At 41.1% G+C, this 60,948-nt stretch overlaps 1 protein-coding gene and 1 pseudogene across 2 annotated transcripts; both read left to right on the top strand.

Annotated features, from left to right (window-relative positions):
- The first annotated feature begins 539 nt into the window (after positions 1-539).
- Positions 540-14,991, top strand: LOC311040520 (actin, cytoplasmic 1-like; annotated as a pseudogene). The gene is made up of 6 exons (XR_014602954.1): positions 540-599; positions 8,306-8,545; positions 9,667-9,914; positions 10,267-10,445; positions 13,050-13,120; positions 14,903-14,991. The product of XR_014602954.1 is annotated as an actin, cytoplasmic 1-like (transcript).
- Positions 14,992-21,374: 6,383 nt separating this feature from the next.
- atg3 (autophagy related 3) lies at positions 21,375-48,956 on the top strand. The gene is made up of 13 exons (XM_084051517.1): positions 21,375-21,437; positions 21,538-21,609; positions 23,543-23,584; positions 24,459-24,508; positions 25,609-25,679; positions 28,208-28,315; positions 34,551-34,600; positions 36,753-36,843; positions 38,039-38,073; positions 39,418-39,573; positions 45,353-45,480; positions 47,021-47,089; positions 47,673-48,956. The coding sequence occupies exons 2-13, from the start codon at positions 21,538-21,540 to the stop codon at positions 47,752-47,754; spliced, it is 954 nt and encodes a 317-aa protein (XP_083907643.1). The 5' UTR covers positions 21,375-21,437; the 3' UTR covers positions 47,755-48,956.
- The last annotated feature ends 11,992 nt before the right edge of the window (positions 48,957-60,948 follow it).

Raw genomic sequence — 60,948 nt, 5'->3', positions numbered from 1 at the left:
TAAGATGACAGGCTATTATGCACTTGTCAGACTTCACACAAGAGTTTGTGGTTCATGGTGGGACTACCAACATCATTTACTTGTTTCTACAGCTATTAAACTATCATGTGAACAGAGCGCTTAAATTAGTCGATATTATCTGCTTATATGAGCAACCAGTTGATTCAGTTGAACCATCTAGTTCATGTTGCGTCAGTTTTTGACACACAGTAAACTATTTTTCAGCGTTTCATAGCGTAACAGGTTAGGCGCAGGATTATGGATCTTTGTCAACTGTGGAGGTGGGATCGAATCCCAGTTAACACTTTCAGATGTTTTTGTAGATTTTCTTCATTATTCCAACTGTTTTTTATGGCTGCATGTCTTTACTGTTTCATACAAGTAAGATTCCACAAACAATGGGATGGATGTAATGCTTTATTCATTGATATAAACGACGTTAAGCTTGGACGAAGTAAGCTCCACCCACTTCCTCAAACAACATCTGCTGTCGGGAGCGAGCGAGAGGCCAGACAAAATGATTTCCAGTTAAGTCGTGACACCGGCTGAGGAGAGAAGCGATTTAAACACTTTTTTCAACTCGTTGGATGGATTTTATGGTGAGTTAAAATTTCAAACCAGGGAACCAAATGGACCCTTATGGGTCCATTTGGTTCCATTTGTACTCTCTCAGAGTTAAGTTAACATTGATTTTACAACATGAATTGGGGTCCCAGAGATAGAAATGCCATTAAATGGGGGGGTCCGTAGCCCTAATGCATGTCAAACTGGGGGTCCTTAAAATGTATCTTTTCAAATGGGGGTCCGCGGGCTAATAAGTGTCCATTTGGGGGTCCTTGACATGAAAAAGTTTGAGAACCACTGGCTTAGATAACCTGGTGAGTTGGTGAATGTACAGTGGATTCATTATCAATCTGGGATGTTATAAGTGTGTGCTGGGCTGCAGCTTAAAGCTAACAGTCCATGCTAGACACACATCATTATTCATAGAACATCACTCATCACCATTAAGCCTCGATTTTACATTTCGTATTTATAATATTTTTTAGCTTGGTTATTATATAGCAGTGTGAGGGAAAGAGCTCTAGCTCCGTTTTTGTACTGTTATTTGACATGACAGTATGTTGTTGTGGTCATGGGTCAATGTGTGTTGTTGGTCAACACAATGTTTACCTCCATCTGGGGTGTGTGGGGGTTTTGTAAACCAGTGGTTCTCAAACTATTTCATGTCAAGGACCCCCAAATGGACACTTATTACCCCGCGGACCCCCATTTGAAAAGATATGCCAGGGACCCCCATAAGAGAAGGTTTTTAAGGCTCTCTAGCAGTGATTCTCAATCATTTTAATTTCAAGGACCCCCCAGTTTGACATGCATTAGGCTAAGGACCCCCATTTAATGGCATTTATACCTCTGGGACCCCAATTCATTTTGTAAAATCAATGTTAATCTAACTCTGAGAGTGTACAAATGGAACCAAATGGACCCGTAGAGTTACAGACCCATAAGGGTCCATTTGGTTCCTGTCCATCATTTAGCTGGGGACCCCCTGGAACCCCCTCAAGTACCCCTGGGGGTCCCCGGACCCCACTTTGAGAACCAATGTTGTAAACCGCTCAGTGTAACATGCATGATATTATGCAACCCACATGCTAAATGAGGAGAAATCTAATTAGTGATGGACTGTTTCAGACAATGTAATGTATTGTAGATGTTGATTCTAATCACTGTATCTGATCTGTTTATGTATGTCTAGGCCCCTATGCTCTTGTTTATTGTACATTGTAGGGCACTGAGGGTGTACAAATGGAACCAAATGGACCCTCAGGGTCCATTTGGTTCCATTTGTACACTCTGAGAGATAGGATTTTATAATATAGATTGAGGTCCCAGAGATGGAAAATGTTATCAAATGGGGGTCTAATGCATATCAAACTGGGGGTCCTTGAAATTAAAAGGTTTGAGAACCACTGACAGAGGATACTGTGTTCCTATTTGAGACAGTTATTGATGGATATGTTTTAATTAATCATAATTTGTCTAATGTCTTAAACCTGCTTTAAATGTCAAATTAATATAAATGCTGCATAAAGGTTTTAACATCACGTGAAATACAGCAGAAGGCCATCTGTCCACCCTGGACACACAAGGGTGCAGCCGTGAACTGTACACTGCCTGAAAGTTGTGTCTAAGTCATCCTGAGAAACTGTCTTGTTGTGGATTCCTGGAGCCTACTATCAAGTTTTGCCCCGATCCTTGGATTTGGGTCACAAGATTTCCGGGAGCTGCGTACTCATTTTGCTTTTAGTCCTGGAAGAGGGCTTTGAAGTCATCCTGCGAGGTCAAAATCCCCCCCCCCTCATCCAACTCTGTGAAGATAACAGACTGTTCCTCCTTCAATATATCTGAATCTCTCTCTGCCATAATCCAGTTGTAACATTTTTACTTAACCTGAAGGAACGCTATACGGTCCTTATTTTTGTATTGCCTCCTATCGCAGCTCTGTGCAAACTCAATCTAACCGCAATTAATTGTAACTGTAATTAATAACTCATTTTGTAATAATAATTACCTTATTTTAACCTGTCGTTGTCGTCTCTTTTATTATTACTATACCTTTACAGTCTTAACACCTTTTTACCCAAAATCATAAAGTCTCCACAGGGTCCAGGTTCCAGTGATAGCTTGGGCTAATTAGGGCATAATATTGCCCTCATTATTCTACGTTAACAAATGGTCCAAACGAGCGCGGATAAAATACGCGAAATACTCTGATTTTTCGTGAACGAGCGAATTACTAGGATTTTTTTATATACTCGGAAATATATTTTTCATTTCTTCGCGGAATACTGGATCCGGTGATCGGTCTACTGGAAGGGTATAGTATGGTTTATTGACTTTGCACATTAGAGAGGCATTGTGACAATTTATAGTTATATCATATAACTGTAAATTGCCATAAATTAAACTGTTCACTTTAGATATAAAATAGTTATAAATTAACTGTTAAATTTAACCATCCCAAAACTAATTTAATTTTCATAATTCAAATCATTGATCTTATTAGATTCAGAATTAACTTGGCAAGGGTCTCTTAATTGTAATAACACCATAATGGCATATCTAAGGCATAGACAACCCCCAAATTATAGACCCCCTTCTGTCTGCATGGTAGCCCGCTCACTGGCTAACATGCCAGTCCCTACCATGCCGGCCGCCCCGAGAGAATTACCCCCTAGGGAAGCCCTTCCAATGGCTAGACGCACATCACCCGTGCAATGTTATGCATGTGGTCAACTCAATCATCTGTCCTACGCTTGTCCGCTCCCCTCACAGGGATGCGGAGGTTCAAACCCTGCCCTCCTCCAGCTCCCACTTCAGCGTAATTATTATTATTATGGGCTTTCGAACGGCAGCGACCCATTCTGATACTGGGAGACAGTAATTTGGCACGGATACCGAGCTACCCGTTTTCAAACGTTCAAATTGACAGCTTCCCCGGCGGCAACTTTCGAAATATTTGCCATATGTTGAGTAAAACCGCGAGGGACAACTATGCTGGCATCGTTGTCTTCTCTCTTGGCATTAACTCCAGGGACCAGCCCAATATTCCATTAGATGTCAAATGTTTAAACATGGCAGCCCTCAACATGATACACCTGGTGGCCAGAGAAACATTTCCAAATGCCATAATTTATGTGCCGATACTAAACTATTCCAAATTCTTAACTCGGACACAGAGAGACACTCTCGACGCCCTTAATTCCCACATAAAAACAACCTATCGCCATTTGACTCCCTTGCCAGAAGAGCAGTTCCAAACAATGCGGGATCATGTCCACTGGACACCCGCCACCGCGTTATCCATCCTATCGCACTGGGCTACCCAGATAAATATATAATTATGTGTCCGACGGGAGAACAAATCTTATCTCTTTGTCGGCTATTCAACTTAGTCGGTTATTAGGACATTCCTGTGTCTCATAAATTTTCCTATCTACTGTGGTCATTATGTAGCTCGTTATTAATTTTCATCTCTAAAATTCAGAGTGGAGCGCTACACTCTAATGTATTTTTATTGTCTCTTTCTCTCATCACCTCCGGCCGGGGTGTTGTGGGGGGTGGACATATATATATATATATTTTACCTTTGACCGGTTTTATTTTGACCACTGTAGATTAAATCCATTTAATATTGTGAGTTTTAAAAATAAGCCTTAATAATAAATTTTATATTCCTTTCCCCCTTCTGTTCTAAATTCATTGAACCAGTAAATATATTTTGTTTATGCCCCATAAATTCAGATAATTGTAAATACTTTTCAAAGCTTTGTCGCTGATTTTTCTATGTAACTTTTAGATGACTTCATTTCCCATAAATCATTGCGGGCTTATACTTCCGGGGCGATTTATGGGAAACCCCGGTAGCTTATGTTTCCGGGGTCATCTAGCATCTAGCATACAGTAGCTTGTAGAACTCGCTCCCTCGAAACGAATTCATGCTAAAAAAAATACAACACTAACCTTTATATCAGATTAACGCTTACAAGGAATCTTTTGGTGAACCTTTTTCTAAATACAGATATTTTTTATAGATCGTAGATCTGTGTTTTTTTTGTATATATATACATACGTACAGTATGTGTGACCGGCATGGGTCTACCTTGCCTGCAGGATGCGTACGTATGGATATAGATACCAGTAGTTCTTTGTATCTGTGGGTATATGTATATCGACAGGCATATGTATGTATGTGTGTATATATAGGTATAACTGCAAGATACCATTTATGGTCAAATCGCTCATTTTCCTGACTTTTATGTCGGGTCAAAAGAGGGATTGTGATAATCATTAGACATTACGTTTCAAGAGTTAAATCTTTTTCTTTTAATTGTAATATTGTTTCATTTATGTTACACAAACAAGACTTTATGAACAGACTACTCCTTAATTTTGATTTAATTTTATTTTGTTAATTTTGATTTAAACTAAAATGTTTTATAACCCCCTTAAATTCATGAAAAACATTCTTGAATATATATATTTTGTATAATATGGTCTAGACGGTCACTTATATAACTCATCATTTATTTTCGTTCTTCAAAACTTTTTGAACGGGGAATCTTTTCAGGGCTTTGAGCGTGTCAAACTTTAACTATAGTCTGTTAGAGCGCCCGTATCCACTGCCATAAATAGATTCTAGACTAAACGTTCTTAAAAATACAATATTTCACTATATATCTATCTCTCTCTCTCCATCTCTCCATCTCTCTCTCTTTTTCTCTTCCTTCCTCTCCGCGGTAAACATTTAGGCTGCTCATAGTTGCTTTTGTGCTGTTAATGTGTTGACAAGTTGTTGACTGACATGCTCAGGGTAATTTTTTTTGAGAGCAGCCCTCTTGTGCTATGGAAAAGTGTAGGATAATGACGTAAGAAGGTTATATTAACCGCACGCGATCTGTACTGGACATCCTCCATATTTTTTAACACTGGTGTTTGACTAAGCAGCTGGATATTCTCATTTCTGAATATTTCCAGTTCTTTATTTATATATAGATACTTGCCCTGTATGTATGTATATATGTATATGGATTTATGGTGTACCTCTGATCATATCATCTAGAATAACCCCCGATCCAAACTTTGGGTGTTCGATGAGAACGTTTTAGGTACATGTATAAATCATTATGCTGGTCTCACACCAGGGGAGGGACCCATTGAATGTGACAAGGGGAGAGATTTGTAGATGAAGGTTGTACTTACTTAATCCATTAACATGATTCCTCCTACCAAAATAAACCCCATATACATGCAATCAGGAGGTATTACATTCGGGGAGTATTTCCTGGGTTTTGGGGCCATTCCACTGAGTTTTTCCCTAAATAAAGTAAAGTTATTTGTTAGTGGGGATGTGAATGGTTAATCAACTGTTGCTAAAGGCCGCAGGTGGAAGGCTAGACACAGCCCTACTACCAAAAAGTAAAAATACAGGTCAGAAGTGTACCGTTACATTTTAAATACTTAAAAACTTGTTAAAGTATCTGGACCAGCTCAACACGAGGAGGGGTAATTCTCTTATCTGAATTGTCCAGAATCGTCTTTGATCAGTTACGTAGGTGTCTTGTCAAAGTCCAATTTCAAAAACTTGTCAGCCTGGTCAATTTCCCCTCACTCTATCAACCAAAACGGGCTATGGGTCAATAACAGGTGCTAAAAAATTGATTACATCCAAACATATTTTGAAAAGGTTTGTTTGGAACGGTACATTAGCTGAGATTTTTGAATTATAATAAAATTATTTGTTAGTGGAGATGTGAATTGTTAATCAGCTGTTGCTGAACGCTGCAGGTGGAGAACTAGACGCGACTCCACTAAACAAAAGGTAATACCCGGGAAAAACTTTGTCGTATGTGTCTCGAAATCTCATGAAATATAACCCTGTTTTACTTCCTAATTGAATGAATAACCATTATATACAGTCCTTTCAAAGTAATATCTGTCACAATGTAAGGTTTGTTAATCTACACTTCGATTTAAAGTATACAGTCCTTACAATACATTTGTACTTCCAATCCATTTGCCCTTTAGGTCATTTGTCACTGTAAGATTTGCCTGTCTGTGTCTGGTTTGGTTTGGTTTGAATAATGTCACAAGGTACAATCCGCTTGCCCTTTGACCCTATCCAAATCATGATAAAGAGGTAGGCTTGATGGATATGTTTTAATTAATCATAATTTGTCTAATGTCTTAAACCTGCTTTAAATGTCAAATTAATATAAATGCTGCATAAAGGTTTTAACATCACGTGAAATACAGCAGAAGGCCATCTGTCCACCCTGGACACACAAGGGTGCAGCCGTGAACTGTACACTGCCTGAAAGTTGTGTCTAAGTCATCCTGAGAAACTGTCTTGTTGTGGATTCCTGGAGCCTACTATCAAGTTTTGCCCCGATCCTTGGATTTGGGTCACAAGATTTCCGGGAGCTGCGTACTCATTTTGCTTTTAGTCCTGGAAGAGGGCTTTGAAGTCATCCTGCGAGGTCAAAATCCCCCCCCCCTCATCCAACTCTGTGAAGATAACAGACTGTTCCTCCTTCAATATATCTGAATCTCTCTCTGCCATAATCCAGTTGTAACATTTTTACTTAACCTGAAGGAACGCTATACGGTCCTTATTTTTGTATTGCCTCCTATCGCAGCTCTGTGCAAACTCAATCTAACCGCAATTAATTGTAACTGTAATTAATAACTCATTTTGTAATAATAATTACCTTATTTTAACCTGTCGTTGTCGTCTCTTTTATTATTACTATACCTTTACAGTCTTAACACCTTTTTACCCAAAATCATAAAGTATACACAGGGTCCAGGTTCCAGTGATAGCTTGGGCTAATTAGGGCATAATATTGCCCTCATTATTCTACGTTATCAGTTATGTATGCAAATATTCCAAAACGTTCACTTCATGTTTTTAAATAGCCGATCTAAAAGCTTGTAGATTGGCTATTTTCAAATGGCTGATGTATATAGGGTCTATGTGGCTTGCCGATTTTGATGTTGCAGGCCTATTGGCTTTGGACTGACAGAGACAGAAAGCTGTTCAATTATGTATTTTTAATTTTGTACATTTAATTATGTGTAGGCCTTTATGTATAGTCTACATGATTGTGGATGTTGTGTGTGCATTATGCTCCCAACTAGTGTAATAGAGTTGAGGCTTTGGACAGAGAGAGACTCAAAAGCTGTTTATGTGAATAAAATGTTCATCCAATACGTGTGTGCTATTACAGTAGTTCTCAAACGTTTTCATGTGAAGGACACCCAAATGAATATGCATTTTACTATAGGGTTTATTGATGATTTTGATGTTATAATAACACATTTTTCTGGAGACCCCCGGGAACCCCCTTAAGGACCCCTGGGGGTCCCCTGACCACAGGCCTTTTTAATATTTTCTGTATCCACATGCAAGTAGGGACATGGTGGTGTCACAAAGCAAACAAGCACTGGTAGTTAGTACTTCTAGCTTATGCTGATTTCAGGGTGCAAGTCCCTGCAGTGCTGTACCCTGCTGACTGTCTCACCTTTGTCCTGTATGTTAAATTAGCCAATCTACAAGCTCGCATGTTAAGTAAATTGGTTTTCAGGATTCAAAAATGGCAAAAAGCTTGCAGATATGACACTTTTGTGACGCTGTAGCATGCTCAAGTAGGGCATTAATTTACAAAAGTGAAAATATGGAGATTAGGTGTCCCCCCCCCCCCCCTGCTGTTTGTTAACCTTTGTGTTTCTTCTTCCTCTCCAGGGTGTGATGGTGGGCATGGGCCAGAAGGACGGCTACGTGGGCGACAAGGCCCAGAGCAAGAGAGTTATCCTGACCCTGAAGTACCCCATCGAGCACGGCATCGTCACCAACTGGGACGACATGGAGAAGATCTGGCATCACACCTTCTACAACGAGCCGCGTGTGGCCCCCGAGGAGCACCCCGTCCTGCTCACAGAGGCCCCCCTCAACCCCAAGGCCAACAGGGAGAAGATGACCCAGGTAAGAAAACAAAAACTGGGGACTTGCAGGAAGATGTGGGCCTGGGTTATGAACAAAAATGTTTCGAAACCCGACAATTAGAAAAAACTATAACCGACTTAGTCTGGCTCATGTAGTTTAATTAAATAGCTGCAGGGTTGAATGTTTTATATCAATGAATCGACATTAACATGATTTCATTTGTAAATAATCAAATTAATTAGTCTGACTATTTCACCCTGTATTATGCTTTGTTGTACACGGGTGGCGTACAAAAATGGCAGATCTACAAGCTCACAACACGATGCATTGTGAGCTTGTAGATCGGTTACTTGGTGACAATTTTTTTTTTAAAGTAGCAGAAATGGCTGCTCTACAAGCTTGCAACGCAAGTTGTAAGCTTGTAGATCTGCTATTTTTGGAAAATGTTTGAAAGTGCAAAATCTTTCAGTATGTACATGATTATGACAATTATGCAAAAAGAATTACGACTATCAAATACTTGCACTTGTCGCAGGCCTAGTCTAGTTCCTCAACCCTGTCCTCTTTTCCTCCTGCTTGCCACTCTCTAGGTATCCTCTTTCCTCAGCTGATCTTTTCTTCTTTAATGGAAGCTTCAGGTTTACTTAGACTGTAGTAAAGGATTGGTTGGAGCATGGGCAGATATGGGTCATGTTTGATAAGCCACTCGCTTAGATGTTGCTTGGTAACTAACTGCACCAGCGTTGTGCAACAAGGGTTGTAGTAGTGGGGAGAGAATTGATGTGAAACTACTAAAATCAGTTAAATATGAACCAAGGGTACTTTACTGTAATGTTCTGGCATGACGTGTGTTGTGTTCTAAACCGTGAACGAGCTGAAAGTGCTGTGATTGTGACCTGTTACTAGCAGTGGTTCTCAAAGTGGGGTCCAGGGTCCAAGTCTGAACTTCTTTGCTTTTCTTAAAATGTAGTAATCTTGAGTTATTGAAATTCCTTTAACTTTTTGAAAATCTTTAGAATTGTACTAGACAGAAATGGGATATTACTTTGTGACCCATGAAAAATGTATCCACGACCCAAACAAGGGTCGTGGCAATATTCATTCTTTGTGATAACAGAAGTGACTCATCATCTAACCCACCCAACCCTCTCTTCATTCAGATCATGTTCGAGACCTTCAACACCCCCGCCATGTACGTGGCCATCCAGGCCGTGCTGTCCCTGTACGCCTCTGGTCGTACCACCGGTATCGTCATGGACTCCGGTGACGGCGTGACCCACACTGTGCCCATCTACGAGGGCTACGCTCTGCCCCATGCCATCCTCAGGTTTAGACCTGGCTGTACACGACCTCACAGACTACCTCATGAAGATCCTCACCGAGAGGGGCTACAGCTTCACCACCACAGGTTGGCAAAAACACCTTGAAACCAGCCAAACTCCTCAGCCACACATTGAAACCAGCTAGAGAAGGCTTTTAGTGTTATATTGTTGCTAGAGGTGTAAAACCCCTCAACATCCTGTCGGCGGTTTACACCACAAGCACACTTAAACCACTTAATCCCTTTAGACTTGGTAAACAGGACATGAGCTGGCTCTGTACTTTCTACACAAAATCTCTTGGGCAAAAATAGCTATAGATCTGCTATTTTTGGCTTAAGTTCCCCCACAATATGCATGCTGGGATTCCAAGTTGTTAAAGAATATGAATTATATATTGCCTTCTGTTAACTAATCCCATTCTCCTCTTCTGCCCAACAGCCGAGCGTGAGATCGTGCGTGACATCAAGGAGAAACTGTGCTATTGCACTGGACTTTGAGCAGGAAATGGGCACCGCGTCCTCGTCTTCCTCCCTGGAGAAGAGCTACGAGCTGCCCGACGGACAGGTTCTCACCATCGGCAACGAGAGGTTCCGTTGCCCAGAGGCCCTCTTCCAGCGGTGAGTCACTAATTTCAGTAATTTGGATTCCATAGCAGCCAGCATGTCTTCTATGGAAGCATGTTGGGCAGCGAAAATAGCCGATCTACAAGCTCTCAATGTGTCTTGTAGAAGTCTGATTTCTTTGCCTGGTTGGCAGTATGTAAAACGGCAGGAACAATATTACTAAACATCATAATTGTATTGACTCATTTCAACACTGTTTCACAGTCTCATAATAATAGGGTTTGGCCATACATATTTTCAGTCGTGAGCTTTTATTTTGCTTTAATCTGTTTACATGAAATGTTATCACTCAATTAGTTGTCACGCTGTCCAGTTAACACATTTGGTTCCAGTTGTACACTCTCTTAGGATTGTATAGTATAGATTGTGGTCCCAGAGATAGAAAATGTTATCAAATGGGGGTCCGTGGTGTAATGCATATCAAACTGGGGGTCCTTGAAATTAAAAGGTTTGAGAACCACTGTGACAGGGGATACTGTGTGTTCCTATTTGAGACAGTTATGTATGCAAATATTCCAAAACGTTCACTTCATTAATGTTTTTAAATAGCCGATCTACAAGCTTGTAGATTGGCTATTTTCAAATGGCTGATGTATATAGGGTCTATGTGGCTTGCTGATTTTGATGTTATAGATATTAACACGTTTTTCTGGGGACCCTGTATAGTTAATCAGTAAAGTTACTTATTTAACATGACAGTGTGGTGCTAAAGCTGCAGTTGAAATCCAGCTCTTAGAGAACCACTCCCCTGGTATGTGTTCATATTATTTGAGATATTAAATTATGTGCAGGCCTATTGGCTTTGGACTGACAGAGACAGACAGAAAGCTGTTCAATACATGTTCATCCTGTGTGCAAATAGCCGATCTACAAGCTTGTAGATCGGCTATTTTCAACCAGGTGATGAAAGGTTTAAAGTGGCTAAAATGTGTAACATGGATTATAGGCCAAATGCTACAGCAGAGGAAATGGTGAGAAATCAAATGAGTGATTGACTGTTTTAGACAATATGCATCTTGATTCTAACCAAATTACTGTATCTGAGATCTTCTTTTATGTCTAGGCGCCTATGCTCTTGTTTAGTGTACATGATAGAGCAGTGGTTCTCAAACAGAGGGTGTACAAGTGGAACCCATTTGGTTCCATTTTTACACTCTTAGAGTTAGGATTTTAAAGTATAGGTTGCTGTCCCAGAGGTAGAAAATGTTCAAATAGGGGTCCTTGAAATGAAAAGGTTTGAGAACCACTGTGATAGAGGATACTATGCGTTCATATTATTGTCTCCGCCAGGCCGAAAAAACAGCCAGCACTGTGCTGGCTGTTTTTAACAATTTTTGTACCTTTTTCAAGTAGTCACAAAATATTTTCTGTGATCACCGTCCTCACGGTGATCCCCTCATTACACACACTGGGGTGTCGTGGAATCAGGGGGGAAAAAATTAAAAACATTTGGTAATCCGTTCCATAGTTGCAGCCAGTTGAAAATAGTCAAAAATACATAGTAAAGAAAAAAAGTACACAGGAGCCGAGATACAGGCTTTTAAAGTAATAAGTTAACCAGGAAGTGGATGGGAGTATAAATCTTCGAAAAATGATATCTCCTGGTGCTGTGAAGGGAAATCACTCAATGGTTGGATTATGGAAAACATAAAAAACATTTTTGGCACTCAATGTGTTAATAACCGATCGGGTGTGCCTTTTATAGGCAAAAAAAAAAAAATCAGAAACTTTCAAAACTAGTGAAAATAACTGATCTACAAGCTCACACCGCGTCGTCGTGAGCTTGGGTTCCCCCTGCTCAGGTACCCTATAGATCCCCCTCCTCAGGTACCCTATAGACCCCCCTGCTCAGGTACCCTATAGATCCCCCTCCTCAGGTAACCTAGGCCAGGGGGTCTTCAATGTTTTCAGCCCAAGGACCTCCTAGCTGAGAGAGAGATGAAGCAGGGACCCCCCTCTGTTCAAGTGGTTAATGGCGGACCCCCTGTAGTAGCTCTGAGGACCCCCTAGGGGTCCCGGACCCCCTGTTGGAGACCCCTGACCTAGGCTTCAACAAGCCTCGCTAAAATGTAGGTAAGGTTAGGGCAGTAGTTTTCAAACGTTTTCGCACCAAAGACCCCCATCGGAAGATGTTTTGTGCCAGGGACCCCCATGAAGAGATTTGGGTAAAAAAAAAAAATCTAAATTATATAATTAAAAAAATAGATGTACAAGCTCGCAGGAGCTTGTATATCTGCCATTTTTTAATGGCCAACGTATGAATGGAAGAAGTGGTAAAAATGATTGTGATGCTATGTTAACTACTTTTTCTGGGGACCCCCTGGAACCCCCCCCAAGAACCCCCTGGGGTCCCCGGACCCCACTTTGAGAACCAATTGGTTAGGTTAGAAACCTTGTATGTCCATATTTCATCTTTTAGTTTTCTTTTTTTTTTATAATTTAATGCATTATTTTATACTTTGTCGTATGATAGTGTCGCACAAAATAGCAAAAATCGCCGATCTACAGCTCACAACCTTTCGCAGTACGACATGTTGTGAGCTGTTAGATCGGCTATTTTCACAGTTTTTTTCTTTGTTACTGTATGTTTCTGGTTAGATCACGACTCAGAAACGACATTGCAGACTTGGACCAGCAGGGCGGAGGCTCACGCTACATCGGAGGCTCAGGTAACGCTCTGCAGTTAAAGTGCAGTCACAGTGCATCATGTGACTGGCTCTTTGACCTTTGGTGTCCATTTAACCACTTAACAGTGTTGACATTTTTTGATTTAGTAGTACTGTCACCATTTGGTGACAGTGGTGTACAAGAGTGAGAGTGTACAAATGGAACCAAATGGACCCGTTAGGGTCCATTTGTACACTCTCAGAGTTAAGTTAACCTTGATTTTACAACATGAATTGGGGTCCCAGAGATAGAAATGCCATTAAATGGGGGTCCGTAACCCTAATGCATGTCAAACTGGGGGTCCTTAAAATGTATCTTTTCAAATGGGGGTCCGTGGGCTATTAACACATCGGGTGCCAGCATTTTTTCATAACAACTTATCGTGGGTGCCAGCATTCTCCCCATTGACTGCGCTTTGCTGTTTAACGTTTCCGCGTGCGTTACAAGCAAATCCACGCAAAAAAAAGCATCGATTCATGTTCTGCCATGAGCCTGGCTACTGCCTGGAACCATAACATTCCCCTCGCGGGTTACAATGGGGGGGGGGATCGCGCATCGCGCATGACCGCTTTTCCCCACAGGAAACAGATTCGGAGATATAGGCGTTTCAAAGTAGGAAATAGACAGGAAGCGGATGGGGAAAAAAAATGTGTTTCCGGTGAGCTATCTGGCACTTCCTTCGCAGGATTACAATGGGTGCTCCCAGAGCTGCTCTAGCCCCGCCCGCGCGGAGAAAAACGAAAAAAACAAAAATACTGAAATCACGGTTCAGACCGTGTTCGGCACAGAAGCTTCGGAACCGCCACTATGTAAACACACGGTTCAGACCGTGTTTGGCACCCGATGTGTTAAGTGTCCATTTGGGGGTCCTTGACATGAAAAAGTTTGAGAACCACTGGTCTAGTTTATATAAGATTATAGTCGACTAAATCTACAGTTAATTTAGTCGACTAAAATGTTTTTTTTCCGGTGCCTTGATGGCGTCATAATGGCTGATTTCACACTTGGTTGCATGCTGAAAATAGCCGATCTGCTGCGACGCGTTGTGAGCTTGTAGATCTGCTATTTTCAGAGCGCAACACCCGAGCGCAAACAGCACAAGCATAACATGACTTGTCTTAGATCTCTTCTCCACTCGTCCCTCACTAACATTTTAGTCTAGTTTTCATTTGTTGACGAAATTGTCAATGCATTTAGTCTGAGTTTTAGTCGTCATAGCTTAGTTTTTATTTAGTCTTTATTTAGTTTTCGTTAGTGTAAAAAGGTAGTCGACCAACATTTTTTGTCATAGTTTTAGTCGACGAAATCAACAATCCCTAGCATAATATAAACTTTATTTATACAGCACTTTTCACTTCACATACATAAAAACAAACATGAAATATAGGGGCAATTCAAAGACGGAATTAAATACAAAGGAACGATACAAAAATGTCAGCTGCAGCTGTGTCGCCTACATCAGTGGTTCTCAAACTGTATATGGCTGCGGACCCCCATCTGAATATGTTTTGTGCCAGGGACCCCCAGAAGAGAAGATTGGTGTTAAAAAATGCAAAAAAAATGCAGCCTGTATTGTAACCAAGTGATTCCCAAACGTGTGTGTGTGTGTGTGTGTGTGTGTGTGTGTGTGTGTGTGTGTGTGTGTGTGTGTGTGTGTGTGTGTGTGTGTGTGTGTGTGTGTGTGTGTGTGTGTGTGTGTGTGTGTGTGTGTGTGTGTGTGTGTGTGTGTGTGTGTAGTTGGCTGTACAAGGAGGCCACGGTGCAGCAGGTGGATGTTCTGGCAGCAGAAGAAGAAGAAGGCTGGGCCGTGGTCAAGGTGCTGATGGGTGTGGCTGCTTATGGACGCTACAGGAAGCTGTTCCCTCACAGATAACTATGGACACACTTACTGTACAGTAATGCTGGCGTTCCCCCCCAAAAAAAGATAGATTTTTTCCATTTATAAAAAAAAAAAAAAAGATTTGGAAAATGAAAAAGTTTAATACAATAAAAAAGAAAGAAAAAAGGAATCGAAAAAACACGCCCCCCCTCTCACATATTAGGGGGGGCAGGATGAGTCACCAGAACCAAGGACGAGTGTTCTTGATGAATCTAATATGGTTAAAATGGAGTTTGAAGTTACAATGGGTTTGTATAGGAAGGGGGCGTGTCTGATAAAATGAATATCTAAATACTGAATCGAGCAACTTAAAAACTGTCTGGGGTGCTCCCAGAAGCCTGAGTAGATGATACAATGACCCAATTAAAAAAAAAGTGAAATATCCCTTTAACCCCTAAACCCCTTAAACTCTAAGTACAAGTGTACACACACACACACACACACACACACACACACACACACACACACACACACACACACACACACACACACACACACACACACACACACACACACACACACACACACACACACACTTTCTTTTCAGCTTCCATGCCACTGCAACAATGTGATGATCAATGTTCCATATGCAGACATCTAGTGTCTTTTTAATGGATTTATTAAAGTGTCAAATATATGTTTTTTTGTTGTTGTTGTGTGTCTGTCATGCAGGGACGGCGCCAGGGGGGGTTTTGGGGGGCACCACCCAGCACCACCCAGTTTTTTACGGCTCCACCCAGCAGAGGGCTGCTCAGATGGCTCAAGTGTCCCATTTTGACTCATTTCTTTTTTTCAGAGACTCATCAACTTTATTAGGGACCTGTCTCTGTCCCAGCAACACACTCGTGGGATCTAGCACCAGTAAACAGGACGTTGGTATGCCATTGTATGCCATCTAGTGGCTATAATTGGGATGGACGATCTTCCTATATCTACCATCTTTGATATACTTTATGGTTATATCACCTCCCTTTTAAAAAGAAAAAAAAACTCCGACCTTGGAAGGAGCCTGTATTGGCCTTTATGCACAGAGCCTACTAACTTCTAGTTCTGGGACTACTAGTTAGCTTGTAGATCTGCTATCTTCGTTGCGTACGACCAAGTATAAAGCGGGCTTTAGCGGTACTCTTTTAGTCAGCTGATGATGTGTATATGGGTACATAGTCCGGTCATTATGATGATAAACTCTTATAATTATGGTACATGTTGGGGTCAGTATGGTAAAACTCTAAGAGCAGTGGTTCTCAAGGCTTGGGTCCATTTTCAGAGCCACGTTCTGGGCTTGGATCAACAGAACTTAAGTTCATATTTATCGGTTTCCACGATCAAAAGAAAAAAAAAAAACGTTTATTTTAAAAGAAAAGCAAACCATGACTTCTTTTTTTTTTTTTTTTTACATTATTATTGTGTTTACATTAATCTTTTGGGGTTTTTTTGGCCAATTATTTGGGGGGGCGAACAGGACGGTTGAGAACCGCTGCTCTACGGTACACTGTCGGCTCATTGGTGTCGGTTTTGCACCTTCAGCCATCCTGGTCCCATCCGGCGTTTGCATATTGCTAAGCATGGGGGGGGGGTGGGGGGGGGGGGTAGAGGTACTTAACTGGGACGAATCTGATGATGATGATGATGATGAGAATATTGAAACTGTATATGAATCTAGCTGTCTGTATTTTGATACTTGAATGAGTTTTGCTTTTATAGATATCTATATATATGTATGTATGTATTTTTTTTGGGTCACATTTGTGGAGAGAGAGAAAAGGACGCATATGTCTTATAAAGTTTGACATATCATTCTGAAAATACCCTGCGATTTAAAAAAAAAAAGGACTGAGGATATATGACTCAGAATAGGGACCTCACAACAGATTAAGAAAAAAATATTGTAAATAATCTTGGGCTTCCAGTCTTTTTTTTATGATTATTTTTCATAATTGTACAACTAATAAATGCCACAATTAGAAGGATTGCTTATTGTGACTCTTTATTTATCAGTGTTGTGTCAACTGTTGCCATTGGAATTAATCACTTTCAACCTGTTGTCCCTATTTTTGGACATGCCTTTATATAGGTGAGAATATTCACTATTTTCTGTTTAAGAAAGTAGGTAACTGATATATTGCACTTTTACCTTAGCGGCGCTAGGTATACTCTTAGTTGCTTGTTTTAGAATAGAATGCACTTCAGACTTCTGGTGATTAGTAGTTTCCTTGCCTACCTATGTTGAATGCACTTATTGTAAGTCAATGCATTTATTATAGGTAAGATTATTCACTATTTAGTGTGGTTGCCCTAACAGGGCAACCAGACTACTCTTCCCACTTTATTCCACTTCTAGATAAACTTTATTTTGCCGCGCTACTCCTCCCACAGTTTTTTCCCCCAATTTAGTGCCATATGTCAAAATGACCGGTCTCACCGGGAATCGTGTGCGTGTATTTTGCTAAGAGATTGGTTATATATAGTTTAATTGATATTGATTTATTAGTGCATTAAATGTCTCCATCCACTTTAATGGAAAAGTGAAAAAACTCAAATTCAAGTATTTTTTTCTCAGAAACCGTAAGGGCTAGAGTTTCAAGACGTGGAGGGGTGGTTCGTGATTTAGTTCGAAATTATTAAAAAAAGAATTACACCAGTCGGCCTCATGGTGGCGCTATAACAACCCCCTGTACGTTTTGGCCTATAACTCTTGAACCGTAGGTCGTAGAATAAAAACTCCCCATATAGGCCACGCCCATTTGCGTCAGGATAGATTTTCCGCCATTTTGAATTTTCTTCAAAACACACTTTTAGCTCCTCCTCCCACATATTTTGTCCAAATCTCACAAAAATCGGTACACATGATCTCTGGACCCATGCAATGAACATCTCCAATTTTGATAGTCCATACCGTCTGTCCGTAATTGGCTTCCAAAGTCAGCAGGAGGGGCCTGTTTGACAAAAAAATCCATAAATCACGAATGAAGCGTCCGGTCAATCCCAAATTTGAATCACATGTCAAGGGTGGTTTACTCAATAATTTCCACTTTGATCCATAGGGGGCGCCACAAATGCGCACAATGTAACCGTTTGATGCAAAAACATGATTTTTAGGCACTCCTTTAGACTTTGGAAGTCATTCTTAGCCAATCAGGATGGAATATGAAAAATCTGATATACATGTATCGTTTAATGTCTATAGAGATACTTCGTACCAATTTGCGGGATGTTTGGATCAAATCTGTAGGAGTACTGTCATAAAAATGGTTTTGCAAAAAGCGGTCTCCTGGTGGCGCTATAACAGGCCTATGTGAACATTTTCCTAATTCAGGTGCCCAGTTGTCCAGATGCCCAGTTCCCAGTTGACCAGGTGCCCACGTTTCCCTAGTGCCCACGTGTCCCTAGTGCCAAGATGGTGACAACAACAAAGCATCATGCTGTGTAAAGTAAAAAAAACACAAATCCTAATTCAGGTGCCCACTCGTCCAGGTGCCCAGTTGTCCAGATGCCCACATGTCCCAAGTGCCCAGTTCCCAGTTGACCAGGTGCCCACATTTCTCTAGTGCCCACGTGTCCCTAATACCCTCATAGAGACACACGGGCGGAAACGGAAGGCCTACAAAATCACGCCCACTTTTGAGATAGCGCCGCTACTCGAGGTCCGTTAGAACGACGAACTGCAGCTCTCAATGCATTCCCTATGAGAGGATATGAGAATTAGCCTACTTTTAAAATTATCCTGCATTAACTGGAGACGATATTGATTTAAATAAAAATATGTTTCCAAATGTATGGAGTGTCTTTGTCAACATATCTTCTTGTTTTCTTAATAGTTGATGTGTTTCACATTTAATTTGCCACTTTAACGAGTTACCCATAATGTTAACACAGCAGAGGGTAGACGGCAGACAGACAAGTTGTCGCATTTCAGTGACATCACTGTCTTTACGAGCGCCGAGCGCCGACCAGTGGTGTACACTGTAGAGGCAGGACAGGCGGTCGCCTGCCCAACTAAGATCTCGCCTCCCCTAAAAAAAACAAATAACCCGAAAATGTGTCATTGCGTGCTTAATGTCCTCAACGTCACGCACCCAACAAGCTTTGAACTGAGCAGATTGGACCTTCTGTTCCAGAGATAATGACCAAAACATATTGAAAACGTCCACTTTCGCCAGTTTTCTGGGTATTGAAAACCTCAAGGGATGCGTCCGTGACGTATATACCATGCGACCACTTAAAGTCTAGATCTCCGATGCTAGCGGTTTTGACATACTGATGGAGTATATTATAGTATATTGTGGGTAGTATATCGAGATGACAGATATGGGACATTAGGGGGCACGGTGGCGCAGTCGGTAGCGCTGTCGCCTCACAGCTAGAAGGTCCTGGGTTCGATTCCCGCCAGGGACGCTGTGGGCGCTGGGGGCGTGTTCTCTCCTCCACGTCATCGGCGCCCATACCCTAGGTGGGGTTGGTGAAAGGGCCTACTCTGTGTGGAGTTTGCATGTTCTCCCCGTGTCTCCTAGGGTAGTTAATACCCTCACAAAAACATGTAGTAATCCTGGTCACTATACTGCCTCCCCCTGGTCAGCCGGGGCGCCTGATGGAGGAGAAGGGAACTGGTTGGAATAACGTGTTCCTTCCACGCGCTATGTCCAACCAAGGAAACTCCCCCCTGTCGGGTGATAAGAAGCGGCCTGCTTGCTCCTCATGCATTGAAGGAGGCATGAGCTTCAGCTTGGGCTCTCCCTAGGCTGGCAGAGGGTAGGTAGTGCCCAGGATTACATAGGCAATTGGCACTGGGTGAAAAAATGTGGGTTACAAAATCGTGGGAAAAAAATTATAAGAGTAAAAAAAAAAAAAAAAAAAAAAAAAAAAAAGATATGGGACATTAAAAAGGACAAATCAAACAAATGGGACACTTTATTAGAACACCAAAAAAGTCGCTACAGCCTCAGTAGTTAACCAATGAAATGACGGTATTTTACAATGCCTCTCATAAAGATTGCATTGAGAGCTGCAGTTCATCGTTGTAACGGACCCCGAGTAGCAGCGCTGTCTCAAAAGTGGGCGTGAATTTGTAGGCCTTCCGTTTCCGCCCGTGTGTCTCTAGGTCCCTAGTGCCAAGACGGTTTTGGTGCCCAGTTATCCCTAGTCCCTAATGTGACATTCTGCCTAATTACTACTTTTACTTCTGGTACTTTAAGTATATTTTGATGCCGATACTTTTGTACTTTTACTCAAGTAAAGTTTCATTACCAGACTTGTAACAGAGTGTTTCTACAATTGCAGTATTGATTGATTAATTGATATTCATTGTTAAATAAATATTACTATGTATGTATATTATTATTATTGTTATTATTATTACCCTTATTATGTAATATTCTTATTCTTATTATTCTTATTCTTATTCTTATTCTTATTCTTATTCTTATTATTATTCTTATTATTATTATTAGTAGTAGTAGTAGTATTATTATTATTATTATTATTATTATTATTATTATTATTATTATTATTAGTAGTAGTAGTAGTAGTAGTAGTAGTAGTAGTAGTAGTAGTAGTAGTATTATTATTATTATTATTATTATTATTATTATTATTATTATTATTATTATTATTATTATTATTATTATTATTATTATTATTATTATTATTATTATTATTATTATTAGTAGTAGTAGTAGTAGTAGTAGTAGTAGTAGTAGTAGTAGTATTAGTATTATTATTATGTTTTATTATGTTTTTGCAGGCCCTCAGCACCCAGCTCAATAGCCCTGATACATGACATATGTCATTTATGAACTTCAACCTGGTGTTTACACTTTCTCCCTATTTGGTTCGTTTATCTACTTAAACGTGCAAATTTCAAATATAAAGTTATTACCTAATGGCCACGGATGTTACAATTATGTACGGGCCCGTAAAAGTATCCGTATCTTCCGTATTGTTAAATAAAAAGCATCTTAATCAGATTGGTGGCCATTTTCTCCACATTTTCTCCACGCTTTCAGCTACCTGACCCTATCGGTTGGGAGGTTTACTGCACTCTGATACATAATATTTCTATGATAAATGGCTGCCTATCAAATTAAAATACTTTTTATTGAACAATACGAAAAATAAAGGTACTTTTAAGGGTCCGTACATAATGTTAACATCCATGGCCATAAGGGAGGTCATTTATATTTGAAATGTAAATCTTAATGTAGATGTACGGGTCATAAAAAGAGAAAGCGCAAACACTATAATGAAGTTCATCCACGACTGTCGCGACAGACGAACGACAGTCTCCTATTGCGCCCAGCAGCTCAGCTGTTCTCGCGAGAGCTGAATAGCGGAAGGGAGGAATGCAATGCATCATCATGTGACCCGGGTCACGTGACTGTGTGCTCTGCTGCTGTTGACATCCTTCCTGATGTGTTGTTCAGCACAGCGAGCCTCTTTACACCGTGAGTTATTATAATCACGTTCATTCACCCTAAAACACACCGATAATCACACGTTTGGGTCTTTTAACGAGTGTTTCTCCATCGTTATTGTCGTTATCAGATGCAGAACGTCATCAACTCAGTGAAAGGAACGGCGCTCGGCGTGGCCGAGTTCCTCACTCCTGTCCTTAAGGTAAGATACACTCCCTGAGTGTTGCTTTAACTGGGAGTCACTCCTGTCCTTAAGGTAAGATACACTCCCTGAGTGTTGCTTTAACTAGGAGTCAGTCCTGTCCTTAAGGTAAGATACACTCCCTGAGTGTTGCTTTAGGAGCCAGTCCTGCATGGGAAAACCTTACGGGCTCTTTTAACTATGACAGGGTTCCTCAACGTTTCTCAGTCCAAGGACCCCTTAGCTGAGAGAGAGAGAGAGAGAGAGAGAGAGAGAGAGAGAGAGAGAGAGAGAGAGAGAGAGAGAGAGAGAGAGAGAGAGAGAGAGAGAGAGAGAGAGAGAGAGAGAGAGAGAGAGAGAGAGAGAGATGAAGCAGGGACCCCTCCCCCCCACTACACTATTGTATAAAATTGTGTTGCAGATTAAAATGTTTCATGGATGTCATAGATCAGTTGTTCTCAAACTTGTTCATGTCAAGGACCCCCAAATTGACACTTATTAGCCCGCAGACCCCCATTTCAAAATATATGCCAGGGACCCCCATAAGAGAAGATTTTTTACGGCTCTAGCAGTGATTCTCAACCATTTTAATTTCAAGGACCCCCAGTTTGACATGCATTATGGCTACGGACCCCCATTTAATGGCATTTCTATCACTTGACCACAATTTATATTGTAAAATCTATGTCAATTTAACTCTGAGAGTGCCGGGTCCATTTGGTTCCATTTGTACACTCTCAGAGTTACAGACCCATAAGGGTCCATTTGGTTCCATTTGTACACTCTCAGAGTTACAGACCCATAAGGGTCCATTTGGTTCCATTTGTACACTCAGAGTTACAGACCCCTAAGGGTTCATTTGGTTCCTAACTATCCATCATTTAGCTGGGGACCCCCTGGAACTCCCTCAAGGACCCCTGGGGGTCCCCGTACCCCACTTTGAGAACCAATGTCATAAATGGCTTGTTTGACAGCACTGTCATTGTTTGTGTGGCGTTGTGTGTTGGATTCATGTTAATGTGTGTTTCAGACAGCTAAGCACTTAAAGGAGTAGTTCACTTTTATTTTCTATCAATTACACACCCCATGTAGCCTTGAATTCATGGAGATTTCTTTAGTTTTTGCCGCATTCCTAAGCCAATAATTTGATGACATTTCTATACAGGGTACTACGTTTATAGTGAACTCATCGGTTGTGCCATACTTTTCACTATGCATTGTTGGATAAGATGAATCCACTATGGCAGGGGTCTTAAACAGGGGGTCCTCAGAGCTACTATAGGGGGTCCGCCAAACCTTTGTGTGAAAGGATGTTTTTTTTTTTTACATTAACCACTTGAACCCTAGCATCCCTATCCTGAGGGGAACATTAGCCGAAAATAGCAGACCTACAAGCTTGTGAGCTTGTAGATCCGCTATTTTCGGCAAAGAGGTATAGGCGTAGAGGGAAAGAAGAGCTGACTAAGTAAAAACAATCTGAAACACAATTTTATACATTATAGAGGGGGTCCCTGCTTCATCTCTCTCTCAGCCTGAATCTCACCCCGACTAAATCTACAGTTGATTTTGTCGACAAAAATGGGTTTTAGCGGTGCCTTGTTGGCGTCGTAATGACTGATTTTACACTTGGTTGCATGCTGACCATAGCAGATCTACACGCTCACAACGCGTCGCAGTCATCATAGCTTAGTTTTTATTTAGGTAGCCGACGAACATTTTTCGTCATAGTTTTAGTCGACGAAGTTAACACTGTTCACCAGTCAACAAAGTATATAGGGCTTAAGTACTTAACCCATTGAGACCTGGAACTGTGTCATATTTAAATTTGATCAATGGGTTAATTTGCACGTGCAGCTTATTTATCTCTGGACTCATCATGACAGATGCAGCCTAATAATATGTGTCTACAATATAACATGATATGATATGATGTGTGTCTTTGTATTGATTCCAGGAATCCAAGTTCAAAGAGACAGGAGTGATCACTCCAGAAGAGGTGAGGACAGTCCCTATGATTACTATTATTATCAGATTTCTTTGTGCTATTCAAATAGAGCAGATATGCTCAAATCTTTGCTTCTGGGGGTGGTCCCCGGAACAACATATTTTGAGATGGGTGTCGGCGGCCAAATACATGTAATTTTGGCTGGTCCTTGACATGAAAAAAGTTTGAGAACCACTGATATTATAGCAACATATGTTTCTTTCAAAAAAAACTGTTAGGATTTAGAAGACATTTGTAGAATCGCCCCAGAAGCAAAGATTTGAGTTACAAATGGTCGCTTTAAAAAAATTAAAATAAATTCAAACTAAAGATTTGCAGACATTTTCACGATTTTTCAAAAAGAATAGCAGCTCTACAAGCTCATTATGACCTAGTATATCTGCTATTCTTGAATGGCACAAAGAAATAAAAAAATTACACAGATGCGTTCCCGCTCTTATCATTCATCATCATTTACTTGAACTGTTGACATGTAGGGATGCAGCAGTTGATCATCATTTCGTTTTCATAATCGATTTGTAATCAATCCCTACTTTATTCATATTATAGGCGAAGTGTTTGGTGAAACACTTTCAAAAACAGTACAAAATTGCCGATCTACAAGCTCACAGTGTGTCGCACTGAGAGCGTCTGGATCGGTTACTTTCACTGTTTTTGCACCATTGTGCGACAAAGTATAAAATGCGGCTTAAGTGGTTAAATAGATTTGTTGATGTATAAACAAATACATAAAAAAGAGGTGCTTCTCGATTATTCGATTACTCGTAGAACAATTACTAAGAGAATAATTAATAGTTGCAGCCCTAGCAGTGTCCTGTGCTGTTTAGATTGATCAAGTGTTGCCTCCTGTGTGTTTGCTGTGTAGTTTGTGGCAGCAGGAGACCATCTGGTTCATCACTGCCCCACGTGGAAATGGTGAGTGTTTGTGTCCCTCGTGGTTGAAATACCATCATCTATGTGTGAGTGATAGCATTGTGATTATAGTGCTGGAGTGAGTGAGTGGTCACACGAGATGGTCAAAAACAATAACAATAGAATAACCATAATAATAAATGATCTACTAGGGACCAAAAAAAGGCCACACACTAACTCATTTTATACTTTTAAAACATTTTCCAAAATATTGCCCATCTATCGTCTCACAACACGTTGCATTGTGAGGTGTTTTGAGGATGTAGTTTGGCTGTTTTTGCCATTTTTGAAAACGTATGAAAGATTTTCAGCATGAAAACTAAACAAATACCCATCCAGCCATTTTTTTATGAGGAAAAACTAGTTAAAAGGTTAAAAGCTATAGCAGGGGTCTTCAACGTTTTTAAGGCCAAGGACCCCCTAGCTGAGAAAGAGATGAAGCAGGGACCACCACTACATATTTTATAAAATTGTGTCGCAGATAAAAAAAACTTTTTTAAACTTGGTCTGCTGTTTTTCCCTCTACACCCATACCTCTAATTTTCCCCTCAGAAAAGGAATTCTAGGGTTCAAGTGGTTAATGTAGTAACAAAAAAACAACAACATCCTTTCACACAAAGATTTGGCGGACCCCCTATAGTAGCTCAGAGGACCCCCTAGGGGTCCCGGACCCCTTGTTGAAGACCCCTGAGCTATAGAAGTAAAGGTGCAAAAAGGGGGATTAGGTGGGAATGCAAGTCTGAAAAGATGGGTTTTGAGTGTGGTTTTAAACGTGGCGAGGGTGGGGGCATCTTTGATGTGAGTTCCATAGGGAGGGGGCGGCCACCCGCCGAGAAGGCCCTGCCGCCCCCAGGTTCGCTTCTATGTCCTGGGGACATCCAAGGAGGTTGGCATCACCCGACCTGAGGGAGCGGGAGGGGGGCTTTTTTGAAGGGTCTCAGAGAGGTAGCGAGGAGCCTGGTTGTTGAGGGCCCTGTGTAGGCGGTGATTAATAGTGCAGCCCTATTACAATGTCATATGTAAGGAGTGTGGCTCTTATGTAATAATTAAGCATGATATTATGAAATAACGTGACTCATATTTCACATGCTATATTCCACCAGGGCGTCAGGAGAAGAGAGCAAGGTCAAGCAATATTTGCCTCCGGAGAAACAGTTTCTTCTAACACGCAACGGTAAGCTTTCATTTTAAAATATATCTTTTAAAAAGTGTTATTTTGCTGTTTGTATGTTGAAATGTTCAAGGATAGCCCCCGTCATGATGTCTCTCATCCCTCTGTCCTGGATTCCCTGTCTTATCTACACTCTTAAAACTAGAAAAAATAACTCTTAGGAGCACAGTTCTCCGCCAGGCCAGGTAGTAGAAGTCAGTCTTGGCCAATCAGAATGACATCGGACTGGTCCGTCTTGATGACATGACTTAATAATGTAATAATGTGTACCAATTTGCGTGAAGTTTGGACAAAATCTGTAGGAGAGATAGCAAAAAAGGTGCAAAAATATGCCTGCTGGTTGCGCTATAATAGGCCGATGTGAAAAGGGTGGCATCTCTTCCTCGGCCTAGTGGGAATGTGCGTGCATGGTTATGGGAACAGTCAGGAGCAGCTTGGTCAGCAGACCTCAATGCTCAGGCTGGAGTATAATCGGGCAAAAGTTTGTATAGATTTGAGGGGGCCAGCCCATGTAAAGATTGATAAACAAATAAAAGCACCTTAAAACTTAACTCTACAGGTAGCCAATAAAATGCAGCTAAGATTGGGGTGATATGGTGGCGTTTGTTTTGTGCAAGTAAGGAGGCGAGCAGCTGCGTTTTGAACCAGCAGCAAAAGCCCTGAGTGAGGACTGCTCAATACCTGCGTACAAGGAATTACATTAGTCCAGTCGAGAGGATATGAAGGCATGAATTGTCATCCCCCAATTGTTTAGGAAGATGGCACCATGAGGCCGATTTGAAAAAATGTAGGGTGGCGTTTCATCCTCGGCCTAGTGGGAATGTGCATGGAAGGTTTCACAGCAATCGGACGCCGCTGTGTTCATGATTTGAGGCTTTTTGTTCACAACGGGCCACTCCTCCAAACTTTGGAAGCCAATCTTAGCCAATCAGGAGAGAATATGAATAATCGGACAGAACTGTCTTGATCACATGACTATAGAGATGATGTGTACCTGATGTGCGTGATGTTTGGACAAAATCTGTAGTTTTGCAACAATTTGGGGCAGTGGTTCTGCTCTGGCCTCCAGGGAGTGTGTGTGCACAGTTTCACGTTGCCGGAGATTAGTCGTCCACAGACGGACAGGCGGGGACACACACGGACGGGCGGACGGGGGGCAAAACATAGTCTCGGCCGCGCCTTCGGCCTGGCGGAGACATTAGAATATAAAAACGCTTCATAGCTGGAATGACAAGATGGAGCGCAACTACTCCAATTCTGGTTCCATTATTAACTACTACTTAATAATTGATCAGCTGAGATTAATGTGCACCTCCTCTAGACATACATAACCCCTGCTTTTTATGAGCTAAGGGTGTAAGAGCATGTGTACAGTAAAAATCAATCGCACACACACACAAAAAAAAAATCTATAATCTATTAAATTTGTCCCCCCGTGTCGATTCATTTGCGTATAAAAAACGCTCTGGTGGTTTTTATTGGTGTATACAAAAACACGCTCTAAGATTTATATGATTAATCGTAAAGATGGAATCATCGCTAAGTGAGTAAGCGATAGTTAAAGGAAGTTCCTAAAGGCGGCAGTATAAATGTGTTGTTGATTGAGAGGGAGTGTGCTAGCCTGGCATTGGCCAGACTGATAACGTGGATTCACTCTCACGTTCCTCCCCCGCTATCAGTCTGGACTTCGGCCCATAGGGAGCGAGTATGAGAAATCAGAAAATTATTTTGTTGCTTTTCACTGTTTGTACGGACTGCAGTTGAAACGCATTCACTGGTTGGCCCGATCATTTTCTGATTTCTCATACTCGCTATGTGCTGAAGTCTAGGGGTCCTTGAGGGAGTTCCAGGGGGTCCCCAGCTAAATGATAGATTAGGCACCAAATGGACCCTTATGGGTCTGTAACTCTGAGAGTGTACAAATGGAACCAAATGGACCCTAACGGGTCCATTTGGTTCCATTTGTACACTCTCAGAGTTGATATAAATTGCGGTCCAAGTGATAGAAATGCCATTAAATGGGGGTCCGTAGCCCTAATGCATGTCAAACTGGGGGTCCTGTGAAATTAAAATGGTTGAGCCGTACAAAATCTTCTCTTATGGGGGTCCCTGGCATATCTTTTGAAATGGGGGTCCGCGGGCTAGTAAGTGTCAATTTGGGGGTCCTTGACATGAAAAAGTTTGAGAACCACTGGTCTAGACTGATACCGGGGAGGAACGTGAGAGTGAATCCACGTTATCAGTCTGGCCAATGCCAGGCTATAGTGTTGTGGTACCATGAGGTGCATGCATAGTCGAAGTAACCGGGCCAACCAGTGAGTGCGTTTCACTGCTGTCCGTACAAACAGTGAAAAGCATCAAAATCATTTTCTGATTTCTCATACTCGCTCCCTGTGGGCCCAAGTCCAGACTGATACCGGGGGAGTAGAGGAACGTGAGAGTGAATCCACGTTATCAGTGTCTGGCCAATACCAGGCTAGGAGTGTAGTGTACTGCTCCAGTTATACATGTGTTGTCTCTCTTATCTGCAGTTCCCTGTTACAAGCGCTGTAAACAGATGGAGTATTCGGATGAGCTGGAGGCCATCATAGAGGAGGATGATGGAGATGGTGGCTGGGTGGACACCTACCACAACTCAGGTTTGACTGACACACATACACACACACACACACACACACACACACACACACACACACACACACACACACACACACACACACACACACACACACACACACACACACACAGAGCCGTTGGGACAGAGGTGCTGTGCCTGTACCAGTTCCTGTTATTACACAAACACAATGTAGCAACTATCACACACCCTAATGCTTAGTTTGCTCGTTGGATGGGAAAAAATCTCCTTTCAAACCCATCAGTGTTGTCAGAAGTAAATATCTCGTTTTTCATTTTGTTAACCCATTAAGACCTGAAGCCGATTCTACATGTCTCCTAAATCCCAGTATTCTGAAAAACGTATGTTTCTATATCAGTGGTTCTCAAACTTTTTCATGTCAAGGACCCCCAAAATGATACGTTTTTGGCTGCGGACCCCCATCTCAAAATATGTTGTTCCAGGGACCCCCCAGAAGCAAAGATTTGAGTTACAAATGTTCGCTTCAAAAATATATATTTTCAAAGGTTTGCACAAGTTTTCACGATTTTTCAAAAATAGCAGATCTACAATCTCATAGCGTGGCACTCGGTGCCGCGCTATGAGCTTGTAGATCTGCTATTGTATTTTTGAATAGCCAAAGTGTAAAATAATGCTTTTTAGCTCGAATAAAACACACAGATATGTTCCAGGCCTTAAGGTAGTCAAGGGAGGAGGATTACCATGTCGCGTTACTAGACATGTTGGATGTCCAGTGCCGAAACGTCTTAGTTTTTTTTCCCCCGATGGTTGCGCAGTAAAACCAAACCCAACAAGCTTTGTGCTCATGTCACCTAAAGCGTACTCTTCTGGTCAACCTTTAATCTTAAACCTGAGTCATTCACCTACTGTACAGTACGCTTACACCACCATCAACTACTGTAGATTAGTGTCATTCTATGTCTATGTGAAGGAATGGCTTCTACGCACAATATTAGGTCATACTGTGCGTTGAGACCGTGCTCTCGTAGATTGGTTGAACACTTGATAGTGTTAATAGACCCGTTTTTTATGGGTATAACGTGATTTCATTAACCCATTTAGACCTGAGGCCGATTCTAAAAACAATACATGTATGTTACTATTTTACTGTACGTAGCAACAACAACCCCAAAAGGGGTTCCCAGATTGAAAGGTATAGTAACGTATAGGGGTTTCCGGTCTAAATGTGTTAAATGAGAGTTCAGGTTTGTCATTTATATTGTTTCTGTCGAGCGGAAACCTGTCCAAAAAAACATGTCCAAAACTGTTACTTTTCAGGATGCAAATTAAAAAATGGCAAAAGCAGCAGATCTACAAGCTCGAAACACGGCACAAAGTACGGCGTTGATTTACGAAAACACCCAAAAAGTTTAAATATGGAGATAAGAGGTTTCTGCCCAACAGCAACGGAATACAGGGATAGATTCAACCTTTTATTCAATGAATGACACGGATTCACAACGTAACAAGGATGCTGGCTATTTACTGTATTAACAAACAAGCTATGGGTTATGGACTAATGATGTCAATATATTACATGCTTTGAAGCGTGACACTAAATGTTAGAAGAACTGGGTGAATTTTGAAAATAAGTTAAAGGAGCTACACCATGAATTTAAAAAATAATAATAATATTTGATATCATATTGTTTATGTCCCTCAAACGTTTTTCAAAAGGTTTGAGCCTAAATCAAGCCTCAGATATACTCATTCCAACTAACTTCTCTCTGGCTTATAAAGCACTTTCACCTGCAATACCACATTGTCCTGTTTGGCACGGGGCGCTATTGAGCCAGTTTGTATGCATGTCATGTCCTGGTTCTGTGTGGAAAAAGTAAAAAAAAAAAAATAAGAAAAAATGTATACAAAAATAAAAATGAAAAAAAAAAATTATTATTTTTTTGGATTTTTTTTTTTTTGGTTAGAACTGAAAAACGGGAGGAATTGTTCCCAGACGTGACGTAGGGTGGGGGAACAAATCTGACGGACTGTTTTCAGACCAATTTACATGAAAACCACAGATAGCCTATGAAAGCCTGCATGCTCGAAGTCGGGTATTTGTTGGAACAGAAGAGAGGTGGGGGAGACCAAAAACACACAAAAATGAAGAAAAAGTTAAAATTCATGGTGTAGACCCTTTAAGCTCGTTGACACTAGTAGTTGTTGGTGTAATTGGCATTTCCGCAGTAAACAGAATAATACTTATTCAATAATGTATGGCTCACAACACAGGTATAAAGTTGCATGATGTTTGGCTTCACAATTGTGTTGCCAAACACTTGATATCTGTACTACTTATCTGGTAGTACAGATAGGGATTTTGATGACAAAACATTAAGTGTGCTTGGTCTCATAAAACACACAAATAAGTTGGATTGAAAAGACTTGAGGCTTTGTGGTAGAATTTTGAATCCGGTCTAAATGGCTGGAAAATGCTCCAAATTTATATAGCAGAAAGAAACCAAACAATGTTCAACAGGTCTTTTGTAGGTTAGCTACAGTATGTGGCAGTCGACATGATTCCTTCCTTATAAAAAGCTGACGGCGTTTACACTGACCGTACCCTGGACTGTAAGTTGCTGTTCCAAACTGGAACTGTTCCCAGGAGTGAAAAGGAAAGAGTCTGAAGCTAAAGGCCTCACATTACACCCCTACTCGCATGTGAATCTCATTTGTGTTTGTCCCGGCTCTGGAAACATCACACAACGTTACAGTTTTCACTTTTTTCAGGCTTTGAGCTGATTGTTGTATCCAGTGCAACATAAAAGCATTTGATTGTTGTATCCAGTGCAACATGAAAGCATTTGATTAGATATGATTTGATTTTATTAGACGTTATACAGGAGAAAAACACATGTTACATCATGTTCATCATAGAAACGTCAAGGATACAGACACAGAAAAGTCTTGCGACTTATTTTCATTGTGGTCCTATGAGTTGTATGATTGTTGTATCCAGGGCAACATAAAAGCAAGGGATTTAGCGCCTTACGCGTGACGATTTGGAGTGACCCACTGACCGTCCAGTCCAGTGACCAGCTCAGTGGCCTTGTGGTTAGAGCAGTGGTTCACAAACCTTTTTAATTTCAACGAGCCCCATAACTTTGAGAGTAAGGGTGGACTTGGAACCCCCTCAAGTAACCCTGAGGGTCCCTGGACCGCACTTTGAGAACCACTGGTTTAGAGCACTAGTTCCTAAACGTTTTAGCGCGAGACCCCCCAAAAAGAACTTTGATGTCTCCCCAGGATCTTTTTTTAATACTTAGAAATGATAGTTACAAACAAAATGTAGGAAACAAAAAATAAAGGGATATTTACTTTAATTCTATTTTTAGCATAAAATGAGGTACCAAACTGCAGCTGATAGAAAGTGCATTCACTATCACAAAAATACAATCTCTCTGTGAAGGCTGTAAACCACTGTTTCCAGTGTCAGACCTGAGATTGGGAGGTCGGGGTCCAAACACAAATGCTCCCTGGGCACAACATTTATGAAAATATTTCAGAACCACTGGTTTAAAAAATTAGGGAAAAAATTAGGAAACAAGCCTAAAAAAGCAAGTACACTTTAGAAACAAGCCCAAAAAAAACGCAACCCTCAACTACCAATTTAGTAGTAAGTAACTTAACAGAAAAAGAAGCCCAACGTCGCTTATGATAAGCAAACATGGCAACACTGCGTACAGTACTTCACCAGCATCATGTCCAGGTCACCCTGGGCAAGACCTGGGATGTTGGTTGTCTAGGAAGTTGACAACCGGAAATGGTTGAATTTGGCGGAAGTACAGACCAAGGAAATGACGTTGATGCTTTACAAATCTGTTAACATTCTCCGTGAATGAAACGAGTGGTGTGATTGGTCAAAAAATATCGTTTCCGGAGGGAACGGAAATCCTGTCCACTCAGGACTTCCTAGACACTCGATGCTTTAGGTCGTGACCAGGCTCTTCTTTTCGCAGATGAGTGAGGCTGGGACCGAGGTTATGTCCAGGTAGGGCTTTGCGACAATGATGATATTAAACCAACGATCTGTCTTCACAGAGGGATTGTTCTTTTGCGATAGTGAGTGCACATCAGCTGCAGTGTTGTACCTCATTTGATACTAAAATAGAACAGATCTACAAGCCAACCACATGCTGTTGGCTTGTAGATAGGTTCTTTTTGCTCATATACATGCGTCCAAAGTTCCCTCCCCCTGTTTTTACGGCGTGGCTTCTAGTCTGCAGGGGTCTAGTGGCAGCGTAGCAATGGATCACAACACGGGTGAGCTGGTCCATAAAAATAATGTGACGTCGGTAATATGGAACTGGTTTTGATTTAACAAAACAACAGATAAGCCTCACATACTTTGTTGTCGGGCGGTGTCGCTCGCTGAAATTTGCCAATAGATCGGCTAGAGAGTTAGCTTGTCATTGGACGGAGTATTTAAATTACAGTAAGCATTATTTGTAACGTTAACCCATTAAGACCTGGTACTGTGTCATTTTTAGATTTGAGCGAAAAAGCATTATTTTACAATTTGGCTATTCAAAATAGCAGATATAGGCACCGAGTGCCGCGCTATGAGCTTGTAGATCTGCTATTTTTGAAAAATCGTGAAAATGTGTGCAAATCTTTGAATATATATATTTTTAAAGCAAACATTTTTAACTCAAATCTTTACTTCTGGGGGTCCCTGGAACAAAATATTTTTTGATGGGGGTCCGTGGCCAAATACATATAATTTTGGGGGTCCTTGACATGAAAAAGATTGAGCACCACTGATATAGAAACATAGGTTTTTCAGAAAACTGCTGAGATTTAGGAGACATGTAGAATCGGCTTCAGGTCTCAATGGGTTAAGGTAAGGTTCACACTTCGAATGACACGTGGTTCGGGAACAGCTGGTTCCCAAGACTTACTTACTTATGCAGTCACAGCACAGTCTCTGTAACCACCACACAACCCTGACATTAGGTGTCAACATGCTCCTAAAAACATCACACAACTTTTTAGTGTCTGAATGTAAACGCAGACATACTGTACAGTTCCAGGTCGTTGGGCAGATTACCCAGAGGTCGGCAACCTTTTTGACGTGAAGTGCCATGTTTTATTTCCCTGATGGTCAGTGTGCCACATTATGACACCACGTCAACATAAATAAATAGGCAGCTGCTTGGCTTAAAGGTAGGGTAAGTGATATTTTTTGGTTGAAACAAAAAGTATTTTGTTAAAAGGTTAAAGCACTATATTCTGATAGTAATCGTTGCTATTTAGTGGTAGATCACGGCTTACAATTGGAAATAAAATGTGCTCTTGAGCTTGAAAAGGTTGGTTACCACTGCTATAGAGTGTTTGTTCAGTAACAGGAGTCTCCCCGTCTCTCCAGCTCTTTAATAAACAGAAAATACATTTTTCGGTAGGTGTCAAAATCTCAGCCAATCAGGAGAAAGTACCCATTTTTAAGCTTCATTTCATAGTGTTCCAGTTCCAATTTTGTCTGCTCATTTCTTAGTGTCATCACTTCCAATTTCACTTGTTTAATCTGTATCCTGATTGAGTTATCCTGATTGGATAAAATTGGAAATGAAACTGAAACTGAAACGAAAATGCATTTTCTGTTTTATAAAGAGCTGTAGAGACAAGGAGACTCCTTTTACTGAACAAACACTCTATAGCAATGAGTACTATCATAATATAGAGCTATTTAACACTTATTTTAACCAAAGAAAATCACTTACCCTACCTTTTAAGGACTTTGCATTCACTAAATAAATAAATCAACAGATTTTCATTTCCCTTCCCATATACATAACAACCTTATTTTCTTCATCTTTTGAAATATGTTCTTTCACATCAGGACATTGTAATGACCATTAGAGCAATAGAGCAATAACCCACCTATCTCCCAGACTCCCTCCCCAGTCAGAGTTCAGAGTTTGGATGAATGTAGAATTTTGTGCAGGATGTAGTTTGCATACAGATGTGAGGGGACCTCATTTCATTGACTACATTTAAATATATGTTTTATTTTAAATGAAAAATCCTCACCCTTCCCTGTGCCAATGTTGGCACCCGTGCCTAAGGTTGCCTACCCCTGGATTACACTGTAACAGAACTGTTCTTTTGTGTCTGTTATTTACATTTGTTTTGTGTCTTATTTATAGCTATATACTGTACTGTCTGTAAAGTTGTTCTGCAGGATGCATGACCCGTGTCTCCATGAGGTTTTGATGTTCATATTCCTGTCACCCTACTAGGTGTGTTAGGAGTTACAGACGCTGTACGGGAAATCTCACTGGACAATAAGGTGTGTGTGTGTGTGTGTGTGTGTGTGTGTGTGTGTGTGTGTGTGTGTGTGTGTGTGTGTGTGTGTGTGTGTGTGTGTGTGTGTGTGTGTGTGTGTGTGTGTGTGTGTGTGTGTGTGTGTGTGTGTGTGTGTGATTAAAACCTCCCTGCTTCCATCTTCATGCTCCTCATTACAGGTCATGTGAATAACAAGTAAATCCAGATGCTGCTGACGGTAGAAAAAGATGGCAGTCTGGAATGAATTTGGCAGCTTTACGTAACATTAAAACCGGGTCATTTTAGATTTTCGCTTTGGCTATTCAAAAAAATAGCAGATGTACAAGCTCGCAGCGCGTCACTTCGTGCCGCGCTGCGAGCTTGTACATCTGCTATTTTTTAACATCTTCAAAGTGTGAGAACTACTGATTTTAGAGGGCATTTGTAGAACCGGCCCCATGTGTTTAAATTTGGCTTTAAAGGGATAGTTCAACCCTAAAATGACTATTTATTCCTATGGATTAGTCACCCCATGGAGACTTGAATTCATGGATATATTTTTTAGGTTTTGTCTCATTCCTAAGACAATAATTTGATGACCTGCGGACCAGTAGGCAGCGGTTCCGGTATAGGAGACACAAAGGAGGCTCTTTGTGTGTCCTACCGGAACCGCTGCCGGTCATCAAATTATTGGTTTAGGAATGAGACAAAAACTAAAAAATATCCATGAATTCAAGTCTCCATGCGGTGACTGGTCGATAGAAAAAAAGTCATTTTGGGGGTGAACTATCCCTTTAATGGGTCAAATCTGGCTTTAACTTGTGAATTAAAACACAATCAGATGTACAGTCTGTAAGACAAGCTACTGTAGCTCTTTCCGGCCTTCCTCCACGATGGCTTTGGGAACTTAATCATGAACCCCCTCATAATCTCATAATTCATAATACACTTCTGTTTTAGTGCTTCCAAGCTTTGCTGGCCTTTTCTCTGCCTTTTAACAGACATCTGCATCTCATGTTAAGTCTTCCACATGCAGCCAGGCTTTCTGGGGGAGACATTTCGATCAAATGAATCACCATATAAACAAAGCCAGTGGTGAAGGCAGTGATTTTTCACCTCACAACAACAACAACATTACTGCAGTTACATAGGACCGAAAATATATCCATGCCGACATTTTGAACCAATAGCCGACGTAATCTTGCTCATGTAGGGTTAAGGTGGCTTGAAAGAATTGCGAAAATAACCGATCTACAAGCTCACAACGGGTCGCATTGCGCTGCGTTGTGAAATTGTAGATCTGCTATTTTTTACTTTTTTCTTTTTTAAAGGGCAAGACCACTTTGGTAGAGGTTTGGGTTGTGTAGTTACCTTGCCATGATGTAACTCCAAAGGTGGACAAGAATTCAAAAATAATTGCTCCATTGATTAGAAATTGATAATTCAAAATATGCTCCTCATTGACTTACATTGTACACTGAAACGTCTCTCAAAGTCACTCTCTCAAAGCACGTAAACGAACGCAAACAAAGTTGATTGAGACAATATAGAACATCACCAAACCCAGTACTGTTTAAAAAAATATATATAATACGGATCCTCAAATAGTAAAATCAGCAGGAAGTTGACATTTTTATTTAAAAAAAAAACAGTACTGAGTTTTGTGATGTTCTATATTGTCTGAATCAGCTTTGTTTGTGGTCGTTTACGTGCTAAAAGATTTTGAGAGCTGTTTCACCGTACAATGTAAGTCAACGAGGAGCATATTTTGAATTAACAATTTCTAATCAATGGAGCAATTATTTTTGATTTCTTGTCCACCTTTGGAGTTACATCATGGCAAGATATCTACACAACCCAAACCTCTACCAAAGTGGTCTTGTCCTTTAACCCATTAAGACCTGGAACGCATCTGTGTCACTTTAGATTTCTTTGGCTATTCAAAAATAGCAGATATACAAGCTCATAGCGCGGCACTGAGTGCCGCGCTATGAGCTTGTAGATCTGCTATTCATGAAAAATCTTTTTTTCAAAAAAACGTTACGATTAAAAAAAAAAAGAATTGCCTCAGGTCTTAATGGGTTAAATAATTGTTCTCGCAATCAAGGGAGAAGTTTAAAATAATGGTGATATTTAGCTATAGCTTGAGCTTAACGCTTCACTCTCTCTCCTTCTAGGACAACATGAATATGAACGTGAATTCCGGAGCGTGCGGCAACGGCGACGACGAGGATGAAGACGAAGACGGAGAAGCGGCGGACATGGAAGGTACTGTAGTGTGTTGGTAGTAGAGCTCTGCACGGGGTCCACAATGACCCGGACCCCAACCCTAATGGACCTGTGAAATCGGTTTCCGAGATCCGAGTGGACTCACTGGACATTCTTTTTAAAAAGTCGGACAGAGATCCGATCTGTTCAGAGACATTACAGACCCAACCTATTATTTTATGGTACCGACATTATACCTAAAATGCCGTTCTAACAGGCTAGATGTTAGTTATTATACTCTATAATGAAACCTAGCAGCTACGTAGCAGCAGTTTATTTCGTAGACTAAAACTATTGGTGAAAAATGTTCATCAAATTTTCACTGACGGAAACTAAATAAAAACTAAGCTATGATGACTAAAACTAAGACTAAATATATTGACAATTTCGTCAACAATTAAAAACTAGACTAAAATGTTAGTGAGGGACTAGTGGAGAAGAGATCCAGTAGAACTAAAAGACAAGTCATTTCATGCTTGGTTGCGCTCCGGTGTTGCGCTCTGAAAATAGCAGATCTACAAGCTCACAACGTGTCGCGCTGCAAGGCGTTTTTCAGCACGTGTAAAATCAGCCATTACGACGCCATCAAGGCACCGCCACAATACATCTTAGTCGACTAAATCAACTGTAGATTTAGTCGACTAAAATCTTATGATATTTAGTAAAACTAGACTAACAGTAAAACATTTCAGATGACTATAATATGACTGAAACTAAATGGAATTTTATTCAAAAGACTATGACTAAAACTGAATCAAAATTTGCTGCAAAAAATCAACACTACGTAGCAGCCTACAATGAGATACAATATGACATTAAATTGCATGTTTTCACCTTGATGAAAAACCTCCCCATGGAGACTTGGATTCATTCGTATATATTTTTTGTTTTTGCTTCATTCCTAAGCCAATAATTTGATGACCAGCGGACCGGTAGGCAAAGGAGACATCAGATTATTGACTTAGGAATGCGACAAAAACTAAACATATCCATGAATGGGATGACTGATCGATAGAAAAAAAGTCATTTTGTGGGTGAACTATACCTTTTAAGTACAGTACTTGAGTAAATGTACTTACTTAGTTACTTTCCACCACTGATGCTGTGTAATGAAAAGCAGCTCCTATCATGCTATCATTCCCGAAGCGCTCGCGGTGTTAACGATGTCCTCTTTTTCAACATGTCTCCTCCTCAGAGTATGAAGAGAGCGGCCTATTGGAAACAGATGAGGTACGTTTGGTTTGTTGCTCACGGAGCACGTTGTGTAACGTGTGATCTGATTACATTTGGGGGGGGGGGGGGTCGGAAGGTTCCCGGTTCGACTCCTGACGCCCCCCTCTGGGGCTAGTGTCCAAATGCCCTTGGTAGGGTTGGGATTTTTAGGATTTAAAAATTCCGGTTTATTAACAATGCCCTCTTAATGGTCCGGTTTCCATTAACGTTTACTATAGGGGGTTCCAAAATGGACCCTTACAGGTCTGTAACTCTGAGTGTACAAATGGAACCAAATGGACCCTTACAGGTCTGTAACTCTGAGTGTACAAATGGAACCAAATGGACCCTTACAGGTCTGTAACTCTGAGTGTACAAATGGAACCAAATGGACCCTTACAGGTCTGTAACTCTGAGAGTGTACAAATGGAACCAAATGTACCCTTACAGGTCCATTTGGTTCCATTTGTATACACTCAGAGTTATGGTTGTTCTTTGAAATAAAGAGAAGGTTGAGAACCACCTATAATGTAATTATTATAGCAGAGGTGAAGTCCACATAACCAGCTCTGACTGTGTAGATAAAAACCCGGTTCCAGAAACGGTTCCAAATGTGATGGACTCAGATGGAACCCATTCCGGTTCCTCCGGGTTTCCGGATCCCAACCGTAGTCCTTTTAGCAAGACACCAACCCGTTAAAACTGGGGACGCATCTGTGTAACCACTTCAACCGTTATTTTACACTTTGTCTATTCAAAGCTTGTGCCTTCCATCAAAATTCACGATCCTCCCCACGCCCCTGTGTGCACCCCCTGCCCCCTTCGGTACCTTCTGGCTATGACTTTAGGTGTCCGGGACATTTCGCCTCCCGTAGGCGAGGTCCAGGCAAAACACCCTTCACCCATTTCGGTCGTGAGGCACGCCTAAGCCGCCTCTTATAACCTCCTCCACCCCGCTGAGCTTGCGACGGAGCCCGCTGTCAGGACTTCTAGAACGGACCGATTCCGAACCCGGTGACGTGATCCCGCCTTGGGTACCACCGGGTTGACCCTAGGTACATAGTAAGCACTCACAGATCCAGGATTCCCACGCCCATGCCAGTCAAGCAAGCCATGTAGGCCCAAAGCCAGGGAAAAGACCCTAGTTAAACTAAGCCATTCGGTGGGAACTCCATCAGGCATTGAGCGCAACTGCACTAGATAGAGCCCGTACAAAGAAACATGGGGTCGTCATCATCAACTCACGCCGGCATTGAACGGTAACGGCACGTTCTATTGTACGTAGAAAAGGGCCAATAGCCAAATAAATCTAAAATGACAGAATGTGTTCCCTGATTGAATGGGTTCATTGTGTCTCTTCAGGCGACCTTGGACACCAGCAAAATGATGGACGCCGCCAAAGCCAAAGCGGAGGCCGGGAGCGAAGACGCCATCCTGCAGACCAGAACGTACGACCTGTACATCACCTACGACAAATACTACCAGACACCTCGACTCTGGCTCTTTGGCTATGATGAGGTACTGCACACGCACGCACGCGCGCACGCACACACACACACACACACACACACACACACACACACACACACACACACACACCAGTGATGGAAGAAGTACTCAGATATTTACACACACACACACACACACACACACACACACACACACACACACACACCAGTGATGGAAGAAGTACTCAGATATTTACTTACACACGCACACACAGACAGACTCTCAAAATGTTACTTGAGTAAAAGTGCAAAAGTATTGGCATCAAAATATACTTAAGTAGTCTAGATCGGCTATTATCAAATAGCCTAGGTATTAAATAGGTGTCCATATTCTGGGGCAAACGTTCTGCAAAAAAATAGATCTATACAAGCTTGTAGATCTGCTGTTTTTGGGCCAGAGATCTGGTGTTGAGGGAAACAAAAGTAGCCGACCTATTATAGAGCCCTGAGGGACCCCAATCAACTGGGATCTCCTAAGTGTTTAATAGTTACTTTGAGGCAACATTAGCTACATTTCTTGGGGACATCCAGATATTCAATTCAATTCCCGTACATATCTGCCATCTTTTCTCTCTCGCTCTCGCTCTCTCTCTTGAATGGATTGAATTTAGAGAAAAGGGGGGATCCGCTACATCTTTTTATAATCTCATGTTTACAGTAACCCGCTGGAAATAATCTCGTATGCTGGCTAATGATGAGAAGACTGGATAAAATGTATAGACCATTTAGATATTGTGTATAGTTTGTGTTTACTCTACTCATTTAGGCAGTCCTGACTCAGTATCTTCATCTGAATTGGTACCAGCTACCACTTTTCTCAACAACTAACAACAAACGGTTGAATAGCCAACTGCCAGACCAGCTGTAAAATGTGGTTAATGTCAAAAAGGGTAATCTACTGGTATGTAAAAATGTCATAGAAATGTTGCATGGGAGCCCCCTTATGTTTCGTTTGTGCAACTGCATTTTACACTCTCACTCAGCCTAGGTTAGGTTTAGGCATAGTGGTTAGCACATAGTGTCTGTGAGGTTATGGTTAAGGTTAGGTTTAGGCATAGTTTCTGTGAGGTTAAGGTTAGGCATAGTGTTTGTGAGGTTTGGTTTAGGCATAGTTTCTGTGAGGTTAAGGTTAGGCATAGTGTTTGTGAGGTTTGGTTTAGGCATAGTTTCTGTGAGGTTAAGGTTAAGGTTAGGTTTAGGCATAGTTTCTGTGAGGTTAAGGTTAAAGTTAGGTTTAGGCATAGTTTCTGTGAGGTTAAGGTTAGGTTTAGGCATAGTTTCTGTGAGGTTAAGGTTAAGGTTAGGTTTAGGCATAGTTTCTGTGAGGTTAAGGTTAAGGTTAGGTTTAGGCATAGTTTCTGTGAGGTTAAGGTTAAACATAGTGGTTTTGAGGTTAAGGTTAGGTTTAGGCATAGTTTCTGTGAGGTTAAGGTTAAGGTTAGGTTTAGGCATAGTTTCTGTGAGGTTAAGGTTAAACATAGTGGTTTTGAGGTTAAGGTTAGGTTTAGGCATAGTTTCTGTGAGGTTAAGGTTAAACATAGTGGTTTTGAGGTTAAGGTTAGGTTTAGGCATAGTTTCTGTGAGGTTATGGTTTTAAACATAGTGGTTTTGAGGTTAAGGTTAGGTTTAGGTATAGTTTCTGTGAGGTTATGGTTTTAAACATAGTGGTTTTGAGGTTAAGGTTAGGTTTAGGCATAGTGTTTGTGAGGTTAGGGTTAAGGTTGGGTTTAGACATAGCTTAGGGTTTAGGTGCCACATGGACGACACACCAAAGGAAGAGGGAGTCCCCTGCTCACACATTTTGAGAGCAGGATCCACCCTCCATACTCGTGAAATCACTCACTTTCTCCCCCTGTAGGCTGATTCCATCAACTTCATGCAAAAGTGTTCATGGCAGTGCTGGTCAGATCAAAGATCGCGTTACTGCATTCATTGCCTATTTCTGGTCTCAGATGTTTTCAGAAGCATGCTTTAGTGTACCGTTTAACAGTTAATATTGTTTAATTGGCCACCATGTCAGCAATAGCCGATTGAAAAAAGGTTAGGGAACAAAATATTTTGAGATGGGGATCTACACATGTCTTCTAAATCCCAGTTTCTATATCAGTGATTCTCAAACTTTTTCATGTCAAGGACCCCCAAAATTATTTGTATTTGGCGGCGGACTCCCATCTAAAACTATGTCGTTCCGGGGACCCCCCCAGAAGCAAAGATTTGAGTTACAATGTTTGGTTTAAAAAAAAATATATATAAGGTTTTTTGCACACATTTTCAATTTTTTTTCAAAAATAGCAGATATACAAGCTCATAGCGCGGCACTCGGTGCCGCGCTATGAGCTTGTATATCTGCTATTTTTGAATAGCCAAAGTGTAAAATAGTGCTTTTTTTTAGCTCAAATCAAAAAATGACACAGATGCGTTCCAGGTCTTAATGGCTTCATTCCCACCTCAACAAAGTTTACAAAGACTGCCGGGTGTCACACCAGGTGAATTAACATCGGAATGAGCCTAGAATGCATATCAATTGTCCATTGTGTGACATAGCGTCCCACCACTAAAAACACCAATACAACACTGAGCACCACTGATGTAGCAATATACGTTTTTTTAAGAAAACTGTTAGGATTTAGAAGACATTTTTTTCAGAATCGGCCTCAGGTCTTAATGGGTTGAAGAAAATAATCGTTCATCATTAATCATAATGGAGAAACAAATGCGTGTTGAGTGGACGTGTGTGTGTGTCAATGGACCCAGTTGTTATCAGAGCTGTGACTGGGCCATGCCGTTCTGTTCTGCCTCACTCAGAGTCTCAGACAGATGCACACTGTTGGCTATTCCTCCAGCCTTTTTCACTTGCACACTCATTTCTTCTCTCAGTTCCACAACAGTTCCTTTTACAGCCCACAAACACACACACTGCCATTCACAGCCTTTCAATTGACAAAAAAAACACTTCACAATCATTCAGATGGACTCATCATAATAATGCACATGACACGTAGCCGGCTTTAAGGGAGGGATCTACAAGCTCACGACACGTTGTGAGCTTGTAGATCTGCTATTTTCAAAGGACTTTTTATACATTTGAAAACTTGTGAAAATTGGGACCTTCTGTATAATTAGTACTTTTACTTTTGGTACTTTAACCCATTAAGACCTGGAACTGTGTCATTTTTAGATTTGAGCTAAGTAAGCATTATTTTACACTTTGGGCTATTCAAAAATAGCAGATATACAAGCTCATAGCGCGGCACCGAGTGCCGCACTACGAGCTTGTAGATCTGCTATTTTTGAAAAATCGTGAGAATGTGTGCAAATCTTCTGAATATATATATATATATATTTTTAAAGCGAACATTTTTAACTCAAATCTTTGTTTCTGGGGGTCCTGGAACAAAATATTTTGATGGGGGTCCGTGGCCAAATACATATAATTTTGGGGGTCCTTGACATGAAAAAGTTTGAGCACCACTGATATAGAAACACACGTTTTTTCAGAAAAACGTTGGGATTTAGGAGACATGTAGAATCGGCTTCAGGTCTCAATGGGTTAAGTACATTTTCATACCAATACTTTCATGTACCTCACTACTTATATCTCACATTCCAACTTCACCTACATGTGTACATAAAGAAAAACATCACATGGATGCAGCTGGGACGTATCATCAGTGTTGTAGCCTGGGGTCGACGGGTGTTTCGGGTCTCAACAACATACACCCTCGCCCAGGTGACCCAGCCGGGGTTGATCAAGCCCCGACTTACGTCCCAGTAGCTACCCACGGTCAGTCCTCTAGGGCAGTGCTTCTCCAAGGACGTCAAGGACCCCCAAATTGACACTTATTAGCCCGCGGACCCCCATTTGAAAAGATACGCCAGGGACCCCCACAAGAGAAGATTTTTACGGCTCTAGCAGTGATTCTCAACCATTTTAATTTCAAGGACCCCCAGTTTGACATGCATTAAGCATAATAATCTCTGGGACCCCAATTTATAGTGTAAAATCAATGTTAATTTAACTCTGAGAGTGTACAAATGGAGCCAAATGGACCCGGTCCATTTGGTTCCATTTGCCAAAGCCAAAGTGCAGTCATTTTTTTTTACTGATTCATGGGTTTAAAAGTGTTTCAACTGGTCAGCCAAATGAGATATAGGGATACAAGTGATATCACACTAATTGTATATCTGTTCATGAGGTAATTGTTTATCCCCCAAAATCACAAAGGCTAATTTCACCTGTGGGATATACAAATAAGTTGGTGTGTCCAAAATACGTAGTTACTGCACTTTGGCTTTGTAGGGCAGCATAGCTGAGTTGGTAGAAAGGCTGCTTGGGAATCGGAAGGTCCCCCAGCCTCGGTCTATGTGTCGGAAGTGTCCCTGAGCAAGACGTTTAACCCCTAACTGCTTCTGTTGTACCAAATAGTTAGGATGGGTAAATGCAGTAGCCTGGGTGCCAGCCTGCTTCGCTACGTTCGGCGGATTTTTTTTTCTCTCTGCGCTTCCCAGTCTGGAATGCCTCCTATCTCCAGGAGGCGGGACACAGCAGCCAAGGTTCGAAACCTACCGTGGCTTCTGATTGGTCTGTGGTGCGGGGCGGGACAAAAAAAACGGTGTGATCGTTTTGATTCGTCATTCGTTTGAACAACATCCAATCAGCAACGACGTTGCCTAACGTAACATATGTAGTTCCAGTGTAGTTCTACAAGACGAGTCAATCGGGGGCATTCCAGACTGATAAGCGCAGAGAGAAAAAAAAATCCGCCGAACGTAGCGAAGCAGGCTGGCACCCAGGCTATAAATGCAGAGGACAACTGTAACATGAGAAAAATACCTCAAAGGAGTGGGGAGTGGGGACTAAATTATGATGAATTATTAGTGTTGTAGATTTGCTATTTTTGATGAATGTTTGCCCTCAGAATAGAGACTCTAGGATTCAAGTGGTGTGTGAACTAGTCTCGCGTGGCCAGACTATTGCCTCCCACAATTTTCAAATGTGTCCGGTCATACAGTCCCAGACTGTATGGTCATACAGTCCCAGACTGTATGACCGGACTCGGAAGCTCTGATCATGATTAACCCATTGAGACCTGAAGCCGATTCTACATGTCTCCTAAATCCCAACAGTTTTCTGAAAAACGTATGTTTCTATATCAGTGGTGCTCAATCTTTTTCAAGTCAAGGACCCCCAAAATTATATGTATTTGGCCGCGGACCCCCATCAAAATATGTTGTTCCAGGGACCCCCAGAAGCAAAGATTTGAGTTAAAAATGTTCGCTTTAAATATATATATATTTTCAAAGATTTGCACACATTTTCACGATTTTTCAAAAATAGCAGATCTACAAGCTCATAGCGCGGCACTCGGTGCCGCGCTATGAGCTTGTATATCTGCTATTTTTGAATATCCCAAAGTGTAAAATAATGCTTTTTTAGCTCAAATCTAAAAATGACACATTTCCAGGTCTTAATGGGTTAAGATATAGACCGGATGTGAAGCCTCCTCCCAAATTCCGTTTCGTCTTTACGTCGCGCAAATTTATACAAATACTGTATGAATCAAAATCATCTAAGTGTATTTAGCTTGCTGCTTAGCAGAGAATGGAAAATAAAAAATAAAATGTAAAGATATTTTAAAATATATTTTCGTGAACGGAAGTGCCAGCTTCCTCTCTCGGATTTCGGGAGTCGTAGTTCCAGACTCTATATAGCATTCAGAGATTGTGGAATAGTTGCCTGGCTACGCGAGACCATGTGTAGCCTAACCGTGCAACCTTTCCCCTCACAGGACAGACAGCCGCTGAGCGTAGAGCAGATGTATGAAGACATCAGCCAGGACCACGTCAAGAAGACCGTCACCATCGAGAATCACCCCCACCTGCCGCCCCCCGCCATGTGCTCGGTACACCCCTGCAGGTCAGAGGGACAAGAACTAGCGCGCACGCACACGCACACGCACACACGCACGCACACGCACACGCACACGCACACGCACACACACACACACACCAGTGTTGATTTCGTTGGCTAAAACTATGACGAAAAACGATCGTCGACTACCTTTTTTCACTGACGAAAACTAAATTTAAACTAAGCTATGATGACTAAAACTAAGACTAAATATATTGTCAATTTCGTCTTAAAGAAACTAGACTAAAATGTTAGTGAGGGACTAGTGGAGAAGAGATCCAGTAGAACTAAAAGACAAGTCGTTTTATGTTCGGTTGCGCTCGGCTGTTGCGCTCTGAAAATAGCAGATCTACAAGCTCACAACGTGTCGCGCTGCGACGCGTTGTGAGCTTGTAGATCGGCTATTTTCAGCGTGCAACCAGGTGTAAAATCAGTCCTTACGACACCATCAAGGCACCGCCAACATACATTTTACAGTCGACCAAATCAACTGACTAAAACTAAATGGCATTTTATTCAAAAGACTATGACTAAAACTAAAGTATTTTTTGTCAAAATCAACACCGACAGACACACACAAACACACACACTCACTGGAGATGTGTCACAGGGAGGTCACAAGAGCACATTACACACTTGTCCCTCTGTCATAGATTGTCATCCACCGATTAGATTTCCAGATCATCGTCGTCGTGTAGCCAGACGATCAGAGATCTCCGCCTGATACGCCTTGGTGACGTGCTAATGGCAAATGTAGGGGCTAAAACCTGTTGGAAACAATTGGGGAAATTTCACAAATAACGGCTTCACCCCCATCAACGTTGGGAGGTTCCTTCATATTAGGATGGGGCTATGATTGTTTTTTCGAAGCAGTGGGTGTGGGTTTGTTAGCAGCCGTTTTCTTCCGCCGTTCTAGCCCCCCACATTGAATTTAGATTTCCCCCAGATCATCGATCAGTAGGTAAAGATCTCTGACCTTTTGGCTATGCGAGACTAGATTGTGGCATACCTTTTATTTATTTATTTAGCTAAATTTTTACCCCGCGATTTTGTAAACCTTTTATTTCACCCGGTGCCAATTTTCGAAGTGATCCTGGGCGCTACACTCCCCCCACCAGACTAGGAAGCCCAGGGCCGAGCTCATGCCTCCTTCAGTGCATGAGAGCCAACTGACCTTCTTATCAAACTGACAGGGGAGAGTTTCCCCGGTTGGACGTAGCGCGTGGAAGGAACACGTTATTCCAACCAGTTCCTTTCCCCTCCATCAGGCGCCCCGGCTGTCATGGGGGAGGCGGTATAGTGACCAGGATTACTACATGTTTTTGCGAGGGTATTAACTACCCTAGGAGACACGGAGAGAACATGCAAACTCCACACAGAGAGGCCCGTTCGCCATTTCGGCATACCTTTTATTTGTGTAAATTACACCCTGTGTCTGCTATAAACCTTTATTTGCCTTTGTGTTATTGTACCGTTTCTCGGCCATAGTTTGACCTTTATGAACGAAGGAGCAAAGACTTGACGCTGAACCTCTCTTCTCTTTCAGACACGCTGAGGTGATGAAGAAGATCATTGAGACGGTCGCCGAAGGGGGAGGCGAGCTGGGAGTACATATGTATCCTTCTGCTGTATAATACAGTGGTTCTCTAACATTTTTGGGCTCAGGTCACCCCTGTAAATAACCTACGTCATATTATGCTACGTATATATGTGAAACTTTCCCTCTAAGATCCAGTACGTCATGAGGAAAGGTTGAGAGAATATCCGTTTCCATTAGGACAGAACGTTTTTACTTGGCGTTTTAACCACTTGAACCCCAGCATAAAAATAGCCGATCTACAAGCTCTTGGTGAAGAGACTTAGCGTACTGTAGAATGGGGGGAAAAGCACCAAGAACAGTGCGTCTCCCATCCGTTTTACTAAGTCTAGACAGTTTAAGTGGGTAAACTGAAGTGATATTGATAGATTTCGAATATTATCTAAGTGTTCTGCGGCAGCCGTGGACTTCGTCACGGCACCCACTTTGAGAAACCCTGGTATAATAGCCACACATTGAATGGATTTTCAAGACCCTTTTGAAATTCTTCGCAAATCGAACATCCACAAGCTTACAACGCTGTCTTTAGAGCTTATAGCGATCAGTAAAGTGTTGTGTGCCGTCCATAATACATCACATTCTCCTTAACCAAAAGCTGCAGGTATCTTTTGATTTTCCTGAAATTCGTCCAGGCCGTCATTCCCACAATAGAATACGACTATACGAGGCACTTCACCATGTAGCTCTCTCACGCACAGACACACACAGACACACACACACACACACACACACACACACACACACACACACACACACACGCACTGCCGCCTCTGCTGGTTGCCTGGAAGTGGGGGAAAAAAAGATTCTCCTGCTGTTGTGAGCGGCAGCTTAGAGATGGCATCTCAGAATGACTTTCAGGAACGTGGCCGTTTAACTCAGAGACTCCTTGGTAACGGGGAGGGACAGGACCATTGGACCACCGATAAGACGGGGGACGGGGACGTTCGAGTCCACATAAAGCAGCTGTCTTTACCAGCGATGTGCTGGCTTCATGTGGGGATCCGTCTCGCAGTGTTGTGTTTTTTTTTGTGTTTTGTTAGGAAGACGTGCGCTGTCTTTACTCAACTTCACTCAAACCTCAGACGCTACACTTGAGCCCCTATTCTGAGTTGAGAATTCGGTGAAAATAGCTGACCTACAAGCTCACGTCGTGAGCTTGTAGGTCAGCTAAAACCGGAGGGCCCGGGCGACCCGTATCAACTAAATTTAGGGTTTAAGTGGTCAAAAGCCTACTTTATACACTACCTACCGTCTGATGACAATGACTGATTATGCCATCGCATTCCTAAGCCAATAATGTGATGACCAGGTAGGCAGCCGTTCCGGTAGGAGACACAAATGAGACTCTTTGTGTCTCTCCCACCGGAACCGCTGCCGATCATGAAATGATTGGCTTAAGAATGTGACAAAAACAAAAAAATCCATGAATTCGCTGGGGAAACCCCAACAGGTCATCAACAGTTGTCTGCAGCCGCCGCTCCTTCCTGGTTTACACGACGGTGCTGGTCATCATGTTCCTGCTTGCTTGGGCTCCAGTATAGATAATATAACCCGTATAATTTCTCCTAACAATATCTTTGGGCTATGTTTCTCTTCCTGAGTGTCGGTTTAGTTTTTCTTTCCTGCTCCACATCAGCAGTCGGCTTTCTGCGGTATATTTATCAAACGGCGTCGGTATAAAGCTACATTTATACGTGTTATGTTGCGATGCGTTGTATGCTTTTAGATGTGCTGTTTTTTTTCCCGGCACGTGGCGTCTTTAAGCCTCCCTGGAAGCGTCACTATAGCTTTCCCATGGTGTTGCACTGTTCTGGAGTCATAGTTATACGTTGTCAAGCTGCAATCCATAACTTTATTTTTTTGTGTGAATAAAATGTTATCTTAACCAATATGTATGGTTAATAATATTTATATAACTAACTCGACTGCAGTGGTTACAGGTGGTCTCCCTGCTCTTACATTGAGACGTGTATATATCCTGTGGTTGGATGGGACACCTACTGGTTAAAGATGGTATTACATGGATGGTCCAAGAAGCACAATTTATCCTCTGCTCAAACAGGCTTAACGTTTATGGCTCAACAGTAGAATTTCCAGCACTCGACGTCAACGCGTGGGGACCCGGGTTCGAATCCCAGGTAGAACATAGAAGAAGAAGAAGAAAAAAAAAGTTGCGGATTGCAGCTTGTTAAGTCACATTTATAACGCCAGTTTGTCTTAATGCTGCGGTTCTCTGAGTGTGTGTGTGTGTGTGTGTGTGTGTGTGTGTGTGTGCGTGTGTGTGTGTGGTCGTTCAGGTCCGGTGTGAGACCCTGTGGTTGGGGGTGTTTGTTTGCTTTGTACCTTCTTTCTGTTTGTTTGTTTTTTTGCTTTGACTTGGCGATGTCGTGTTTTTTGTTTAGTTTACGGCTGCAGTGTCGCTACACGTGAAATACATTTTCTTTCCAGTAACCTCGGCTTACTCAGTGTTGTCCAAACTGATCGTATTGCAATGGTTCGCGCCCCCCGCCCCCCAAAAAAAATAAAAAAATAATATTTTAACTGGGGACCCCCCACACCCTGACAAGCACTTGCAGTGGCGTGCACAGACATTTTGAGGGGCAGGGGCTCATGTAAATTATACTTTTTTTGTTTACTTGGTCTGCTCTTCTTTCCCTCTCCACCAAACACCTCTTTGCCAAAAATAGCCGATCTACAAGCCCACAACGCCTCGCAGCGCGAGGCGTTGTGGGCTTGTAGATCTGCTATGTTTGGCTAAAGTTCTCCTCAGAAAAGGGATGCTAGGTTTCGAGTGGTTATGGTAAAAAGAAAAATCCTATCACATAAAGATTTGGCGGACCCCCTGTAGTAACTCTGAGGACCCCCAAGGGGTCCCAGACCCCCTGTTGAAGACCCCTGCTGTAAAAAGGGCACTTCTGGTCAAGAGGGCAAAGGGCAGGTGCTCTAGCACCACCTAGAGTCTATCTGTGCACGTCCCTGAGCACTTGGAATTGTAGGCATTTACATTTAGTTTGACTCGGTCCCACAGATAAACATGGTGAAAACAGCCGAACTAACAACTAACTACAAGCAAAATGCCTGCCAAACATGGGAGTCAACCGCGGTGCTCCTCTCCCTATTGGTTGACGCCCGTTCAAAGTTCACCAAATGCTGAACTCTTAAAGCTTCAGACGCGCGGAAAGCCACGCGCGGCGGCGCCGTCAACATGCCACCAAAAGGAAGCTCCGCCCCTTTTGCTCCCGTAGCATTGAAGTGAACACTTCTGACGTGGATGTGTGGCCGTTCCTTTTAAAGGGGTAATTCACTTTTTTTAACCCATTCCACCCAGGAATCTACAAATGTGTTCTAAATCCTTAGAACAGTTTTTTGAAATAACGTATGTTTCTGTATCAGTGGTTCTCAAACCTTTTCATGTCAAGGACCACCCAAAACTATATGTATTTGGCCGCGGACCTCCATCTCGAAATGTTTTGTTCCAGGGACCCCACCCACCACAGAAGCAAAGATTTGAGTCACAAATGTTCTCTTTAAAAATATATATATATATTCAAAGATTTGCACACATTTTCAAGATTAAAAGAAAAATAGCAGATCTACAAGCTCACCGAGTCCTGCACTATGAGCTTGTATATCTACTATTTTTGGATAGCCAAAGAAATCTAAAAATGACACAGATTCTTCCCGCTCTTAATGGGTTAGAAACACTCCTGGGGTCATATTAACATCTATGTTTTTAATGTGCACCCAGACTGTTTATGCGTCGCTTGATTCAATGTTTAGATATTTGATATTTGTTTGATCAGACACGCCCCCTTGCCATATAACCCATTGTAACTTTACACTTAATTTTAACCATGTTAGACATGTCCCTGCTTCTGGTGACTGATATCGTCCTCCTAATGCGCGACGGGCCGTCGAATGTTTTTCTTCAACTTGTCATATATTATATTTTAGTATTTATTTTTTATTTTATAAGGAAAAGGAAAGAAAAACACAGCCCCCCGCCTCACTCATTAGAAGGACGATATCAATATCTGTCACCAGAACCAAGGATGTGTGTTTTCAATGAGTCTTAACATGGTTAACCCATTGTGACCTGAAGCCGGTTCTACATGTCTCCTAAATCTATGTTTCTATATCAATTCTATATCTTTTTCATGTCAAGGACCCCCAAAATGATGTGTATTTGGCCGCGGACCCCCATCTAACTATTTTGTTCCAGTGACCCCCCCCCCCCCCCCCAGAAGCAAAGATTTGAGTTAAAAATGTTCGCTTTAGAAATATATATATTCAAAGACTTGCGCACATTTTCACAATTTTTCTAAATGCCGCGCTACGAGCTTGTATATCTGCTATTTTTGAATAGCCCAAAGTGTAAAATAATGCTTTTTAGCTCAAATCTAAAAATGACACAGTTCCAGGTCTTAACATGGTTAAAATAGGGATGGTCTGTCTTTGGTATCGCAGGCTATACCCACGAATGCAGCACGGCAGGTTACGAAGTATTAAAAAAGCAGGTATTCTCTCTATACCGTAAGATGTACAGTTTTGATCCGCGTAAAAGAAAGCTTTGCAGAGTGGCCTTTCTGAGATGAATGCCAATGTACACCTGACAAGTTTGGAGTTCAATGGGTTCATATAGGTAGGGGGGGTGTGTCTGATAAAATGAATATCAAGTATCTATATATTGAATCGAGCAACTTAAATAAAATAAAAAAACTGTCTGAGGTCCACACAAAAGCCAGAGTAGACGTTAAAATTATCCCTAAAGTGTTTTAGAGTGAAATGCCCTTCAACCCATTAAGACCTGAAGCCGAATCTAGAAATGTCTTCTAAATCCCAACAGTTTTCTGAAAAAACGTACGTTTCTATATCAGTGGTGCTCAAACCTTTTCATGTCAATGACCCTCAAAATGTGTATGTATTTGACCGCGGACCACCATCTCAAAATATGTTGTTCCAGGGACCCCCAGAAGCAAAGATTTGAGTTAAAAATGTTCGCTTTAAAATAATATATATTCAAAGATTTGCACACGTGTTCATGATTTTTCATAAATAGCAGATCTACAAGCTCGTTGCACGGCACTCGTACGAGCTTGTATATCTGCTATTTTTAAATGGCCAAAGTGTAAAATAATGCTTTTTAGCTGAAATCAAAAAGTGACACAGATGCGTTCCAGGATAAGCCCCCCCCCCCCCCTAATTTTGTCTCTTTGTATCCTGGAACCCTCACCTTGAATTTGCGGACCTTTTACTCCTGATTTATACTTGGTTGCAACATTGTGTTGCGTGTGGAAAGTAATACAAATAATAACATATTTTCGGTAATATACAAAAATTGGGCTTTCGGTTGTTTTCTAACATTGTGAACTGTTTTTTTGGTCAACTACCGTGTTCTCAACTGCAGCATGTCACTCACTGCAGTGGTTCTCAGACTTAAATCTAAGGATCCCCATAACTCTGAGAGTATTCAAATGGCACCAAATGCACCCTTATGGGTCCATTTGGTCCCACCTGAATACTCACAGAGACCAGTATAAGGGTCCATTTTGGAAACCCCTCAAAGAACAGTGGTTCTCAGCCTGTGGGTCGTGACAATTTGAGGACTTTTAAGACCTTTTTAATACCTAAAGCAAAACGAAAGTAAATAAGACCATTACTGCAACAAAACAAACTTAATCAACGAACTATACTATAAAACATCGGCCAAATTGTCAAATAATATAAGAAAGAGGCAAACATTTTGAAAATAGCCGATCTACAAGCTCACAACACCTCGCAACGCGAGGCGTTGTGAGCTTGTAGATCGGCTATTTTCAATATATAATATATTTTCAATATATAATACAATATTTATCTGTGGAACGGAGTCAAACAAAATGGGGGGTTCCCAGTTCAAATATGTTTTTTTTTTTTGGGGGGGAGGGGGTCGCGGCCTGAAAAGGTTGAGAACCACTGCCCTAGAAGAGACCCCACTTTGAGAATCACTGACTTATCGTACCTATACTGTATTCTTCTATACCTGACTCATTAATCCACGTAACATAACTGCTGTCTGCGTTTCTGTTGTTGCCTGTTTGATTCCGTGGCTCCTTGTGCATCTACTACTCAGTGGTAACACTCTTTAACAGTTGAACGCAATGTACATTTTATCAAATAAATAACTTCTCCAGCTATTGCACACAGGTTTGTGGTATTTTCTGTTTTTTTTTTGCCTTTGGCAATAAACGCGGTTTGGACAGGTTTGTCATGATTCATTTTATTGATTTTTTTATTGATTTTTTTTAAAAGATTTGAACAGAAGACAGTGCAGTTATGTACAGAGGTGGGAAAAGTACTCAAATGTTTTACTTAAGTAAAAGTATCAATACTGCAATGTAGAAATGCTAAAAAAGTAAAAACAAACAAAAAGTCCCGGAATTCCTACAAAAGTATTGGTATCAAAATGTACTACCAAAAGTAGAAAGTACTCATTAGGCAGAATGTCCCATTTCACAACTTTTCAAATGTATAAATCTTTTGAAAATAGCAGATCTAAGCTCACAATGCGTCGCGATGCGACGCATTGTGAGCTTGTAGATCTGCTATTTCCATATGGCCAAAATGTAAATAGGGCTGAAGTGGTTAATGTATGTTTTGTAATAATAATCAAAATATACAAAGTAACTAAAGTTTTCAAATAATTGTAGTTGAGTGAAAGTACAATATTTGCCTCTGAGATGTAGTCGAGTAGAAGTAAAAGTACTGACAATTGCTGCTCAAGTAAAGTACAAATTGCTCAAAATTGTACTTAAGTAAATGTACTTAGTTACTTTCCACCACTGGTTATGTATCTTGCATGCGTGCAAATGGGTAATTATATTGCAACTGATATCTTGGATACATTTTTGTGTTCTATGTACAGTCTGACAATACTTGAGCATGCTATGTGTTTTGTTTTGTTTTTTTAAGAAAAAAAAGAGAAATTCCCCTGGCATATGATGCATAAAAACAGTCACACAACTATGTGATAGGTAAATACAAAGGTTCTATATAACCACTTTACATTATTATAGGACTCCTTTGTTTTAAATTGTAGATTCTAGGGTTTTCATTATGTGCAAATAACAGAAATCAGCTATCTTGAGCATGAGAAATATACCCACAAGTGAAACAAGATGACTGCAGATATCAAAGTATGGCGAAAAGTAATTCATGTATAAAATGATGACTAAAGTACAGGGCAAACTGTTGTTCAAGGTTCACGGTCTCAAAAACAAAGGGAAACTGGCAGAAAAAGACTCGCTCCCTACATAAACTATTAAGGAAGACAAGACTCCTTAGAGTTCACTTAATGCGGCCCGCAGGTTAATATCAGAATACTGATATATTATTGATTTCAATATTAGTAGCCTAGTCTATATTAGTAGCTCTATGACTAGTATTAAAATTGTATTGTCTTTTTTATGTCCAATGTATTTGTATTTAAGTTCATAAAGTTAACATAAGTATAACTTAATGCATTAGAACTAAAATAAAAATGTTACTTTTCAGGATTCCAATTCAAAAATAGCAAAAATAGCAGATCTGCAGCTTGTAGATCGGCTATTTTTGCTACTTTTGTGTGACATAGAATGGCGAAGTACGGCATTAATTTACGAAAAAGGTTAAAACACAGAGATACCGGGTGTCTGACCGACAGTATATGCAATGTGGCCCTCTGGAGTGAGTGTGGAAATATAGTGGCCCTCTACATCGTCAGCTGGCCACCGCTGCCTTAGACAGAGACAAAATAAATTGTATTTATTTTATTGCATCATGCTCATAGTGCTCTGTCCCTCTCTTTGAGGGGGCGTCTTCCTTCATAGTTTATGCAGAGAGTGAGTCTTTCTGCCAGTTTTCCTAAAATAATGACTAAAAAAGGCCTTGAAAACAAGGCTCCAGACATCCCAAAACAAACTGGTAAGGCTACTTCTTGGCCTTACACCTACAACTCATCTAACCCCCTTAGTCCAGGGGCCAAGCCATATTTTGGTACCACCTAAGGTGACCGTAAAGTTTTTGTATTTTTGTCTTCCTACATGTCTCTAGTTTATATTTTGGTATGATACATCTTCCAATTCAGTAGCTTAATGGCAGTTATCACTACCTACCGGCTAATGTATCCGGTAGGAGACACAAAGTAGAATCTTTGTGTCTCCTACCGGAAATACACCCGGGAATCAAATTATTACAAAAAACAAAATATATCCATGTATTCAAGGCTTCATGGGGTGTGCAATTGATAGAAAATAAATCATTTTTTGGGTGAACTTCTCCTTTAAGTTTCCCATTCAGCTATGACCACCCTAGACCGAAGGAGGGTCAACTTTTACAAGCTTATGGAAAGCAGTCTTTTTGCAAACACCAAAAATCTGAGAAGTTATCAATTGCACACCCCATGAAGCCTTGAATACATGGATTATTTAGTTTTTTGTCGCAATAATTTGATGCCCAGGCCCCGGGTGTATTTCCGGTAGGGGACACAAAGATTCTACTTTGTGTCTCCTACCGGATACATTAGCCGGTAGGTAGTGATAACTGCCATTAAGCTACTGAATTGGAAGATGTATCATACCAAAATATAAACTAGAGACATGTAGGAAGACAAAAATACAAAAACTTAGGTGGTACCAATTTGTGAAAATATCAGTGTTGGCCCCTGTACTACCTGCTCACTTTGCTAGTGAGCAGGGGGTTGGCTCAGCGTAGAGGACAGAGTACACAGGGTGTGGAATGACCTCCCTGACCATCTGAGGGCTCCACACAGTCCGTTGCAGTGGTGGAAGAAGTACTCAGACATTTTACTTAAGTAAAAGTAGCAATATGACAATATAAAAAATACTCTGTTACAAGTCTGTGTTCAAAATGTTACTTGAGTAAAAGTGTACAAGTGTTGTCTTCAAAATACACTTAAAGTACCAAAAGTAAAAGTACTAAAATGTTTGAAAATAGCCGATCTACAAGCTCACAACGCGTCGCATCGAGCTTGTAGATGGACTATTTTCAAATAGCCTATGTATAAAATAGGGCTAAAGTGGTTAATGTATGAAGATGATGATGTATATATCTACAAAGTAACTAGTAACTAAAGTTTTCAAATAACTGTAGAGGAGTAAAAGTACAACATTTGCCTCTGAGATGTAGTGGAGTAGAAGCAAAAGAATTGAACATCGGAAATGCTCCAGTGAAGTTTTAACAAGGCATTTGCTTAGATGGACTCAGTGATGCCATGTGTGTTTTGTTTAACTTTTTTTTTAAAAGCTTTTTCTTAGCTGTGTATAGCCGACCTTTGATCTGAATTGTATTCATTTCACTGTTTTATTATTATTTGTTTTAAAGGTTCTATGACATTCATTTTCACTTTTTTTTTTTTTTTATATTTTTTTTTGGGGGGTTTTATGACCTCAATTTCACCCAAAAAATCTGAACTTTGAACATTCAGTGGATTTTCTGTGGTCTGGGGTTTTCTGAATAATTAGGCTGAAAAGTAATCTGAGCTTGGCCCTTCGACAGTGAGGTCAGAGCCGATTAGTCCCGCCCACTCTCCTCCTCGCCCCTCCCCTCCCCTATCCTTTCCTTTGGGGGGGCGGAGCAGAGGCGATGATTGACAGGCAAAATCCCTCACCAGCGACACCCGCAGGCAAAGATTTCTTTTTTCATTGCAGTTGAAAAGGCTTTAGAAATGTGAGAGAAAAACACCTGCCATGGATCAATGGAGTGGATTTTTTTGTTAAAACTTGTTATACACGTTTGAAGGACCATGACAAAGACTTTTAATGTTTGGTAAAACTGAACGTCATGAAACCTTTAATATGTAGCACTTTGAGATTTGATTCAAATGTAAAGTGTGTTACAAATAAAATGTATTATTTGTACAGCAGCTTGCAATGGGCCTGGTCTACAAGTTACACTACATCACAAAGACACCCATGAACCTGTCAAAGTACTTCAAAAACGTCAATGAAGTCCACAATCACAACACCAGAGGGAAGCTCCACTGATCACGTCCAACCCAGATTTGGCACAAACAAGGGGTTGAATTCGTTCTCCCGCTGTATATGCCAAAAAAATGTAGAATGGCCTACCAAAAGCCGTGAAGGAGTGTAAAACCCCACTCTCCTTCAAAACCGCTCTAAAAGAGTACAGGTGGCTGCAATTCGAAACTGGCCCCTGTAAAAGTCAAAGTGTTGTTGTTTTTTGGGCTTGTTTCTAAAGCGGGGGTCTTCAACAGGGGGTCCGGGACCCCTAGGGGGTCCTCAGAGTTACAGGGGGTCCGCCAAATCTTTGTGTGATAAGATTTTCTTTTTTACATTAACCACTTGAACCCTAGCATCCCTATTCTCAGAAGAACTTCAGCCAAAAAGACGTTGTGAGCTTGTAGATCTGCTATTTTTGGCAAAGAGGAATAGTCCATATTCACACGGTGGCCATTTTGGAATTTAACATTGCGTTGCTGTGGCAACTGGGGTGGCATTTCATTGACTTAATGGCAATATGGCTGCCGTGTGAATATGGTCTATAGGTGTAGAGGGAAAAAAGAGCAGACCTACATTTAAAAAAAAAAGTTATAGGCCTATAGAGGGGGTCCCTGCTTCATCTCTCTCTCAGCTAGGGGGTCCCTGGCCTGAAAACGTTGAAGACCCCTGTTCTAAAGTGTAGTTTTTAATTTGGGTTAATGTATCCTGTAACATTGTATGTGTTGTATAATTTCTATGAGACAGCATCAATGTGCACTGATGAAAGCTGTGATGGATGTAGAACTGCAACTATTCATGATTTCCCTAGCGATTAATCTATAGATAGATTACTTTTCAGATTAATCTAATAATCGAGAGGCTGTTTTTTATTGTTTGTATACCATACCAACACATTGATTGATGACATCAGGTCTATTTTATACTATTTATATTGCGCAACAGTGTCATGCAAGATTTGTGGAAAAAAAGCTCAAAACGCATCGCATCGTGACACGTTACGCTGCTATATGTCATGCCCAGAATAGGCGTCAATTATGAACGTATGAACGATGTATGAATTAATGATGATCGATTATTTTTGTAGTCATTTAAATTGATTAGTTGGGTTGGGTTGTGCAAGACTTGTGGAAAATATCAGATCTACAAGCTCAAAACGCATCGCACCGTGACGCGTTGTTGGATTAACTGTTGCACTCCTAGATGGATGTTCTGGTCTCTACAGGTCAGGAAGGTCACATAGTACTGTTACTGTATATAAACAATGGACAGTACCCGAGACCAACAGTAGGGGGCAGCACCACCTCTAAAACGTATTTTTGTTCAAGAAAAAACTTGCATTGTACAAAATGAATGAAATAAATAAAGTTCCTTTACCTTCCTTCATTACCACCTTATTTATTTGATATTATACCTCTATGATTGTACATTATTAATTAATTGGGTATTCTTGAGGGTTCTGCGCATAGATATATATAAAGGCTAGATGACTCACCCGCGCTGCTGGCCAATGGAGTACGACGTCGCCACATGGCGGCCATCTTGGGACGGTCATTCATAACATTATGTCTATGGTGCATATACTTTGAAATAACCATAGCGTGCTCAATTTTCATCCGATTTTCAAACGGTTTGGTGTTTTGTAAACACCAAAGATGTAGTTATGATATTATTGTATTTAAAAAAAAAAACATGATTATAATTATAAGTATGCAGTATCATAACTACATCTTTGGTGTTTACAAAACACCAAACCGTTTGAAAATCGGATGAAAATTGAGCACGCTATGGTTATTTCAAAGTATATGCACCATAGACATAATGTTATGAGTGACCGTCGCAAGATGGCCGCGGTTGAGCTACGCTTGCGTCGCCCCTTGAGCCATCTAGCCTTTATATATATCTATGGTTCTGCGGGAATTATATTAACAACACTGAATTAGCAAAAGCCCTATTTATCCATAGCAAATAGTACATTTTAATTACTTTAGTTTAGCTTCACTACTTTTACCATAAAGTGACATCTCAACCGTTTGGTAGAGGCCTATATTTGGAAAACTGTTGGGTCTGTTAAAGAAATTATAATTGATAGTTGTTACTATTGCCCCAAATAAATAAAAAATGCAAAGAAATAATTTTTCCAATGCTTTTTTCTTTGGGTGACCTTTAAAGGGTTAAATATACAATTTCAGAAAACCTGTAATACGACAAATCATTGTCTTCATGTAAGTAATCAACTCAGGAAGTTTCATTATTATAACTCTTTTTTAAATGTTGTCATTTTTTCACCTGTCATGTACATAACCTACGGAGAAAATAACAAAATGTGTGATAACCATGAAAAAGCTACTCCTGTGGAGAGGTTATCATATATTTATTTACTCGTATTGACCCTTTGAACAATTAAATATAGGTTTGGTTTTGCCCACTCTTTCGATAATGAAATCTTGTCTGGCTCATGGACTATATGGGTCATCTGAGGACAACTTCTTTGAAGAAAGGGGCACGTGAGAAAACAAACTTGTGGGGACCTCTGAAATCAAACGAACCCAGTGACAACAGCAATCAGGACTGATCATAAACAAGCTGTGAGACTCCGTGGATCAAAGTGCCGCCGTGGCCACATGACACAACAGAAGTTTATAAAAGTGTGTGGGACCCAATGGCCATTTGTGGGGAAGCAGTAAGGAGTAGCTTAGAAGCAAGGAATAACACTTGTGAGAGAGACCGTACACAGAGAGATGGATACACAGAGAGAATTTGAAAGAACACGCACACGAACACGCACACGCACACGCACACGCACAGGCACAGGCACAGACACAGACACAGACACAGACACACACACAGACACACACACACACACACACACACACACACACACACACACACACACACACACACACACACACACACACACACACACACACACACACACACACACACACACGAACACACGAGAGAGAGAGCCACCGGGCGCAGAAGCGCCGCTTCCAGTAAGTACATTTTATCGTCTGTCTGTCTGTCTGTCTGTCTGTCTGTCTGTCTGTCTATCTATCTATCTATCTATCTATCTATCTATCTATAATGTTTGTCTGCCTGTCTGTATGCTACTACATACACAATCTGTATATATTATTGATTATTTGACATGTGTTATGTTCTTTTTTCTTATCTCTCCTGCTCCATCTATCACCTTTCTTCCTATAATATGTGAGCAGGTCTGGTGTTCAGTTTAGGGCATCAATTCGCCCATTGACAAGCAGTAGAAAATAGCTTTTCTAACTTTTTTTTGGTGATTTTTTTCATATTAACACAGTTCGAATGTTGAAGAAGGTTTATAGTCCAAAGGATAGGCGTTTTAGAATCATTAAGTGGTTTAAATTACATTACAAAAAGAGCAGTGTTTCTGTGTGCTTCTGTCGGTCTTTTGGGGGCGGAGAGTGTCTTTAACTTGCAACGGTGGAATAACGAGCTAGGCCTTAGCATTGTTAGCTCACGGTCACGCGTCATGGCTGAACGTACACTTGGTGTTTGCATTTCTCCATTTACAACTCGTACATCTACATAAACGTTCAGATTTCAAATATAAAGTGCTTATCTCATGGCCACGGGTGTTATAATTATGTACGGGCCCTCATAAGTACCCGTATCTTCCGTATTGTTTAATAAAAAGCATTTTGATCCGATTGATGGCCATTGTCTCCGTTGTTTTTCAACTACGTGGCCGTAATGGTTAGGGTGTATTGCACTCCTGATACGTTATAACTCTATGAGAAAATGGCCGCCGATTGGATTAAAATGCTTTTTATTGAACAATATGGAAGATACGGGTACTTAGACCCACCCGAAGTTAATGGTATCATCCGTGGCCATGAGATA

The sequence above is a fragment of the Gymnoscopelus microlampas genome, assembly GCF_963454915.1.
Source record: "Gymnoscopelus microlampas genome assembly, chromosome: 24".
NCBI classification, from domain to species: domain Eukaryota; kingdom Metazoa; phylum Chordata; class Actinopteri; order Myctophiformes; family Myctophidae; genus Gymnoscopelus; species Gymnoscopelus microlampas.
The sequence above is the reverse complement of the archived record's forward strand: the minus strand, read 5'-3'. Positions and strand labels throughout refer to the sequence as shown.

Coding starts and splice junctions, on each gene's coding strand:
- atg3 (XM_084051517.1), top strand. CDS start 21,538: ATGCAGAACGTCATCAACTCAGTGAAAGGAACGGCGCTCGGCGTGGCC. Junction 28,316..34,550: donor GGACACCTACCACAACTCAG/GTTTGACTGACA, acceptor TCACCCTACTAG/GTGTGTTAGGAGTTACAGAC. Junction 36,844..38,038: donor AGAAGCGGCGGACATGGAAG/GTACTGTAGTGT, acceptor TCTCCTCCTCAG/AGTATGAAGAGAGCGGCCTA.